Below are 72,089 nucleotides of genomic sequence, written 5' to 3'. Positions count from 1 at the left end.
ACTGAAACTATTATTTTTATACTTTTTGATTTAATTAGTCATATCTTATCCACAATACCTGACAAACATTTAATTTCTGAGCTTCCGTGGCTCAATGGTTAGCGCGTTCGGCTGTTAACCAATAGGTTGGTGGTTCGAGCCCATCCGGGAGCGGTGTTGAGTGGTCTCAGATGTGACGTAAAAAGTCAAGGTTTTTACACAATACCTGACGAGCATTTAATTTTTGGGCTTCCGTGGCGCAATGGTTAGCGCGTTCGGCTGTTAACCAATAGGTTGGTGGTTCGAGCCCATCCGGGAGCGGTGTTGTGAGGTGTCAGATGTGACGTAAAAAGTCAAGGTTTTTCCACAATACCTGACGAACATTTAATTTTTGGGCTTCCTTGGCGCAATGGTTAGCGCGTTCGGCTGTTAACCGAAAGGTTGGTGGTTCGAGCCCAACCGGGAGAGGTGTTGTGGGGTCTCAGATGTAGCGTAAAAGTCAAAACTTTTCCACAATACGTGACAACCATTTAATTTCTGAGCTTCCGTGGCTGAATGGTTAGCGCGTTCGGCTATTAACCAATAGGTTGGTGGTTCGAGCCCATCCGGGAGCGGTGTTGTGAGGTGTCAGATATAACGTAAAAAGTCAAGGTTTTTACACAATACCTGACGAGCATTAAATTTTTGGGCTTCCGTGGCGCAATGGTTTTCGCGTTCAGCTGTTAACCAATAGGTTAGTGGTTCGAGCCCACCCGGGAGCGGCGTTGTGGGATCTCAAACGTAACGTAGAAAGCCAAAGTTTTTCCACAATACCTGACGACCATTTAATTTTTGGGCTTCCGTGGCGCAATGGTTAGCGCGTTCGGCTGTTAACCAATAGGTTGGTGGTTCGAGCCCATCCGGGAGCGGTGTTGTGACGTCTCAGATGTAACGTAAAATGTCAGAGTTTTTCCAGAATACCTGACGAACATTTAATTTTTGGGCTTCCGAGGCGCAATTATTAGCGCGTTCAACTGTTAATCGAAAGGCTGGTGGTTCAAGCCCACCCGGAAAAGTGTTGTGGGGTCTCAGATGTAGCGTAAAAAGACAAAACTTATCCACAATACGTGACAACCAGTTTATTTCTGAGCTTCCGTGGCTCAATGGTTAGCGCGTTCGGCTGTTAACCAATAGGTTGGTGGTTCGAGCCCCCCCGGGAGCGGTGGTGTGGGATCTCAAATGTAACGTAGAAAGCCAAAGTTTTGCCACAATACCTGATGACCATTAAATTTTTGGGCTTCCTTGGCGCAATGGTTAGCGCGTTCGGCTGTTAACCGAAAGGTTGGTGGTTCGAGCCCAACCGGAAGAGGTGTTGTAGGGTCTCAGATGTAACGTAAAAAGTCATAACTTATCCACAATACCTGACAACCATTTAATTTCTGAGCTTCCGTGGCTCAAAGGTTAGCGCGTTCGGCTGTTAACCAATAGGTGTGTGGTTCGAGCCCATCCGGGAGCGGTGTTGTGACGTCTCAGATGTGACGTAAAAAGTCAAGGTTTTTTCCACAACACCTGACGACCATTTAATTTTTGGGCTTCCGTGGCGCAATGGTTAGCGCGTTCGGCTGTTAACCAATAGGTTGGTGGTTCGAGCCCATCCGGGAGCGGTGTTGTGAGGTCTCAGATGTAACGTAAAAAGTCAAAACTTATCCACAATACGTGACAACCATTTAATTTCTGAGCTTCCGTGGCTCAATGGTTAGCGCGTTCGGCTGTTAACCAATAGGTTGGTGGTTCAAGCCCACCCGGGAGCGGTGGTGTGGGATCTCAAATGTAACGTAGAAAGCCAAAGTTTTGCCACAATACCTGACAACCATTCAATTTCTGAGCTTCCGTGGCTCAAAGGTTAGCGCGTTCGGCTGTTAACCAATAGGTGTGTGGTTCGAGCCCATCCGGGAGCGGTGTTGTGACGTCTCAGATGTCAAGGTTTTTTCCACAACACCTGACGACCTTTTAATTTTTGGGCTTCCGTGGCGCAATGGTTAGCGCGTTCGGCTGTTAACCAATAGGTTGGTGGTTTGAGCCCATCCGGGAGCGGTGTTGTGAGGTCTCAGATGTAACGTAAAATGTCAGAGTTTTTCCACAATACCTGACGAACATTTAATTTTTTGGCTTCCGTGGCGCAATGATTAGAGCGTTCAGCTGTTAACCGATAGGTTGGTGGCTCGAGCCCATCCGGGAGCGGTGTTGTGACGTCTCAGATGTAACGAAAAATGTCAGAGTTTTTCCACAATACCTGGCGAACATTTAATTTTTGGGCTTCCGTGGCGCAATTATTAGCGCGTTCAACAGTTAATCGAAAGGCTGGTGGTTCAAGCCCACCCGGAAGAGGTGTTGTGGGGTCTCAGATGTAGCGTAAAAAGTCGAAACGTTTCCACAATATGTGACAACCATTTAAATTCTGAGCTTCCGTGGCTCAATGGTTAGCGAATTCGGCTGTTAACCAATAGGTTGGTGGTTCGAGCCCACCCGGGAGCGGTGTTTTGGGATCTCAAATGTAACGTTGAAAGCCAAAATGTTTCCACAATACCTGACGACCATTTAATTTTTGGGCTTCCGTGGCGCAATGGTCAGCGCGTTCAGCTGTTAACCGAAAGGTTGGTGGTTCGAGCCCATCCGGGAGCGGTTTTGTGACGTCTCAGATGTAACGTAAAATGTCAGAGTTTTTCCACAATACCCGACGAACATTTAATTTTTGGGCTTCCGTGGCGCAATTATTAGCGCGTTCAACTGTTAATCGAAAGGCTGGTGGTTCAAGCCCACCCGGATGAGGTGTTGTGGGGTCTCAGATGTAGCGTAAAAAGTCAAAACTTATCCACAATACGTGACAACCAGTTTATTTCTGAGCTTCCGTGGATCAATGGTTAGCGCGTTCGGCTGTTAACCGATAGGTTGGTGGTTCGAGCCCACCCGGGAGCGGTGGTGTGGGATCTCAAATGTAACGTAGAAAGCCAAAGTTTTGCCACAATACCTGACGACCATTAAATTTTTGGGCTTCCTTGGCGCAATGGTTAGCGCGTTCGGCTGTTAACCGAAAGGTTGGTGGTTCGAGCCCAACCGGGAGAGGTGTTGTAGGGTCTCAGATGTAACGTAATAAGTCATAACTTATCCACAATACCTGACAACCATTTAATTTCTGAGCTTCCGTGGCTCAAAGGTTAGCGCGTTCGGCTGTTAACCAATAGGTGTGTGGTTCGAGCCCTTCCGGGAGCGGTGTTGTGACGTCTCAGATGTGACGTAAAAGTCAAGGTTTTTTCCACAACACCTGACGACCATTTAATTTTTGGGCTTCCGTGGCGCAATGGTTAGCGCGTTCGGCTGTTAACCAATAGGTTGGTGGTTCGAGCCCATCCGGGAGCGGTGTTGTGAGGTCTCAGATGTAACGTAAAATGTCAGAGTTTTTCCACAATACCTGACGAACATTTAATTTTTGGGCTTCCGTGGCGCAATTATTAGCGCGTTCAACTGTTAATCGAAAGGCTGGTGGTTCAAGCCCACCCGGAAGAGGTGTTGTGGGGTCTCAGATGTAGCGTAAAAAGTCAAAACTTATCCACAATACGTGACAACCATTTAATTTCTGAGCTTCCGTGGCGCAATGTTTAGCGCGTTCGGCTGTTAACCAATAGGTTGGTGGTTCGAGCCCACCCGGGAGCGGTGGTGTGGGATCTCAAATGTAACGTAGAAAGCCAAAGTTTTGCCACAATACCTGACGACCCTTAAAATTTTTGGGCTTCCTTGGCGCAATGGTTAGCGCGTTCGGCTGTTAAGCGAAAGGTTCGTGGTTCGAGCACAACCGGAAGAGGTGTTATAGGGTCTCAGATGTAACGTAAAAAGTCCTAACTTATCCACAATACCTGACAACCATTTAATTTCTGAGCTTCCGTGGCTCAAAGGTTAGCGCGTTCGGCTCTTAACCAATAGGTGTGTGGTTCGAGCCCATCCGGGAGCGGTGTTGTGACGTCTCAGATGTCAAGGTTTTTTCCACAACACCTGACGACCATTTAATTTTTGGGCTTCCGTGGCGCAATGGTTGGCGCGTTCGGCTGTTAACCAATAGGTTGGTGGTTTGAGCCCATCCGGGAGCGGTGTTGTGAGGTCTCAGATGTAACGTAAAATGTCAGAGTTTTTCCACAATACCTGACGAACATTTAATTTTTGGGCTTCCGTGGCGCAATGATTAGAGCGTTCAGCTGTTAACCGAAAGGTTGGTGGCTCGAGCCCATCCGGGAGCGGTGTTGTGACGTCTCAGATGTAACGAAAAATGTCAGAGTTTTTCCACAATACCTGACGAACATTTAATTTTTGGGCTTCCGTGGCGCAAATATTAGCGCGTTCAACTGTTAATCGAAAGGCTGGTGGTTCAAGCCCACCCGGAAGAGGTCTCAGATGTAGCGTAAAAAGTCAAAACGTTTCCACAATATGTGACAACCATTTAAATTCTGAGCGTCCGTGGCTCAATGGTTAGCGAATTCGGCTGTTGACCAATAGGTTGGTAGTTCGAGCCCACCCGGGAGCGGTGTTTTGGGATCTCAAATGTAACGTTGAAAGCCAAAATGTTTCCACAATACCTGACGACCATTTAATTTTTGGGCTTCCGTGGCGCAATGGTCAGCGCGTTCAGCTGTTAACCGAAAGGTTGGTGGTTCGAGCCCATCCGGGAGCGGTGTTGTGACGTCTCAGATGTAACGTAAAATGTCAGAGTTTTTCCACAATACCTGACGAACATTTAATTTTTGGGCTTCCGTGGCGCAATTATTAGCGCGTTCAACTGTTAATCGAAAGGCTGGTGGTTCAAGCCCACCCGGAAGAGGTGTTGTGGGGTCTCAGATGTAGCGTAAAAAGTCAAAACTTATCCACAATACGTGACAACCAGTTTATTTCTGAGCTTCCGTGGCTCAATGGTTAGCGCGTTTGGCTGTTAACCAATAGGTTGGTGGTTCGTGCCCACCCGGGAGCGGTGGTGTGGGATCTCAAATGTAACGAAGAAAGCAAAAGTTTTGCCACAATACCTGACGACCATTAAATTTTTGGGCTTCCTTGGCGCATTGGTTAGCGCGTTCGGCTGTTAACCGAAAGGTTGGTGGTTCGAGCCCAACCGGGAGAGGTGTTGTAGGGTCTCAGATGTAACGTAATAAGTCATAACTTATCCACAATACCTGACAACCATTTAATTTCTGAGCTTCCGTGGCTCAATGGTTAGCGCGTTCGGCTGTTAACCTAAAGGTTGGTGGTTCGAGCCCATCCGGGAGCGGTGTTGTGATGTCTCAGATGTAATGTAAAATGTCAGAGTTTTTCCACAATACCTGACGAACATTTAATTTTTGGGCTTCCGTGGCGCAATTATTAGCGCGTTCAACTGTTAATCGAAAGGCTGGTGGTTCAAGCCCACCCGGAAGAGGTGTTGTGGGGTCTCAGATGTAGCGTAAAAAGTCAAAACTTATCCACAATACGTGACAACCAGTTTATTTCTGAGCTTCCGTGGCTCGATGGTTAGCGCGTTCGGCTGTTAACCAATGGGTTGGTGGTTCGAGCCCACCCGGGAGCGGTGGTGTGGGATCTCAAATGTAACGTAGAAAGCCAAAGTTTTGCCACAATACCTGACGACCATTAAATTTTTGGGCTTCCTTGGCGCAATGGTTAGCGCGTTCGGCTGTTAACCGAAAGGTTGGTGGTTTGAGCCCAACCGGAAGAGGTGTTGTAGGGTCTCAGATGTAACGTAAAAAGTCATAACTTATCCACAATACCTGACAACCATTTAACTTCTGAGCTTCCGTGGCTCAAAGGTTAGCGCGTTCGGCTGTTAACCAATAGGTGTGTGGTTCGAGCCCATCCGGGAGCGGAGTTGTGACGTCTCAGATGTGACGTAAAAAGTCAAGGTTTTTTCCACAACACCTGACGACCATTTAATTTTTGGGCTTCCGTGGCGCAATAGTTAGCGCGTTCGGCTGTTAACCAATAGGTTGGTGGTTCGAGCCCATCCGGGAGCGGTGTTGTGAGGTCTCAGATGTAACGTAAAATGTCAGAGTTTTTCCACAATACCTGACGAACATTTAATTTTTGGGCTTCCGTGGCGCAATTATTAGCGCGTTCAACTGTTAATTGAAAGGCTGGTGGTTCAAGCCCACCCGGAAGAGGTGTTGTGGGGTCTCAGATGTAGCGTAAAAAGTCAAAACTTATCCACAATACGTGACAACCATTTAACTTCTGAGCTTCCGTGGCTCAATGGTTAGCGCGTTCGGCTGTTAACCAATAGGTTTGTGGTTCGAGCCCACCCGGGAGCGGTGGTGTGGGATCTCAAATGTAACGTAGAAAGCCAAAGTTTTGCCACAATACCTGACGACCCTCAAAATTTTTGGGCTTCCTTGGTGCAATGGTTAGCGCGTTCGGCTGTTAAGCGAAAGGTTGGTGGTTCGAGCCCAACCGGAAGAGGTGTTGTAGGGTCTCAGATGTAACGTAAAAAGTCATAACTTATCCACAATACCTGACAACCATTTAATTTCTGAGCTTCCGTGGCTCAAAGGTTAGCGCGTTCGGCTGTTAACCAATAGGTGTGTGGTTCGAGCCCATCCGGGAGCGGTGTTGTGACGTCTCAGATGTCAAGGTTTTTTCCACAACACCTGACGACCATTTAATTTTTGGGCTTCCGTGGCGCAATGATTAGAGCGTTCAGCTGTTAACCGAAAGGTTGGTGGCTCGAGCCCATCCTGGAGCGGTGTTGTGACGTCTCAGATGTAACGAAAAATGTCAGAGTTTTTCCACAATACCTGACGAACATTTAATTTTTGGGCTTCCGTGGCGCCATTATTAGCGCGTTCAACTGTTAATCGAAAGGCTGGTGGTTCAAGCCCACCCGGAAGAGGTGTTTTGGGGTCTCAGATGTAGCGTAAAAAGTCAAAACGTTTCCACAATATGTGACAACCATTTAAATTCTGAGCTTCCGTGGCTCAATGGTTAGCGAATTCGGCTGTTAACCAATAGGTTGGTTGTTCGAGCCCACCCGGGAGCGGTGTTTTGGGATCTCAAATGTAACGTTGAAAGCCAAAATGTTTCCACAATACCTGACGACCATTTAATTTTTGGGCTTCCGTGGCGCAATGGTTAGCGCTTTCGGCTGTTAACCAATAGGTTGGTGGTTCGAGCCCATCCGGGAGCGGTGTTGTGAGGTCTCAGATGTAACGTAAAATGTCAGAGATTTCCACAATACCTGAAGAACATTTAATTTTTGAGCTTCCGTGGCGCAATGATTAGCGCGTTCAGCTGTTAATCGAAAGGTTGAAGGTTCGAGCCCACCCGGGAGAGGTGTTGTGGGGTCTCAGATGTAGCGTAAAAGTCAAAACTTTTCCACAATACGTGACAACCATTTAATTTCTGAGCTTCCGTGGCTGAATGGTTAGCGCGTTCGGCTATTAACCAATAGGTTGGTGGTTCGAGCCCATCCGGGAGCGGTGTTGTGAGGTCTCAGATATAACGTAAAAAGTCAAGGTTTTTACACAATACCTGACGAGCATTAAATTTTTGGGCTTCCGTGGCGCAATGGTTAGCGCGTTCAGCTGTTAACCAATAGGTTAGTGGTTCGAGCCCACCCGGGAGCGGCGTTGTGGGATCTCAAACGTAACGTAGAAAGCCAAAGTTTTTCCACAATACCTGACGACCATTTAATTTTTGGGCTTCCGTGGCGCAATGGTTAGCGCGTTCGGCTGTTAACCAATAGGTTGGTGGTTCGAGCCCATCCGGGAGCGGTGTTGTGAGGTCTCAGATGTGACGTAAAAAGTCAAGGTTTTTCCACAATACCTGACGAACATTTAATTTTTGGGCTTCCTTGGCGCAATGGTTAGCGCGTTCGGCTGTTAACCGAAAGGTTGGTGGTTCGAGCCCAACCGGGAGAGGTGTTGTAGGGTCTCAGATGTAACGTAATAAGTCATAACTTATCCACAATACCTGACAACCATTTAATTTCTGAGCTTCCGTGGCTCAATGGTTAGCGCGTTCGGCTGTTAACCTGAAGGTTGGTGGTTCGAGCCCATCCGGGAGCGGTGTTGTGACGTCTCAGATGTAACGTAAAATGTCAGAGTTTTTCCAGAATACCTGACGAACATTTAATTTTTGGGCTTCCGAGGCGCAATTATTAGCGCGTTCAACTGTTAATCGAAAGGCTGGTGGTTCACGCCCACCCGGAAGAGGTGTTGTGGGGTCTCAGATGTAGCGTAAAAAGTCAAAACTTATCCACAATACGTGACAACCAGTTTATTTGTGAGCTTCCGTGGCTCAATGGTTAGCGCGTTCGGCTGTTAACCATTAGGCTGGTGGTTCGAGCCCACCCGGGAGCGGTGGTGTGGGATCTCAAATGTAACGTAGAAAGCCAAAGTTTTGCCACAATACCTGACGACCATTAAATTTTTGGGCTTCCTTGGCGCAATGGTTAGCGCGTTCGGCTGTTAACCGAAAGGTTGGTGGTTCGAGCCCAACCGGAAGAGGTGTTGTAGGGTCTCAGATGTAACGTAAAAAGTCATAACTTATCCACAATACCTGACAACCATTTAATTTCTGAGCTTCCGTGGCTCAAAGGTTAGCGCGTTCGGCTGTTAACCAATAGGTGTGTGGTTCGAGCCCATCCGGGAGCGGTGTTGTGACGTCTCAGATGTGACGTAAAAAGTCAAGGTTTTTTCCACAACACCTGACGACCATTTAATTTTTGGGCTTCCGTGGCGCAATGGTTAGCGCGTTCGGCTGTTAACCAATAGGTTGGTGGTTCGAGCCCATCCGGGAGCGGTGTTGTGAGGTCTCAGATGTAACGTAAAAAGTCAAAACTTATCCACAATACGTGACAACCATTTAATTTCTGAGCTTCCGTGGCTCAATGGTTAGCGCGTTCGGCTGTTAACCAATAGGTTGGTGGTTCGAGCCCACCCGGGAGCGGTGGTGTGGGATCTCAAATGTAACGTAGAAAGCCAAAGTTTTGCCACAATACCTGACGACCCTTAAAATTTTTGGGCTTCCTTGGCGCAATGGTTAGCGCGTTCGGCTGTTAAGCGAAAGGTTGGTGGTTCGAGCCCAACCGGAAGAGGTGTTATAGGGTCTCAGATGTAACGTAAAAAGTCATAACTTATCCACAATACCTGACAACCATTCAATTTCTGAGCTTCCGTGGCTCAAAGGTTAGCGCGTTCGGCTGTTTACCAATAGGTGTGTGGTTCGAGCCCATCCGGGAGCGGTGTTGTGACGTCTCAGATGTCAAGGTTTTTTCCACAACACCTGACGACCTTTTAATTTTTGGGCTTCCGTGGCGCAATGGTTAGCGCGTTCGGCTGTTAACCAATAGGTTGGTGGTTTGAGCCCATCCGGGAGCGGTGTTGTGAGGTCTCAGATGTAACGTAAAATGTCAGAGTTTTTCCACAATACCTGACGAACATTTAATTTTTGGGCTTCCGTGGTGCAATGATTAGCCCGTTCAGCTGTTAACCGAAAGGTTGGTGGCTCGAGCCCATCCGGGAGCGGTGTTGTGACGTCTCAGATGTAACGTAAAATGTCAGAGTTTTTCCACAATACCTGACGAACATTTAATTTTTGGGCTTCCGTGGCGCAATTATTAGCGCGTTCAACTGTTAATCGAAAGGTTGGTGGTTCAAGCCCATCCGGGAGCGGTGTTGTGAGGTCTCAGATGTAACGTAAAATGTCAGAGTTTTTCCACAATACCTGACGAACATTTAATTTTTGGGCTTCCGTGGCGCAATGATTAGCGCGTTCAGCTGTTAATCGAAAGGTTGAAGGTTCGAGCCCACCCGGGAGAGTTGTTGTGGGGTCTCATATGTAGCGTAAAAAGTCAAAACTTTTCCACAATACGTGACAACCATTTAATTTCTGAGCTTTCGTGGCTCAATGGTTAGCGCGTTCGGCTGTTAACCAATAGGTTGGTGGTTCGAGCCCATCCGGGAGCGGTGTTGAGACGTCTCAGGTGTGACGTAAAAAGTCAAGGTTTTTCCACAATACCTGACGACCATTTAATTTTTAGGCTTCCGTGGCGCAATGGTTAGCGCGTTCAGCTGTTAATCGAAAGGTTGAAGGTTCGAGCCCACCCGGGAACGTTGTTGTGGGGTCTCAGATGTAGCGTAAAAAGTCAAAACTTTTCCACAATACGTGACAACCATTTAATTTCTGAGCTTCCGTGGCTCAATGGTTAGAGCGTTCGGCTGTTAAGCAATAGGTTGGTGGTTCGAGCCCTCCCGGGAGCGGTGTTGTGACGTCTCAGGTGTAACGTAAAATGTCAGAGTTTTTCCACAATACTTGACGAGCATTTAATTTTTGGGCTTCCGTGGCGCAATGGTTAGGGCGTTCAGCTGTTAATCGAAAGGTTGGTGGTTCGAGCCCACCCGGGAGAAGTATTGTGAGGTCTCAGATGTAGCGTAAAAAGTCAAAGTTTTACCTCAATACCTGACGAACATTTAATTTTTGGGCTTGCGTGGCTCAATGGTTAGCGCGTTCGGCTGTTAACCAATAGGTTGGTGGTTCGAGCACATCCGGGAGAAGTGTTGTGACGTCTCAGATGTAACGTAAAATGTCAGAGTTTTTCCACAATACCTGACGAACATTTAATTTTTGGGCTTCAGTGGCGCAATGGTCAGCGCGTTCAGCTGTTAACCGAAAGGTTGGTGGTTCGAGCCCACCCGGGAGCGGTGTTTTTGGATCTCAAATGTAACGTAAATAGCCAAAGTTTTTCCACAATACCTGACGACCATTTAATTTTTGGGCGTCCGTGGCGAATGGTTAGCGCGTTCGGCTGTTAACCGAAAGGCTGGTGGTTCGAGCCCATCCGGGAGCGGTGTTGTGACGTCTCAAATGTTACGTAAAATGTCAGAGTTTTTCCACAATACCTGACGAACAATTAATTTTTGGGCTTCCGTGGCGCAATAATTAGCGCGTCCAGCTATTAATCGAAAGGTTGGTGGTTCGAGCCCACCCGGGAGCCGTGTTGTGGGATCTCAAATGTAACGTAGAAAGCCAAAGTTTTTCCACAATACCTGACTACCGTTTCATTTTTGGGCTTCCTTGGAGCAATGGTTAGCGCGTTCGGCTGTTGACCGAAAGGTTGGTGGTTCGAGCCCACCTGGGAGAAGTGTTGTAGGGTCTCAGATGTAACGTAAAAAGTCATAACTTATCCACAATACCTAACAACCATTTATTTTCTGAGCTTCTGTGGCTCACTGGTTAGCGCGTTCGGCTGTTAACCAATAGGTTGGTGGTTCGAGCCCTCCCGTTAGCGGTGTTGTGACGTCTCAGATGTAGCGTGAAAAGTCAAACTTTTTCCATAATACGTGATAACCATTTATTTTCTGAGCTTCCGTGGCTCAATGGTTAGCGCGTTCGGCTGTTAACCAATTGGTTGGTGGTTCGAGCCCATCCGGGAGAAGTGTTGTGACGTCTCAGATGTAACGTAAAATGTCATAGTTTTTCTACAATACCTGACGAACATTTAATTTTTGGGCTTGCGTGGCTCAATGGTTAGCGCGTTCGGCTGTTAACCAATAGGTTGGTGGTTCGAGCACATCCGGGAGAAGTGTTGTGACGTCTCAGATGTAACGTAAAATGTCATAACTTATCCACAATACCTGACAACCATTCAATTTCTGAGCTTCCGTGGCTCAAAGGTTAGCGCGTTCGGCTGTTTACCAATAGGTGTGTGGTTCGAGCCCATCCGGGAGCGGTGTTGTGACGTCTCAGATGTCAAGGTTTTTTCCACAATACCTGACGAACATTTAATTTTTGGGCTTCCGTGGCTCAATGGTTAGAGCGTTCGGCTGTTAACCAATAGGTTGGTGGTTCGAGCCCTCCCGGGAGCGGTGTTGTGACGTCTCAGGTGTAACGTAAAATGTCAGAGTTTTTCCACAATACTTGACGAGCATTTAATTTTTGGGCTTCCGTGGCGCAATGGTTAGGGCGTTCAGCTGTTAATCGAAAGGTTGGTGGTTCGAGCCCATCCGGGAGCGGTGTTGTGAGGTCTCAGATGAGAAGTAAAAAGTCAAAGTTTTACCTCAATACCTGACGAAAATTTAATTTTTGGGCTTCAGTGGCGCAATGGTCAGCGCGTTCAGCTGTTAACCGAAAGGTTGGTGGTTCGAGCCCACCCGGGAGCGGTGTTTTTGGATCTCAAATGTAACGTAAATAGCCAAAGTTTTTCCACAATACCTGTCGACCATTTAATTTTTGGGCGTCCGTGGCGAATGGTTAGCGCGTTCGGCTGTTAACCGAAAGGTTGGTGGTTCGAGCCCATCCGGGAGCGGTGTTGTGAGGTCTCAGATGTGAGGTAAAAAGTCAAAGTTTTACCTCAATACCTGACGAAAATTTAATTTCTGGGCTTCCTTGGCTCAATGGTTAGCGCGTTCGGCTGTTAATCGAAAGGTTGGTGGTTCGAGCCCATCCGGGAGCGGTGTTGTGAGGTCTCAGATGTTGCGTGAAAAGTCAAACTTTTTCCATAATACGTGATAACCATTTATTTTCTGAGCTTCCGTGGCTCAATTGTTAGCGCGTTCGGCTGTTAACCAATAGGTTGGTGGTTCGAGCACATCCGGGAGCGGTGTTGTGGGATCTCTAATGTAACGTAAATAGCCAAAGTTTTTCCACAATACCTGACGAAAATTTAATTTCTGGGCTTCCTTGGCTCAATGGTTAGCGCGTTCGGCTGTTAATCGAAAGGTTGGTGGTTCGAGCCCATCCGGGAGCGGTGTTGTGAGGTCTCAGATGTTGCGTGAAAAGTCAAACTTTTTCCATAATACGTGATAACCATTTATTTCCTGAGCTTCCGTGGCTCAATGGTTAGCGCGTTCGGCTGTTAACCTATAGGTTGGTGGTTCGAGCCCATCCGGGAGAAGTGTTGTGACGTCTCAGATGTAACGTAAAATGTCAGAGTTTTTCCACAATACCTGACGAACATTTAATTTTCGGGCTTCCGTGGGTCAATGGTTAGCGCGTTCGGCTGTTAATCGAACGGTTGGTGGTTCGAGCCCATCCGGGAGCGGTGTTGTGAGGTCTCAGATGTAGCGTGAAAAGTCAAACTTTTTCCATAATACGTGATAACCATTTATTTTCTGAGCTTCCGTGGCTCAATTGTTAGCGCGTTCGGCTGTTAACCAATAGGTTGGTGGTTCGAGCCCACCCGGGAGCGGTGTTTTGGGATCTCAAATGTAACGTAAATAGCCAAAGTTTTTCCACAATACCTGACGAAAATTTAATTTTTGGGCGTCCGTGGCGCAATGGTTAGCGCGTTCGGGTGTTAACCGAAAGGTTGGTGGTTCGAGCCCATCCGGGAGCGGTGTTGTGAGGTCTCAGATGTGAAGTAAAAAGTCAAAGTTTTACCTCAATACCTGACGACCATTTAATATTTGGGCTTCCGTTGCGAATTGGTTAGCGCGTTCGGCTATGAACCGAAAGGTTGGTGGTTCGTGCCCATCCGAGAGAGGTGTTGTGAGGTCTCAGATGTGACGTAAAAAGTCAGAGCTTTTCCACAATACCTGACGAACATTTAATTTATGTGCTTCCGTGGCGCAATGGTTAGCGCGCTCAACTGTTATTCAAAAGGTTGGTGGTTCGAGCGTACCCGGGAGCGGTGTTGTGATGTCTCAGATGTGACGTAAAAAGTCGAGGTTTTTCCACAATACCTGACTACCATTTAATATTTGGGCTTCCGTGGCGCAATGGTTAGCGCGTTCGGCTGTTAACCGAAAGGTTAGTGGTTCGAGCCCACCCGAAAGCGGTGTTGTGAGGTCTCAGATGTAACGTAAAATGTCATAGTTTTTCCACAATAACTGACGAACATTTAATATTTGGGCTTCCGTGGCGCAATGGTTAGCGCGTTCGGCTGTTAACCGAAAGGTTGGTGGTTCGAGCACATCCGGGAGCGGTGTTGTGAGGTCTCAGATGTGAAGTAAAAAGTCAAAGTTTTACCTCAATACCTGACGACCATTTAATATTTGGGCTTCCGTTGCGCTATGGTTAGCGCGTTCGGCTGTTAACCGAAAGGTTGGTGGTTCGAGCCCACCCGGGAGCGGTGTTGTGGGATCTCTAATGTAACGTAAAAACCCAAAGTTTTTCCACAATACCTGACGACCATTTAATTTTTGGGCGTCCGTGGCGAATGGTTAGCGCGTTCGGCTGTTAACCGAAAGGTTGGTGGTTCGAGCCCATCCGGGAGCGGTGTTGTGAGGTCTCAGATGTAGCGTGAAAAGTCAAACTTTTTCCATAATACGTGATAACCATTTATTTTCTGAGCTTCCGTGGCTCAATTGTTAGCGCGTTCGGCTGTTAACCAATAGGTTGGTGGTTCGAGCCCACCCGGGAGCGGTGTTTTGGGATCTCAAATGTAACGTAAATAGCCGAAGTTTTTCCACAATACCTGACGACCATTTAATTTTTGGGCGTCCGTGGCGCAATGGTTAGCGCGTTCGGCTGTTAACCGAAAGGTTGGTGGTTCGAGCCCATCCGGGAGCGGTGTTGTGAGGTCTCAGATGTGAAGTAAAAAGCCAAAGTTTTACCTCAATACCTGACGACCATTTTATATTTGGGCTTCCGTTGCGCAATGGTTAGCGCGTCCAGCTGTTAATCGAAAGGTTGGTGGTTCGAGCCCACCCGGGAGCGGTGTTTTGGGATCTCAAATGTAACGTAAATAGCCAAAGTTTTTCCACAATTCCTGACGACCATTTAATTTTTGGGCGTCCGTGGCGAATGGTTAGCGCGTTCGGCTGTTAACCGAAAGGTTGGTGGTTCGAGCCCATCCGGGAGCGGTGTTGTGAGGTCTCAGATGTAGCGTGAAAAGTCAAACTTTTTCCATAATACGTGATAACCATTTATTTTCTCAGCTTCCGTGGCTCAATGGTTAGCGCGTTCGGCTCTTAACCAATAGCTTGGTGGTTCGAGCCCATCCGGGAGAAGTGTTGTGACGTCTCAGATGTAACGTAAAATGTCAGAGTTTTTCCACAATCCCTGACGAACATTTACTTTTCGGGCTTTCGTGGCTCAATGGTTAGCGCGTTCGGCTGTTAATCGAACGGTTGGTGGTTCGAGCCCATCCGGGAGCGGTGTTGTGAGGTCTCAGATGTAGCGTGAAAAGTCAAACTTTTTCCATAATACGTGATAACCATTTATTTTCTGAGCTTTCGTGGCTCAATTGTTAGCGCGTTCGGCTGTTAACCAATAGGTTGGTGGTTCGAGCCCACCCGGGAGCGGTGTTTTGGGATCTCAAATGTAACGTAAATAGCCGAAATTTTTCCACAATACCTGACGACCATTTAATATTTGGGCTTCCGTTGCGCAATGGTTAGCGCGTTCGGCTGTTAACCGAAAGGTTGGTGGTTAGAGCCCACCCGGGAGCGGTGTTGTGGGATCTCTAATGTAACGTAAAAACCTAAAGTTTTTCCACACTGAAACCATTATTTTTATACTTTTTGCTTTAATTCAAGCAAATGTAACGATATTCAATCAAAAAACTTAAAATTCATATACTTAATGGCAGTGTGTAGCCATCTTTGATCTACTTGTTTATTTATTTTTTTATTTATATATTTATTTATTCCTGATTTTGATTGTTTTATTTAAAGAAAAACAATAACTCGTTCATATTTTATATTAAACGAAGTAAAAAAGTCATGCTTTACAAAAGATATTAAACTATATCCATGTATTTGCAAAACTTTATTTAAATTTTAATTTATATTATTTTTTTTACGGTTATTCTCTTTTAATGTTCTTTATCTAATTTTGTTGTCCAATTGACGTTAATCTTAAGACATTTAAGGAGGGCAATAAGTCGCTTGAAGACTTGGTCCCTCCTTATGAGCTTTTGTACTAAACTATGCCAAATAAACTTTGAAACTTTGAAACTTTGAAAACTGTTAAAATTCAATTTTTCAATAAGAAATCGTTGTCACGGATTTTGTATCTTGAAGAAGAAAAACATGCGATTTTTTCGGTACATTTTTGAATGCATTTTTTTCTGGAGAAATTTTTGACCGAATTCAGCTTAATTCCCTATAAAACACTCATTAAAAGTGATTTTATCTCGATTGAACAATAAATAAAAATGTACCTCGATTTTTAATAACATTTTCAAAATCGACGTTTCACGGCCAAAGAAGCATATTTTGAGTATTTCTTCACTATTTTCAAATATAACCGCTGAAACCATTATTTTTATACTTTTTGCTTTAATTCAAGCAAATGTAACGATATTCATTCAAAAAACTGTTAAAATTCAATTTTAAATAAGAAATCGTTGTCACGGATTTTGTATCTTGAAGAAAAAAAACATGCGATTTTTTCGGTACACTTTTGAATGCATTTTTTTCTGGAGAAATGTTTGACCGAATTCAGCTTAATTCCCTATAAAACACTCATTGAAAGTGATTTCATCTCGATTGAACAATAATTAAAAATTTACCTCGATTTTTAATAACATTTTAAAAATCGACGTTTCACCGCCAACAAAGCATATTTTGAGTATTTCTTCACTATTTACAAATATATTCACTGAAACCATTATTTTTATACTTTTTGCTTTAATTCAAGCAAATGTAACGATATTCAATCAAAAAACTGTTAAAATTAAATTTTTCAATAAGAAATCATTGTCACGGATTCTGTATCTTGAAGAAGAAAAACATGCGATTTTTTCGGTACTTTTTTGAATGCATTTTTTTCTGGAGATATTTTTGACCGAATTCAGCTTAATTCCCTATAAAACACTCATTAAAAGTGATTTCATCTCGATTGAACAATAAATAAAAATGTACCTCGATTTTTAATAACATTTTCAAAATCGAAGTTTCACGGCCAAAGAAGCATATTTTGAGTATTTCTTCACTATTTTCAAATATAACCACTGAAACCATTATTTTTATACTTTTGGCTTTAATTCAAGCAAATGTAACGATATTCATTCAAAAAACTGTTAAAATTAAATTTTTCAATAAGAAATCGTTGTCACGGATTTTGTATCTTGAAGAAGAAAAACATGCGATTTTTTCGGTACTTTTTTGAATGCATTTTTTTCTGGAGAAATTTTTGACCGAATTCAGCTTAATTCCCTATAAAACACTCATTAAAAGTGATTTTATCTCGATTGAACAATAAATAAAAATGTACCTCGATTTTTAATAACATTTTCAAAATCGACGTTTCACGGCCAAAGAAGCATACTTTGAGTAATTCTTCACTATTTTCAAATATATTCATTGAAACCATTATTTTTATACTTTTTGCTTTAATTCAAGCAATGTAACGATATTCATTCAAAAAACTGTTAAAATTCAATTTTCAATAAGAAATCGTATTCACGGATTTTGTGTCTTGAAGAAGAAAAACCTGCGATTTTTTCGGTACTTTTTTGAATGCATTTTTTTCTGGAGAAATTTTTGACCGAATTCAGCTTAATTCCCTATAAAACACTCATTGAAAGTGGTGGTTCGAGCCCACCCGGGACCGGTGTTGTGGGATCTCAAATGTAACGTAAAAACCAAAGTTTTTCCACAATACCTGACAACCATTTAATTTTTGGGTTTCCGTGCCGCATTGGTTAGCGCGTTCGGCTATGAACCGAAAGGTTGGTGGTTCGTGCCCATCCGGGAGCGGTGTTGTGAGGTCTCAGATGTGACGTAAAAAGTCAGAGTTTTTCCACAATACCTGACGAACATTTAATTTCTGTGCTTCCGTGGCGCAATGGTTAGCGCGCTCAACTGTTATTCAAAAGGTTGGTGGTTCGAGCGTACCCATGAGCGGTGTTGTGATGTCTCAGATGTGAAGTAAAAAGTCGAGGTTTTTCCACAATACCTGACGACCATTTAATATTTGGGCTTCCGTGGCGCAATGGTTAGCGCGTTCGGCTGTTAACCGAAAGGTTGGTGGTTCGAGCCCACCCGAAAGCGGTGTTGTGAGGTCTCAGATGTAACGTAAAATGTCATAGTTTTTCCACAATAACTGACGAACATTTAATATTTGGGCTTCCATGGCGCAATGGTTAGCGCGTTCGGCTGTTAACCGAAAGGTTGGTGGTTCGAGCCCATCCGGGAGCGGTGTTGTGGGATCTCTAATGTAACGTTAAAACCCAAAGTTTTTCCACACTGAAACCATTATTTTTATACTTTTTGCTTTAATTCAAGCAAATGTAACGATATTCAATCAAAAAACTTAAAATTCATATACTTAATGGCAGTGTGTAGCCATCTTTGATCTACTTGTTTATTTATTTTTTTATTTATATATTTATTTATTCCTGATTTTGATTGTTTTATTCAAAGAAAAACAATAACTCGTTCATATTTTATATTAAACGAAGTAAAAAAGTCATGCTTTACAAAAGATATTAAACTATATCCATGTATTTGCAAAACTTTGCAACGGTCTACCCCGGGGAAAATTAAACTGGCCGGTCGTAAAAAAAGGGGGATTCCGTTACAGGACGTTAGGTAGCCCTAATTTAATTAAGGGGGACCTCGTGACAACGTTAAAGGAAAGATCCACGATAGAATTTTTTTTATTTCTAAACATTCCTTAAGGCTTAAAATGCTATAATTCCGCAATATATTCTACCAAAGTTAGTTAATTATTTAATTGATAGCTATAATTTAAATTTCCCGGAGGAAGCCGTCAACGCCTGGAAGTTCGCAAACCTGTAGAGCAATGGGTCTGGCTTTCTATTTGTTAGAATTTTAGGCCAATCCGCGATGCGCACTGTGTGGAGCGTCTGCTATTTATTGTAATAGTGTTTCTCACTTTCTCTGAGACTCTGACGAATATAAGAAGAAAAATGCCTAATTGTATAATTGAAGGATGTAATACTAGTGCCAAACAGCATGGTGCAAGTCTATTTAGAATTCCAAATATTAAAAATCATATTGAAACTGCCAAGAGATGGATTCTATACGCGAAACCAGCGGTGAAAGAGAGTTTTGAAGAGGTATTAAGAAAATGTGACAGTAAGCCTTTGCCAGACAGTGATAGGAATTTAATAATTAGAAGATTTAGTGATAGTGTGCGAGTGTGCCACTTTCATTTCGCCCCAGAATGTTTAAATGTTCATCGGTTTGGCCTAAACTTATCTAAACAAACTGTAACTCTTAAACCTGGTTCTATACCAACACGAAACATTCCGAAGGTAGACCTAGCAGAAACTCAGTTAGAAACAGTGTTTGAAGATAATGAAGAACCTTCTGAAAGTGAAACAACTTTGATTGCGGAATCTAAATCTGTGGAAATAGGAACTCAAACAGAGTTAGACCTGTGGGCTGAAACTGAAAGAAATACTAGCCTGTGTTTAAAGATTGATTGCGCCACTGAAACATGTACCGAAAGTAAAATTAAGCAGGAATTGTTGACTCTATTAGAACATAATATTAAAGCAATATCAAAAGACCATTCATACAGTAGTACGACATTGGATATTTCTACAATATCACCAGTCCCCGAGCTTCAGTACCCATCCACTCCAGCAAAAAGTACACCAAAAACAAATGATGAAATTGAGGAGTTTGTAATATCGCCAAATTTGAAGGATATTTTTTCATCTCCTGCAACCATTGCTACAAACTCGCCAAATGTTTCATTGTACGAACCTAGTCCTTCAAGCTCAGTGTCATCCTCAAACTATTCACCTCTTCCAAAATCTCTTCCTCGTAAGATCGTTGAAGAAAACAAATATATTGTTTTTGAGAGCCAACTGAAGCAGTTGTTATGTAGATTGAGGTGTAATGAGCCAAATTGTGATAGTGCTATTGACACAACTGAAGATTTCAAATCTGAAAGCAGAGGATCATTATTAACTATCACTATGACGTGTCTTAGTGGCCATGAATTCATTTGGCGCTCGCAACCATTGCTAGGAAAAATGCCGGCTGGCAATTTACTGTTGATTTCGAGTATATTGCTATCTGGAGCTACATTCCAGCGCATACACTCAGTTTTTGAATTTATGGGATTAAAGGGTATTCAAAAATCATCCTTCTTTTCCATTCAAAAGAAGTACGTAATACCCGAAATTCGTGTTGCTTGGAGAAAAGAGCAAAATGATGTTATAAGCAAGTTGAAAGACTGTCCCCAAGTAAAAATATCAGCAGATGGTAGATTTGATTCTCCTGGACATTCGGCTAAATATTGCGGTTACACTTTCCTTGATCAAGTCACAGATAAATGTATCCATTTCGAAGTTGTAAACAAAAAAGAGGTAGACTACAAATCCAGCAATATGGAATTAGAAGGTTTAAAAAGGTGCCTAAAAAAACTGGAAACATTTGGTGTTGAAATATTCATAATCACAACTGATCGACATATACAAATTAGAGCTTTCTTAAGGGATTACTATCCAAATATAAACCACCAATTCGATGTCTGGCACTTGTCTAAAAATGTCAATAAACAAATTTCCGCCATTGCAAAGAAAAAGGATAACAAGGATCTTCAACCTTGGGTTAAATCCCTCTCTCGCCACATGTGGTATGCGGCTGAAAATTGCCATGGCGATCGAGATGTCTTAATTGATATGTGGAAATCTGTTATGTTTCACGTCAGTAATGTTCATAGTTTTCCGGATCTCCCACATTATAAACAGTGCCTCCACGATACTCTGCCAGTTCAAGAGGCAAGAAAAAAAAAATGGCTAAAACCCAACACACCTGCTTATGAAGCGCTAGACAACGTTGTTAACAAAAATAAAACTCTAAAAGACCTTAAGCAAGTTTGGGCCTTTTCCCATACTTCTAAACTAGAATCTTACCACAGCCTCGTAATAAAATACTGCCCTAAACACCGAGAATTCGACCAAGATGTTATGGAAGCGCGTACAATGTTGGCAGCTTTAGATCACAACTTTAATGTGGACAGAAAATTTTATTTCGAGAGAGAAAAGGACACTAACCAGTCAACAGCCCCAGACACGAAAAAAGAAGAATTTGAATATTTTTACTCTAAAGCGACTGGTGAATGGCATGCCAGGCCTATCAAAGAGCCAAAGTCATACAGGTTTATTTATGATATCATCGAAAATATTATCAAACGTAAAATAACCGATGAAGATGAAATCCCACTGGCCAATTTGATGAAGACCTCTTCTAAAAGAGATAATATGGCGCCAACTCCACGACCCGATAAACAAATATTAATTGATGCGGCAAAAAGGAGAAGATTATTTTAAATAAAATGTTATATATTTTCAAAATATGCAGATTATCATGAACTATCTTACGAACCCTAAACATTTAAAACAAATATTTTTACGAAGTCTGTTCATTAAAAATCCAACTAGTTAGGTACAACATTCTTCTTATTACCACTAAGTTAGGAAATTTATATCACAAATTAGTATTTACGGTAGTTTAGCAATAAAACCAGAATAAAATTCTAGCGAGCAATTTATTGCCTTTTAAAACCCTGAATCTAATTATTTCTAAATTAAATACCTATAAGTTGCTAGTCTCACAATTTTTTTTAAGACTAATTAGGAATTTTGATTTATTATCAATCACAGAAATATGACTATTTTTTGCATAACAAACCAGTATGATTTTTTAAGTCTGTGTTTGTTATCATTATGGCTTTTGTTATCACAATAATAAATTTGAATATGAGAATTCAAACTTAAATTAGACCCTTAAATTAAAAGTAACAACACTAAACATTGTCTTGAAAGTACGATATTAATTAGGTCGAAATCTTTCGATTTCTACTCCAGGCTTGTAACTTGTATATGAATTAACCTCAACTTCTGGGAAATTCTTTCGTACATTCAGTAGGACGCAAAACGGGACAATTTTTCTAACACCCCTTCCAAGCTTATGAAAAACCATGTGTGTATATGTTCGATACGCCGTGTAACGATAACTCCTAAATCAAACATTGTTAGTTTAACTTATAGGCATATTAACTTAAATGCATTCTTGCCTGTTAGAAAATTCTGCAGGTAGAGGTCTTCTGCGGGAATGCAAATAACTTCTGTATATACCTTTCAAAGCTCTCTTTCGCTGACACATACTCTTAAAGTCAATATCACTCGTGACACACAGAGCTGGATCTTCCATTTCCACATCATTCAAAAATAATACAACTTCCTCTATTTGTCTACAACAAATAATTCCTTCCCTTACATCCTTCCAGTTTATGAATTTCTTTAAATTTTCAATTTTCTCTTCATGACTGCCAAGGCCTAGCCAATCGGGGACGCATTTCCCGCAAGAACAGTTGTTTTGAATTCCGTTCAAGTCGATATTAATTTCCGCATTATTAACCAAATCATTTTCTCTCTCAATTTCTATATTTCTGAGTTCTTCTTCACTATATTCAGGCTCTACCTCGAAAGGATTTGTTCGCGGCATCTTAATTTGTAGCGGATATTTATAAGCAGACGATAGATTTTTTATTGGTCTGGCTTTAATGAAAGCTGGCCAATGAAATTCGCGACCCCTTAGAAGTTAGGGCCAATAAAATCCCTTCGTTTTATGGCGAAAATTTTGAATTTGACATGATGGCGGCGCCCTTCAACCAGTATTGGGAAAACTAATGTGTTAAAAACTTGTTTTATTTAAGCAGCATAATTCTTTTTTTGCTTTTTTATAGCATTTTAAGCCTTAAGGAATGTTTAGAAATAAAAAAAATTCCATCGTGGATCTTTCCTTTAAGTCTTAAAAACGGGAATTGTAAAGATAGGCCTAATTAATTAACTTCCTCCCGTTGGAATTCAATAAAAAGAATTTCATTCATACCTTCTGCTCATGTTGAATTCGAAAAAAAAGAAGATTTTAATGACTTTGTTTAATTTTACATAAAGAAAAACTTCGCGAAAGTTTCCCTTAGGATGACGACGTCGCGAGAACAAAACTATCGCGGTGCGAGACAGGGCTTCCGGCGACGTGAAGTGAAGAAGAAACGAAGAGGAGAGAGAGAGAGCCGTGGGTCTTACACGCGCTTATATAGGAAAAATTAAAGGGGGGTAGAGAGAAGGAGGAAGGAGGTGACGTAGACGACAAAAGGAGCGGACATAATCCGAGGACTCTATCCGTCCCTCTTGTCGTCTGCAGCGGTTTCTGGACGAAAACCGCTGCAAACGCCCCCTCGAAAAAAAAGAGAATTAGAATAGAAAAAATGTAAGGGAGAAGATAAGGAAAGGGATTTACGTAACCCGTTATAACGAGAAATGTTTTTTTTTTTTTTTTTTTTTTTTTTTTTCATTAAACACAAAATTATTAATTTTTTTTTTTTTTTTTTTTTTTCATGTTAAAGTTAAGTTTTAATACGCGACGCGTGTGTTGTATATTCCAAGTTGGCGGTCTTTTTGGACGAATTTTCTTGGGCATAGTGATGATCGGTGCAATCCCTCTGCGTTGCAGGCGACGCATTTGTAGTGAGGTGGAGGTCGGGTTATCAATGGAAATCCCTGGGGAGTGACTGGATATAACCTGACAAGGTCTCCTTGTGAAATGTTATCCCACGTGACCGGGTATAGCTCCCTGTTCCTGGGCGGGGCGCGTTGGTATGGTTGTTCTTGCAGAAATATTTTAGCGTAATCGTCCAGTTCGTAGAGGTTTTCTTGGGGGATTGGTATGGGTCCATAGTCCAGAAAGTTGGTCTCTAACTGAGATACGGTGGGTCGACGGACAACAGGGGGAACCGGGATAGTGGCGGCGGCTTCGGTTTGTTCTCCTTCTTCAATGTTTTCCCCGGCAATGGTGGGATTCGCAGGGGGCTCCGGAGGGATTTCTTCTTGGTTGTCAACGGTGGCGGCAGGGGGCTCGAGGGGATTTCTTTCTTCATCGGTGTCGAGGGTGGGTGTACGTTCTACGTCGGTTCCAGCGACGATTGGTGGAGGTTCCCTAGGGAGGTTTCCCGTTTCGGCAACTTCGATTGAGTTAGCGATTCTTATTTCAATGGGGATTCCATCCCTTTCTTCTTCCTCTGGAATTTCCACTCTGGCGGCTCCTGCTTCCATGTCTGGTCCCTCTTCGGGGTCTGGGTGAAGGATTAATACATCCTGAAAGCGAGGTTGGGGATTTTCAGTGGCGTTGATTGAATCTTCTTGGTGAAAAACCCGGGCGGCTGGGAGTGACACTATTTCAAAGTCTCTCACTAGGGGGTCCAATAGGAAGTCTTCTGGTGCGACGGTGTCGATTCTTTGTCTGCTCATTCTGGGTCCCGTGGTCCAGTACAACGGTGCTTTCGGGCTATCTCTGAAATTTATAACATCATTAGCAAATAAGAACGTAAATACTAAATAAGAATAATTCCCAAGGGAAGAAGTTAATTATGTGTAAGGCTTTTGGATACTAGACGGCCGTTAGCACGGTACGTCGTGGGTGAGCCAAGCGGACTCTCTCCCAAGGAGGTTTTGCTATCGGTATTCGTTTGAAAGTAAAGTCCTCTGGTGCTAAATTGACGATTCCTTGTTCGTGTAAATATTGGGATATCTCGTTTCTCGATCGTAGCATGCGGCTTTTTGGTCCTGGGGGATAGTAGTATACGTCCATGTCTACTTTTCCAGGTTGGACAGTGTGGCGGTAACATAACTCGCGAACCCAACCCTTTTTGAATGGTTTCTCGTAATTTGTCGGAAGTTGATCAGAAGACAGTATAGGTTGATAAACTTCTCCGCTACTAGGGGATTCTGAAAGTTCATCTACAGGAATTAAACGTTCAGGGGTCGAGGAGATGAGTGGTTCAGGATTTGTTTCTCGATGATGTGGTTCTCCTTCTGGACTTGTCGATAGTGTATGAAGTTTTGGAGTCTTTCTCCTTGGTCTTGCCGAAGAACTCCCTGTTGTCGGAATTCTGGCTCGTTTTCTCCTTTTTTCTCTATCGGCTACTCGGTCTATTTCGTCTGAGGATGAACTTAGTTGATCGGGTTGTTGGGTTTGCGGCCGTCTTTCTCTTCTTTGAATAGGTGGATTTTGAATAATTAAGGGTTCTTTTGTAGTGGTACTGCTTGATGACTTTCTTAATTGTTTCTTCTTTCTTCCCATGGAAGAAGATGTTGTCGTTGGGTGACTTCTCTTTCGGAGATCGGGGATCTCGGGTTCGTCACTGGAAAGACTGCTACTTATTGATTTTCTTACTGGTCGTCTTTTAGGTCCAGGAGCGGCGGATGAGGTAGTCGGATGACCTCGTTTTTCCGGTTCCGGTTCGGACATTCTATCGTCATCAGTAGAAGTGCTCAATTTTCGCAGCGTTTTTCTTCTAGGTCTGATTCCTTCTGTTGTCGTTGTTGTGGGGTGATCTCTTTTTGGTCTTGCGACTATCGGAATTGAAGGGGGATTCACTTGAATTGTCGCTGGAGGAGTTAGAGGTCCTTGAGGCAATGGCTCGGTTTCTGGATGCGTCTCTCCTTGATTGACAATGTTGTCCTGTAATTTCAATTCCGGCTGGATTTCTTCTGGTTGACGTATTTCTGGTTCTTGAGTTTTCTTTTTCGGTATTCTGTCAACAAATCGGAATGGGCCGATCATTTCTTCTACTTCCTCAAAAGACTCTGAGGAAGGCTGAGGTCTCTCTTCTAGTACTTCTGGGGGTGGTGTTCCTTCTGGAGTCGGAGTTCTTGATCTCGGTGGAGGAATAATTTCTTTTGGCTGAGTAGCTTCATCTTCCGGGATATTCTCCTCAGGGATGTTTTCGACCTGTTCGATTATTTCTTCTCTGGGAGTTTCTGAGTCTTCATTCTCCTCTAGGGGAACTTCTGAAGTTTGGTAAAGTTTGAGTTGAGCTATGTTTATGGGACCTGTTTTCTGTCCAGAGATCATGTCTTCGAGGACGCACACAAGGGGACTTCTTTTTTCCACGATCTTGAAAGGTCCAGTCCATTTCGGGCACAGTTTTCCCATACGTCCAATATTGGCGTTAGATAGGGGATGAGTTAACTTCCACACTATCATTCCAACGTCGAATTCGAGATCTTCTCTCCTTAAATCGTAGTATTTTTTCTGTTTGGCTTGAGCCAATTTTGAAAAGTTCTTTGTTAGTTTCCATTGGTCTTTAAGGATTTTTAGTGTCTCGGATCGGTCTTCAAATTCTTCCAAGGGCATACCGATGTCAATGTCCCATGGGAGTCTTGGTTCTCTTCCCATATTGAGGTAGAATGGAGATCTTCTGGTTGTCTCGTGCGGAGCTGAATTTATCGCGAAGGCGAGAGCGTTCAACGTTTCGTCCCACGTTCGGTGATTGTTCTCCACGTAAATTGAAATTGTTTCTCCAAGAACGCGATTAACTCTCTCTGTGATGTTTGACTGTGGATGATAGGGAGAAGTGTGGATGGGTCCAATGTTGAATAACTTGCAGGTATCGTGCCACAGAGAAGAAACGAACTGAGTTCCTCTATCGCTTAGGATCTGTTTTGGTGCTCCCCATCGGCAAACAAAGTTCTTTAGGGCTAGGGCGCAAGCATCCGCTGTTATTCTTTTCAGAGGTACTAATTCGACGAACTTGGTCATGTAGTCTGTGAACACGAGTAGAAATTTGTATCCCCTTCGGCTGACGGGAAATGGTCCCATGATGTCTACTCCTATCTTGTCGAAGGGTCCAGTCGGGACTGTGGATATCATTAGCTCGGGAGTTCTCCTGTTGCTTATCTTGTATTGCTGGCAGAGGACGCACTCCTTGACATATTGTCGGACGTCTTTGTCCAGATCGGGCCACCAATATCTATGTCCTACTTTTTCTCTTGTCTTATAATTTCCTCGGTGGGCGGAAAGTGGATGATCATGTAGAAGTCTCATGGTTTCTCTTCTGAGCGATTTTGGTAGATAGATTCTTGCTGGACGTGTTCCAGATGCTTTTCTGTATATCAAGTTGTTGACCATCTCGAAATCTGGGTGTTCTGGCGGGTTTTCTTGTCGTAATAGTTCAATGATTTCGCGAATAACTGGGTCTTCTCCTTGTGCGGTAATGATGTCATCTCGGTCGAAGATGTGAAAGTTCGCGTGCGGAAATGGAGGAAGAATGTACGCATGATGAGAGTGATCCGAGGGGACATTCGAGTTTTCTGATGACGCTTCTTGATTTTCCTCTTCAACGTTGGAGGCGACTGACATAGCAAACAGTCCAAGTGGGGCTCTTGAAAGGGCGTCGGCGACAATATTTTCGACTCCTTTCTTGTGTTGGACCTTGAAATCGAAGGTTTGGAGATACATGGCCCATCTGACGAGTTTAGAGTTCGGCTCCTTGAGTCCGAATAGCCATTGTAGTGCTTTATGGTCGGTTACGACGGTGAAAGGTCTACTTTCCAGGTACGGGCGGAAATGTCCTATGGCCCAGTATATCGCGAGACATTCCTTCTCTGATGTGCTGTAATTTGCTTCGGCATTTCTTAGGTTTCTGCTGGCATAAGCGATTGGAACTTCAGTTCCGTCTTGGATCTGTGATAGCATTGCTCCTAGGCCCGCGTCTGAGGCGTCCGTAGTTAGGATACTTGGCGCATCTGGCTTGTAGGCTGCTAGAGGCGGGGAACTGCAGATGGCTTCCTTGATTTTCTGGAATGCTTCCTCTTGAGCGGGACCCCATTCGAATTTGACTCCTTTCTTTTTCAGGTGGTTAAGCGGGGTGGCTATCTTTGAGTAGTGTGGTATAAATCTGTGGTGCCATCCAGCCATTCCAAGGAATCGTTGAAGTTGTTTTAGCGTCTTCGGTTTCGGATAGTCCTTGATGGCTTCCACTTTGGACGGATCGATGTAGATTCCGGTTTCGTTGATGACGTGTCCCAGGACTACTGCTTCTGACTGGGCAAATCTGCATTTCTTCAGTTGAAGAGTAAGGCCTGCGTTTTTTAATTTGGTCATGACATATTCCAAAGCGTTCTTCTGCTCCTTCCAAGTTTCGGAGGCGATCAGGATGTCATCTAAGTATACGACGATAGAGAAATTTTCTCCATCTCGGAATACCTCATCCATTAGACGCTGGAAAGTGCTTGGGGCATTGCAAAGTCCAAAAGGAAGAACGTTGAATTCGTATTTTCCGGCGTGAGTGATGAAGGCGGTCTTTGGTGAACTTCCTGGCTCCATTTCGACTTGCCAGTAGCCTGATTTCAGATCCAACGCTGTGATGTATTTGGGTTTCCCCAACTTACTTAAGGTTTCGTCTATACGAGGAATAGGGTACGGATCCTTGGCGGTTATAGCGTTCAGTTCCCGAACGTCGATGCAGAAGCGGTACTTCTTTTTTCCTGTTCCGGATCCGTCGTCTTGTTCCAGGATTACGACTGGTGAGGCCCATGGTGACGTGGAGGGTTTTATGATGCCATCTTTTAGCATATCGTAGATGTTTTGTTCGATGATTTTCTTCTTTTCGTCGCTAACGCGGTATGCTCTTTTATGTATAGGCTTAGCGTTACCTGTGTGTATTTCATGGACTACCAGACTGGTCCTTCCTAACTTGTCGCTGAATAGTTCAGGAAATCTGAGAAGGAGTTCCTTCAACTCTCTCTTCTGCTTGTACGAGAGAGAGGTTGAATCAACTGCTTCGTTGACGTTATTTACCATTTGAGGTGACGGGGGCAATTTGTCCTCTGACACCTCTAATAGGTTAAGTGTTAGTCCATTTATAGAGCATGTTAAAGTTCCAAAATCGATAATAGTATTCCAATCTTCTAGGAAATCTTGGCCTAATATTGCGTCACATAGGAGTGAAGGGACAATATGAAACTCTTGACTAAAATTGCTAATGATGTCTTGTTCAAATTTTATTTCAAAGTCTAATACTGTTGATCCTTTAGTAAAAGAGTACTGTCCGTTCCCCATGACTATGCATTCTGATCTTTCTGACTTAGGTTCTAGTTTGTTTTCTCCCCTAAATCTTTGTATGGCCCTCCATTGGTCTAGGCTTATCATGGATACTTCAGCACCATTATCGATTCTTGTATGTAGGATTGTGTGTTCAAATTTTATTTTTATTAAATGAGGGTTCCTCTTTGGGAGTCCTCTTCTTTGAATTGTGGCCAAGTGAAGTGGCGTGGTCACAATTCGGTCTTCTTTTTGATGGACTATTGAGTCGCGGGAGGGAAACGTCCTCTGATATTCCCCCCCGAGTTGGAGTTTCCCGGAAACTGACCTCGATTTCTTTCCATTCTGGCTGACGGACACTCGGTTGCGTAGTGACCTAAGCCACCGCAGTTGAAACAGGTTATTTGTCGTGCTCCCTGGTTGTTTACCGGAGGGTTTTGTCCTTCCGGGTTCTGGTCCTGTTGACGTCTGGGAATTGGTGGAAGGGCTAGCTGTCGAGGTTCACGTTCCCTTGATTCACTAGTTTGATTTCTCGATTCAAAGACTCGTGTTCGGCGAGGATATTCGTCTCGTTGTTGGTTTTGTTGTCTTGGTTGATTTCTTGTTTCGGGGTTGGATTGCCTCGTTTGGGGATTGGGTCTCGGGAAAGGAACTCTATAATGTTGAGCTGGGTAGCTTTGAGGGACATATTGGACGTGGAAAGGATTTTGGGATCCTTCCGGAAGAGGGAGGGTGGTGTTCCCATGAGGGATGTACCGCTCGAAGTTTGCGTCCGTATTTGAATAATATGGTCCCATTTGCGGGATATACCCTTGGGGAGTTGTTACTGGCGTATAAACTGCTGTTGGGGGAGCTACCTGCTGTATAACTGGTTGTGAAGACATTGTCGGGGGTTGGGGTATCACTTGCGACTGTGAGACTACTTGGGGTTGTATCTGATATACTGGTTGTTCTCTAATTATTATGGGTTCCTGATATGTTTTAACTTGAGTCTCAGGGATTTGTTGAGCTTTTTCCTCATTAGGATTTGTCTTACTTGGGGGTTGACTAGCTTTGGGTTTATTTAAGCCTAAGGTTTGTTCGATTTTTAAACAGGCGTCATGTAAATCCGCGGTAGTGTACAGGGGGATAAACATTAGAAGCCCTTTTAATTCATTTCTTAAATTCCGTTTTATCATTATGAGTAATTCATTATCCGGTATTGGGGGATGTAGATTTTGGTTTACCCTTGCAAAATAACCGAAAAATTCGTCTACTGACTCATTGGGTTTCTGTAGCCTATTATTGAGATCTATTCTAACCTTAGTTTCCTCATCCTCAATTTTATAATGTCGTTTCAGTCTCCCTTTAAATTCGGGCCATCCCATTCCTTGAGGGAGGGAGCGAAACCAGTATAGGGCATTTTCTCGTAAGAGGAGGGGCATAACATGCATTCTCTCGTCCTCGCTAATTTTGTGGAAAGTCGCGTATTCCTCAAACTGTCTGAGAAACTCCGGTACACTTTCGTTTTGCCTGCCGTAAAAAGCTAGTCTATCCGGGGGATCTAAACCTTTTACGCCGCCTTGGCTAGCGATGGCCATATTTGCGAAAGATTGTAAAATAGAGGCTAGAAATGCAGCCTGTTGAGCACCTCCACTACTTGTATTATTCTGTTGGGGTTGAGGATTTGACATTCCTGGAGGCTGACTATAGCCTTGACCAGGAAGGGGTTGTGAAATCCCTTGTGGGATATTAGGTGACTGTCTAGGGGGTCTCTGTGTTTGTCCTACAGATACTGGAGTAGCTATATTCTGTCTAAGAGAGGCATTTGTGTATATCACCGAACTAGTACGTGGAATGGTTCCACAAGGAGGGGTATTAGGTGCTGTGATTGGTATAGTAGACATAATTGGGGGATTCATTTGACTAGTTGGGGCCCAATTACTCATAAATCTCTTGGCCCTAGTATATGCGTTATCTTGAGCTTCTTCTACTCTGGGTGTGGGTTGACTAGTTTGTGGAGGTTCAGGTACATTTACTAAGTCAGGGCTACTCCCTCCATACCTATTTTGAATGTTATTTGCCCTATGGGGGTTGTAAACTTGGCTTGTGCGACGGAATAAGGCTAAGTTTCTAGCGCGTTTATTCGATTCGTCCTCAACTGACTTGGGAATTGTTTCCTTTTGCGAGGGATTGTCTATCCTTTCTTCTTGGTTGTATAAAAATCTACTTAAATCATAATTACTATCCCATAAGGGTTCATTATTTGGGTTAGGCGCGTATGCCATATTCGTTTCGGTTAGCCGAGAGGGACGTAAGATATTACCGACCACGCGGTTTGGCTTAGCCTCCGGCCACGTGTATCCCGAATTTTCCGATTCACGGGAGGAAACCGAAGAAATATCCGAATCCTTGCGTTCGCGATATAATTTTAACTTTGGGCACGATTCGGGATGATTCATTAAAATTTTCAAAAATATTTAAATCCAAAAATCTATCTATTCGAAAAATAATTTGGGATATCACAAGATTCTATTCTAAAAATAAATAATACTAATCTAAATAAATACTATAATAATTAATTTCGATGATTGAAATCGATTTGAAAAATGTGGAAGCACGCCTTCGAATGTTCGAGAAGGAAATTTCCAAGATGGCGGCTATCTAACTCAAACTAGAACTAGCCTGTAACTAACACACGAATCGGGCCCGACCACCCCGCCGACGAAGAAAAGCGACGGGACGGGAAAAACAATAACCGAGGGTTCAAAAAGACGGGCACGGCACCATTTGCAACGGTCTACCCCGGGGAAAATTAAACTGGCCGGTCGTAAAAAAAAGGGGGATTCCGTTACAGGACGTTAGGTAGCCCTAATTTAATTAAGGGGGACCTCGTGACAACGTTAAGTCTTAAAAACGGGAATTGTAAAGATAGGCCTAATTAATTAACTTCCTCCCGTTGGAATTCAATAAAAAGAATTTCATTCATACCTTCTGCTCATGTTGAATTCGAAAAAAAAGAAGATTTTAATGACTTTGTTTAATTTTACATAAAGAAAAACTTCGCGAAAGTTTCCCTTAGGATGACGACGTCGCGAGAACAAAACTATCGCGGTGCGAGACAGGGCTTCCGGCGACGTGAAGTGAAGAAGAAACGAAGAGGAGAGAGAGAGCCGTGGGTCTTACACGCGCTTATATAGGAAAAATTAAAGGGGGGGTAGAGAGAAGGAGGAAGGAGGTGACGTAGACGACAAAAGGAGCGGACATAATCCGAGGACTCTATCCGTCCCTCTTGTCGTCTGCAGCGGTTTCTGGACGAAAACCGCTGCAACTTTATTTAAATTTTAATTTATATTATTTTTTTATGGTTATTCTCTTTTAATGTTCTTTATCTAATTTTGTTGTCCAATTGACGTTAATCTTAAGAAATTTAAGGAGGGAAATAAGTCGCTTGAAGACTTGGTCCCTCCTCATGAGCTTTTGTACTAAACTATGCCAAATAAACTTTGAAACTTTGAAACTTTGAAACTTTGAAAACTGTTAAAATTCAATTTTAAATAAGAAATCGTTGTCACGGATTTTGTATCTTGAAGAAGAAAAACATGCGATTTTTTCGGTACACTTTTGAATGCATTTTTTTCTGGAGAAATTTTTGACCGAATTCAGCTTAATTCCCTATAAAACACTCATTGAAAGTGATTTCATCTCGATTGAACAATAATTAAAAATTTACCTCGATTTTTAATAACATTTTCAAAATCGACGTTTCACGGCCAAAGAAGCATACTTTGAGTAATTCTTCACTATTTTCAAATATATTCATTGAAACCATTATTTTTATACTTTTTGCTTTAATTCAAGCAATGTAACGATATTCATTCAAAAAACTGTTAAAATTCAATTTTCAATAAGAAATCGTATTCACGGATTTTGTGTCTTGAAGAAGAAAAACCTGCGATTTTTTCGGTACTTTTTTGAATGCATTTTTTTCTGGAGAAATTTTTGACCGAATTCAGCTTAATTCCCTATAAAACACTCATTGAAAGTGGTGGTTCGAGCCCACCCGGGACCGGTGTTGTGGGATCTCAAATGTAACGTAAAAACCAAAGTTTTTCCACAATACCTGACAACCATTTAATTTTTGGGTTTCCGTGCCGCATTGGTTAGCGCGTTCGGCTATGAACCGAAAGGTTGGTGGTTCGTGCCCATCCGGGAGCGGTGTTGTGAGGTCTCAGATGTGACGTAAAAAGTCAGAGTTTTTCCACAATACCTGACGAACATTTAATTTCTGTGCTTCCGTGGCGCAATGGTTAGCGCGCTCAACTGTTATTCAAAAGGTTGGTGGTTCGAGCCCACCCGGGAGCGGTGTTGTGGGGTCTCAGATGTAGCATAAAAATTCAAAACTTTTCCACAATACGTGATAACCATTTAATTTCTGAGCTTCCGTGGCTTAATTGTTAGCGCGTTCGGCTGTTAACCAATAGGTTGGTGGTTCGAGCCCACCCGGGACCGGTGTTGTGGGATCTCAAATGTAACGTAAAAACCAAAGTTTTTCCACAATACCTGACGACCATTGAATTTTTGGGTTTCCGTGGCGCATTGGTTAGCGCGTTCGGCTATGAACCGAAAGGTTGGTGGTTCGTGCCCATCCGGGAGCGGTGTTGTGAGGTCTCAGATGTGACGTAAAAAGTCGCGGTTTTTCCACAGTACCTGACGACCATTTAATATTTGGGCTTCCGTGGCGCAATGGTTAGCGCGTTCGGCTGTTAACCGAAAGGTTGGTGGTTCGAGCCCACCCGAAAGCGGTGTTGTGAGGTCTCAGATGTAACGTAAAACGTCATAGTTTTTCCACAATAACTGACGAACATTTAATTTCTGAACTTCCGTGGCTCAATGGTTAGCGCGTTCGGCTGTTAACCAATAGGTTGGTGGTTCGAGCCCATCTGGGAGCGGTGTTGTGAGGTCTCAGATGTAACGTAAAAAGTCAAACGTTTTCCACAATAACTGACGAACCGAAAGTTTGGTGGTTCGAGCCCATCCGGGAGCGTTTTGTGGTGTCTCAGATGTAACGTGAAAAGTCAGTGTTTTTCCACAATACCTGACGAACATTTAATTTTTGGGCTTCCGTGGCGCAATGGTTAGTGCGCTCACCTGTTATTCAAAAGGTTGGTGGTTCGAGCCCCTCCGGGAGCGTTTTGTGGGGTCTCAGATGTAACGTAAAAAGTCAGAGTTTTTCCACAATACGAGACAACCATATAATTTCTGAACTTCCGTGGCTCAATGGTTAGCGCGTTCGGCTGTTAACCAGTAAGTTGGTGGTTCGAGCCCACCCGAAACCGGTGTTGTGAGGTCTCAGATATGGCGTAAAAAACAAGGTTTCTCCACAATACCTGACAACCATTTAATTACTGAGCTTCCGTGGCTCAATGGTTGGCGCGTTCGGCTGTTAACCGAAAGGTTGGTGTTTCGAGCCCATCCGGGAGCGGTGTTGTGAGGTCTCAGATGTGACGTAAATGTCAAGAGTTTTCCACAATACCTGACGACCATTTAATATTTGGGCTTCCGTGGCGCAATGGTTAGCGCGTTCAGCTGTTATTCAAAAGCTGGTGGTTTAAGCCCTCCCGGGAGCGGTGTTGTGAGGTCTCAGATGTGACGTAAAAAGTCAGAGTTTTTCCACAATACGAGACAACCATATAATTTCTGAACTTCCGTGGCTCAATGGTTAGCGCGTTCGGCTGTTAAACAGTAAGTTGGTGGTTCGAGCCCACCCGAAACCGGTGTTGTGAGGTCTCAGATGTGGCGTAAAAAGTCAAGGTTTTTCCACAATACCTGACGACCATTTAATTTTTGGGCTTCCGTGGCTCAATGGTTAGCGCGTTCGGCTGTTAATCGAAAGGTTGGTGGTTCGAGCCCATCCGGGAGCGGTGTTGTGAGGTCTCAGATGTAACGTAAAAAGTCAAACTTTTTCCATAATACGTGATAACCATTTATTTTCTGAGCTTCCGTGGCTCAATTGTTAGCGCGTTCGGCTGTTAACCAATAGGTTGGTGGTTCGAGCCCACCCGGGAGCGGTGTTTTGGGATCTCAAATGTAACGTAAATAGCCAAAGTTTTTCCACAATACCTGACGACCATTTAATTTTTGGGCGTCCGTGGCGCAATGGTTAGCGCGTTCGGCTGTTAACCGAAAGGTTGGTGGTTCGAGCCCATCCGGGAGCGGTGTTGTGACGTCTCAGATGTTACGTAAAATGTCAGAGTTTTTCCACAATACCTGACGACCATTTAATATTTGGGCTTCCGTTGCGCAATGGTTAGCGCGTTTGGCTGTTAACCGAAAGGTTGGTGGTTCGAGCCCACCCGGGAGCGGTGTTGTGGGATCTCTAATGTAACGTAAAAACCAAAAGTTTTTCCACACTGAAACCATTATTTTTATACTTTTTGCTTTAATTCAAGCAAATGTAACGATATTCAATCAAAAAACTGTTAAAATTAAATTTTTCAATAAGAAATCGTTGTCACGGATTTTGTATCTTGAAGAAGAAAAACATGCGATTTTTTCGGTACTTTTTTGAATGCATTTTTTTCTGGAGAAATTTTTGACCGAATTCAGCTTAATTCTCTATAAAACACTCATTAAAAGTGATTTCATCTCGATTGAACAATAAATAAAAATGTACCTCGATTTTTAATAACATTTTCAAAATCGACGTTTCACGGCCAAAGAAGCATATTTTGTGTATTTCTTCACTATTTTCAAATATAACCACTGAAACCATTATTTTTATACTTTTTGCTTTAATTCAAGCAAATGTAACGATAATCATTCAAAAAACTGTTAAAATTCAATTTTTCAATAAGAAATCGTTGTCACGGATTTTGTATCTTGAAGAAGAAAAATATGCGATTTTTTCGGTACTTTTTTGAATGCATTTTTTTCTGGAGAAATTTTTGACCGAATTCAGCTTAATTCCCTATAAAACACTCATTAAAAGTGAATTCATCTCGATTGAACAATAAATAAAAATGTACCTCGATTTTTAATAACATTTTCAAAATCGACGTAACTCGGCCTAAGAAAAACATTTTGAGTATTTGTTCACTATTTTCAAATATAACCACTGAAACCATTATTTTTGTAATTTTTGCGTTAATTCAAGCAAATGTAACGATATTCATTCAACAAACTGTTAAAATTCAATTTTAAATAAGAAATCGTTGTCACGGATTTTGTATCTTGAAGAAAAAAAACATGCGATTTTTTCGGTACACTTTTAAATGCATTTTTTTCTGGAGAAATATTTGACCGAATTCAGCTTAATTCCCTATAAAACACTCATTAAAAGTGAATTCATCTCGATTGAACAATAAATAAAAAATGTACCTCGATTTTTAATAACATTTTCAAAATCGACGTAACTCGGCCTAAGAAAAACATTTTGAGTATTTGTTCACTATTTTCAAATATAACCACTGAAACCATTATTTTTGTAATTTTTGCGTTAATTCAAGCAAATGTAACGATATTCATTCAACAAACTGTTAAAATTCAATTTTAAATAAGAAATCGTTGTCACGGATTTTGTATCTTGAAGAAAAAAACATGCGATTTTTTCGGTACACTTTTAAATGCATTTTTTTCTGGAGAAATGTTTGACCGAATTCAGCTTAATTCCCTATAAAACACTCATTAAAAGTGATTTCATCTCGATTGAACAATAATTAAAAATGTACCTCGATTTTTAATAACATTTTCAAAATCGACGTTTCACGGCCTAAGAAAAACATTTTGAGTATTTGTTCACTATTTTCAAATATAACCACTGAAACCATTATTTTTATACTTTTTGCTTTAATTCAAGCAAATGTAACGATATTCAATCAAAAAACTGTTAAAATTCAATTTTTCAATAAGAAATCGTTGTCACGGATTTTGTATCTTGAAGAAGAAAAACATGCGATTTTTTCGGTACTTTTTTGAATGCATTTTTTTCAGGAGAAATTTTTGACCAAATTCAGCTTAATTCCCTATAAAACACTCATTAAAATGATTTCATCTCGATTGAACAATAAATAAAAATGTACCTCGATTTTTAATAACATTTTCAAAATCGACGTTTCACGGCCAAAGAAGCATATTTTGTGTATTTCTTCACTATTTTCAAATATAACCACTGAAACCATTATTTTTATACTTTTTGCTTTAATTCAAGCAAATGTAACGATAATCATTCAAAAAACTGTTAAAATTCAATTTTTCAATAAGAAATCGTTGTCACGGATTTTGTATCTTGAAGAAGAAAAATATGCGATTTTTTCGGTACTTTTTTGAATGCATTTTTTTCTGGAGAAATTTTTGACCGAATTCAGCTTAATTCCCTATAAAACACTCATTAAAAGTGAATTCATCTCGATTGAACAATAAATAAAAATGTACCTCGATTTTTAATAACATTTTCAAAATCGACGTAACTCGGCCTAAGAAAAACATTTTGAGTATTTGTTCACTATTTTCAAATATAACCACTGAAACCATTATTTTTGTAATTTTTGCGTTAATTCAAGCAAATGTAACGATATTCATTCAACAAACTGTTAAAATTCAATTTTAAATAAGAAATCGTTGTCACGGATTTTGTATCTTGAAGAAAAAAACATGCGATTTTTTCGGTACACTTTTAAATGCATTTTTTTCTGGAGAAATATTTGACCGAATTCAGCTTAATTCCCTATAAAACACTCATTAAAAGTGATTTCATCTCGATTGAACAATAATTAAAAATGTACCTCGATTTTTAATAACATTTTAAAAATCGACGTTTCACCGCCAACGAAGCATATTTTGAGTATTTCTTCACTATTTACAAATATATTCACTGAAACCATTATTTTTATACTTTTTGCTTTAATTCAAGCAAATGTAACGATATTCATTCAAAAAACTGTTAAAATTCAATTTTTCAATAAGAAATCGTTGTCACGGATTTTGTATCTTGAAGAAGAAAAACATGCGATTTTTTCGGTACTTTTTTGAATGCATTTTTTTCTGGAGAAATTTTTGACCGAATTCAGCTTAATTCCCTATAAAACACTCATTAAAAGTGAATTCATCTCGATTGAACAATAAATAAAAAATGTACCTCGATTTTTAATAACATTTTCAAAATCGACGTAACTCGGCCTAAGAAAAACATTTTGAGTATTTGTTCACTATTTTCAAATATAACCACTGAAACCATTATTTTTGTAATTTTTGCGTTAATTCAAGCAAATGTAACGATATTCATTCAACAAACTGTTAAAATTCAATTTTAAATAAGAAATCGTTGTCACGGATTTTGTATCTTGAAGAAAAAAAACATGCGATTTTTTCGGTACACTTTTAAATGCATTTTTTTCTGGAGAAATGTTTGACCGAATTCAGCTTAATTCCCTATAAAACACTCATTAAAAGTGATTTCATCTCGATTGAACAATAATTAAAAATGTACCTCGATTTTTAATAACATTTTCAAAATCGACGTTTCACGGCCTAAGAAAAACATTTTGAGTATTTGTTCACTATTTTCAAATATAACCACTGAAACCATTATTTTTATACTTTTTGCTTTAATTCAAGCAAATGTAACGATATTCAATCAAAAAACTGTTAAAATTCAATTTTTCAATAAGAAATCGTTGTCACGGATTTTGTATCTTGAAGAAGAAAAACATGCGATTTTTTCGGTACTTTTTTGAATGCATTTTTTTCAGGAGAAATTTTTGACCGAATTCAGCTTAATTCCCTATAAAACACTCATTAAAATGATTTCATCTCGATTGAACAATAAATAAAAATGTACCTCGATTTTTAATAACATTTTCAAAATCGACGTTTCACGGCCAAAGAAGCATATTTTGTGTATTTCTTCACTATTTTCAAATATAACCACTGAAACCATTATTTTTATACTTTTTGCTTTAATTCAAGCAAATGTAACGATAATCATTCAAAAAACTGTTAAAATTCAATTTTTCAATAAGAAATCGTTGTCACGGATTTTGTATCTTGAAGAAGAAAAATATGCGATTTTTTCGGTACTTTTTTGAATGCATTTTTTTCTGGAGAAATTTTTGACCGAATTCAGCTTAATTCCCTATAAAACACTCATTAAAAGTGAATTCATCTCGATTGAACAATAAATAAAAATGTACCTCGATTTTTAATAACATTTTCAAAATCGACGTAACTCGGCCTAAGAAAAACATTTTGAGTATTTGTTCACTATTTTCAAATATAACCACTGAAACCATTATTTTTGTAATTTTTGCGTTAATTCAAGCAAATGTAACGATATTCATTCAACAAACTGTTAAAATTCAATTTTAAATAAGAAATCGTTGTCACGGATTTTGTATCTTGAAGAAAAAAAACATGCGATTTTTTCGGTACACTTTTAAATGCATTTTTTTCTGGAGAAATATTTGACCGAATTCAGCTTAATTCCCTATAAAACACTCATTAAAAGTGATTTCATCTCGATTGAACAATAATTAAAAATGTACCTCGATTTTTAATAACATTTTAAAAATCGACGTTTCACCGCCAACGAAGCATATTTTGAGTATTTCTTCACTTTTTACAAATATATTCACTGAAACCATTATTTTTATACTTTTTGCTTTAATTCAAGCAAATGTAACGATATTCATTCAAAAAACTGTTAAAATTCAATTTTTCAATAAGAAATCGTTGTCACGGATTTTGTATCTTGAAGAAGAAAAACATGCGATTTTTTCGGTACTTTTTTGAATGCATTTTTTTCTGGAGAAATTTTTGACCGAATTCAGCTTAATTCCCTATAAAACACTCATTAAAAGTGATTTCATCTCGATTGAACAATAATTAAAAATGTACCTCGATTTTTAATAACATTTTCAAAATCGACGTTTCACGGCCAAAGAAGCATACTTTGAGTATTTCTTCACTATTTTCAAATATATTCATTGAAACCATTATTTTTATACTTTTTGCTTTAATTCAAGCAAATGTAACGATATTCAATCAAAAAACTGTTAAAATTCAATTTTCAATAAGAAATCGTTTTCACGGATTTTGTGTCTTGAAGAAGAAAAACCTGCGATTTTTTCGGTACTTTTTTGAATGCATTTTTTCTGGAGAAATTTATGACCCAATTCAGCTTAATTCCCTATAAAACACTCATTGAAAGTGATTTCATCTCGATTGAACAATAATTAAAAATTTACCTCGATTTTTAATAACATTTTCAAAATCGACGTTTCACGGCCAAAGAAGCATACTTTGAGTATTTGTTCACTATTTTCAAATATAACCACTGAAACCATTATTTTTGTAATTTTTGCGTTAATTCAAGCAAATGTAACGATATTCATTCAACAAACTGTTAAAATTCAATTTTAAATAAGAAATCGTTGTCACGGATTTTGTATCTTGAAGAAAAAAAACATGCGATTTTTTCGGTACACTTTTAAATGCATTTTTTTCTGGAGAAATATTTGACCGAATTCAGCTTAATTCCCTATAAAACACTCATTAAAAGTGATTTCATCTCGATTGAACAATAAATAAAAATGTACCTCGATTTTTTATAACATTTTCAAAATCGACGTAACTCGGCCTAAGAAAAACATTTTGAGTATTTGTTCACTATTTTCAAATATAACCACTGAAACCATTATTTTTGTAATTTTTGCGTTAATTCAAGCAAATGTAACGATATTCATTCAACAAACTGTTAAAATTCAATTTTAAATAAGAAATCGTTGTCACGGATTTTGTATCTTGAAGAAAAAAATCATGCGATTTTTTCGGTACTTTTTTGAATGCATTTTTTTCTGGAGAAATTTTTGACTTAATTCAGCTTAATTCCCTATAAAACACTCATTGAAAGTGATTTCATCTCGATTGAACAATAATTAAAAATTTACCTCGATTTTTAATAACATTTTCAAAATCGACGTTTCACGGCCAAAGAAGCATGATTTGAGTATTTCTTCACTATTTTCAAATATATTCATTGAAACCATTATTTTTATACTTTTTGCTTTAATTCAAGCAAATGTAACGATATTCAATCAAAAAACTTAAAATTAAATTTTTCAATAAGAAATCGTTGTCACGGATTTTGTATCTTGAAGAAGAAAAACATGCGATTTTTTCGGTACTTTTTTGAATTCATTTTTTTCTGGAGAAATTTTTGACCGAATTCAGCTTAATTCCCTATAAAACACTCATTGAAAGTGATTTCATCTCGATTGAACAATAATTAAAAATTTACCTCGATTTTTAATAACATTTTAAAAATCGACGTTTCACCGCCAACGAAGCATATTTTGAGTATTTTTTCACTATTTACAAATATATTCACTGAAACCATTATTTTTATACTTTTTGCTTTAATTCAAGCAAATGTAACGATATTCAATCAAAAAACTGTTAAAATTAAATTTTTCAATAAGAAATCGTTGTCACGGATTTTGTATCTTAAAGAAGAAAAACATGCGATTTTTTCGGTACTTTTTTGAATGCATTTTTTTCTGGAGATATTTTTGACCGAATTCAGCTTAATTCCCTATAAAACACTCATTAAAAGTGATTTCATCTCGATTGAACAATAAATAAAAATGTACCTCGATTTTTAATAACATTTTCAAAATCGACGTTTCACGGCCAAAGAAGCATATTTTGAGTATTTCTTCACTATTTTCAAATATAACCACTGAAACCATTATTTTTATACTTTTTGCTTTAATTCAAGCAAATGTAACGATATTCATTCAAAAAACTGTTAAAATTCAATTTTTCAATAAGAAATCGTTGTCACGGATTTTGTATCTTGAAGAAGAAAAACATGCGATTTTTTCGGTACACTTTTGAATGCATTTTTTTCTGGAGAAATGTTTGACCGAATTCAGCTTAATTCCCTATAAAACACTCATTGAAAGTGATTTCATCTCGATTGAACAATAATTAAAAATTTACCTCGATTTTTAATAACATTTTCAAAATCGACGTTTCACGGCTAAAGAAGCATACTTTGAGTATTTCTTCACTATTTTCAAATACGTTCACTGAAACCATTATTTTTATACTTTTTGCTTTAATTCAAGCAAATGTAACGATATTCAATCAAAAAACTGTTAAAATTAAATTTTTCAATAAGAAATCGTTGTCACGGATTTTGTATCTTGAAGAAGAAAAACATGCGATTTTTTCGGTACTTTTTTGAATGCATTTTTTCTGGAGAAATTTTTGACCGAATTCAGCTTAATTCCCTATAAAACACTCAATAAAAGTGATTTCATCTCGATTGAACAATAAATAAAAATGTACCTCGATTTTTTATAACATTTTCAAAATCGACGTAACTCGGCCTAAGAAAAACATTTTGAGTATTTCTTCACTATTTTCAAATATAACCACTGAAACCATTATTTTTGTAATTTTTGCGTTAATTCAAGCAAATGTAACGATATTCATTCAACAAACTGTTAAAATTCAATTTTAAATAAGAAATCGTTGTCACGGATTTTGTATCTTGAAGAAAAAAAACATGAAATTTTTTCGGTACACTTTTGAATGCATTTTTTTCTGGAGAAATGTTTGACCGAATTCAGCTTAATTCCTTATAAAACACTCATTGAAAGTGATTTCATCTCGATTGAACAATAATTAAAAATTTACCTCGATTTTTAATAACATTTTCAAAATCGACGTTTCACGGCCAAAGAAGCATACTTTGAGTATTTCTTCACTATTTTCAAATATGTTCACTGAAAGCATTATTTTTATACTTTTTGCTTTAATTCAAGCAAATGTAACGATATTCAATCAAAAAACTGTTAAAATTTAATTTTTCAATAAGAAATCGTTGTCACGGATTTTGTATCTTGAAGAAGAAAAACATGCGATTTTTTCGGTACTTTTTTGAATGCCTTTTTTTCTGGAGAAATTTTTGACCGAATTCAGCTTAATTCCCTATAAAACACTCAATAAAAGTGATTTCATCTCGATTGAACAATAAATAAAAATGTACCTCGATTTTTAATAACATTTTCAAAATCGACGTAACTCGGCCTAAGAAAAACATTTTGCGTATTTGTTCACTATTTTCAAATATAACCACTGAAACCATTATTTTTATACTTTTTGCTTTAATTCAAGCAAATGTAACGATATTCAATCAAAAAACTGTTAAAATTAAATTTTTCAATATGAAATCGTTGTCACGGATTTTGTATCTTGAAGAAGAAAAACATGCGATTTTTTCGGTACTTTTTTGAATGCATTTTTTCTGGAGAAATTTTTGACCGAATTCAGCTTAATTCCCTATAAAACACTCAATAAAAGTGATTTCATCTCGATTGAACAATAAATAAAAATGTACCTCGATTTTTAATAACATTTTCAAAATCGACGTAACTCGGCCTAAGAAAAACATTTTGAGTATTTCTTCACTATTTTCAAATATAACCACTGAAACCATTATTTTTGTAATTTTTGCGTTAATTCAAGCAAATGTAACGATATTCATTCAACAAACTGTTAAAATTCAATTTTAAATAAGAAATCGTTGTCACGGATTTTGTATCTTGAAGAAAAAAAACATGAAATTTTTTCGGTACACTTTTGAATGCATTTTTTTCTGGAGAAATGTTTGACCGAATTCAGCTTAATTCCTTATAAAACACTCATTGAAAGTGATTTCATCTCGATTGAACAATAATTAAAAATTTACCTCGATTTTTAATAACATTTTCAAAATCGACGTTTCACGGCCAAAGAAGCATACTTTGAGTATTTCTTCACTATTTTCAAATATGTTCACTGAAAGCATTATTTTTATACTTTTTGCTTTAATTCAAGCAAATGTAACGATATTCAATCAAAAAACTGTTAAAATTTAATTTTTCAATAAGAAATCGTTGTCACGGATTTTGTATCTTGAAGAAGAAAAACATGCGATTTTTTCGGTACTTTTTTGAATGCATTTTTTCTGGAGAAATTTTTGACCGAATTCAGCTTAATTCCCTATAAAACACTCAATAAAAGTGATTTCATCTCGATTGAACAATAAATAAAAATGTACCTCGATTTTTAATAACATTTTCAAAATCGACGTAACTCGGCCTAAGAAAAACATTTTGCGTATTTGTTCACTATTTTCAAATATAACCACTGAAACCATTATTTTTATACTTTTTGCTTTAATTCAAGCAAATGTAACGATATTCAATCAAAAAACTGTTAAAATTCAATTTTTCAATAAGAAATCGTTGTCACGGATTTTGTATCTTGAAGAAGAAAAACATGCGATTTTTTCGGTACTTTTTTGAATGCATTTTTTTCTGGAGAAACTTTCGACTTAATTCAGCTTAATTCCCTATAAAACACTCATTGAAAGTGATTTCATCTCGATTGAACAATAAATAAAAATGTACCTCGATTTTTAATAACATTTTCAAAATCGACGTAACTCGGCCTAAGAAAAACATTTTGAGTATTTGTTCACTATTTTCAAATATAACCACTGAAACCATTATTTTTGTAATTTTTGCGTTAATTCAAGCAAATGTAACGATATTCATTCAACAAACTGTTAAAATTCAATTTTAAATAAGAAATCGTTGTCACGGATTTTGTATCTTGAAGAAAAAAAACATGCGATTTTTTCGGTACACTTTTGAATGCATTTTTTTCTGGAGAAATGTTTGACCGAATTCAGCTTAATTCCTTATAAAACACTCATTGAAAGTGATTTCATCTCGATTGAACAATAATTAAAAATTTACCTCGATTTTTAATAACATTTTCAAAATCGACGATTCACGGCCAAAGAAGCATACTTTGAGTATTTCTTCACTATTTTCAAATATGTTCACTGAAAGCATTATTTTTATACTTTTTGCTTTAATTCAAGCAAATGTAACGATATTCAATCAAAAAACTGTTAAAATTAAATTTTTCAATAAGAAATCGTTGTCACGTATTTTGTATCTTGAAGAAGAAAAACATGCGATTTTTTCGGTACTTTTTTGAATGCATTTTTTTCTGGAGAAATTTTTGACCGAATTCAGCTTAATTCCCTATAAAACACTCAATAAAAGTGATTTCATCTCGATTGAACAATAAATAAAAATGTACCTCGATTTTTAATAACATTTTCAAAATCGACGTAACTCGGCCTAAGAAAAACATTTTGAGTATTTGTTCACTATTTTCAAATATAACCACTGAAACCATTATTTTTATACTTTTTGCTTTAATTCAAGCAAATGTAACGATATTCAATCAAAAAACTGTTAAAATTCAATTTTTCAATAAGAAATCGTTGTCACGGATTTTGTAATTTGAAGAAGAAAAACATGCGATTTTTTCGGTACTTTTTTGAATGCATTTTTTTCTGGAGAAATTTTTGACTTAATTCAGCTTAATTCCCTATAAAACACTCATTGAAAGTGATTTCATCTCGATTGAACAATAAATAAAAATGTACCTCGATTTTTAATAACATTTTCAAAATCGACGTAACTCGGCCTAAGAAAAACATTTTGAGTATTTGTTCACTATTTTCAAATATAACCACTGAAACCATTATTTTTGTAATTTTTGCGTTAATTCAAGCAAATGTAACGATATTCATTCAACAAACTGTTAAAATTCAATTTTAAATAAGAAATCGTTGTCACGGATTTTGTATCTTGAAGAAAAAAAACATGCGATTTTTTCGGTACACTTTTGAATGCATTTTTTTCTGGAGAAATGTTTGACCGAATTCAGCTTAATTCCTTATAAAACACTCATTGAAAGTGATTTCATCTCGATTGAACAATAATTAAAAATTTACCTCGATTTTTAATAACATTTTCAAAATCGACGTTTCACGGCCAAAGAAGCATACTTTGAGTATTTCTTCACTATTTTCAAATATGTTCACTGAAAGCATTATTTTTATACTTTTTGCTTTAATTCAAGCAAATGTAACGATATTCAATCAAAAAACTGTTAAAATTAAATTTTTCAATAAGAAATCGTTGTCACGGATTTTGTATCTTGAAGAAGAAAAACATGCGATTTTTTCGGTACTTTTTTGAATGCATTTTTTTCTGGAGAAATTTTTGACCGAATTCAGCTTAATTCCCTATAAAACACTCAATAAAAGTGATTTCATCTCGATTGAACAATAAATAAAAATGTACCTCGATTTTTAATAACATTTTCAAAATCGACGTAACTCGGCCTAAGAAAAACATTTTGAGTATTTGTTCACTATTTTCAAATATAACCACTGAAACCATTATTTTTATACTTTTTGCTTTAATTCAAGCAAATGTAACGATATTCAATCAAAAAACTGTTAAAATTCAATTTTTCAATAAGAAATCGTTGTCACGGATTTTGTAATTTGAAGAAGAAAAACATGCGATTTTTTCGGTACTTTTTTGAATGCATTTTTTTCTGGAGAAATTTTTGACTTAATTCAGCTTAATTCCCTATAAAACACTCATTGAAAGTGATTTCATCTCGATTGAACAATAAATAAAAATGTACCTCGATTTTTAATAACATTTTCAAAATCGACGTAACTCGGCCTAAGAAAAACATTTTGAGTATTTGTTCACTATTTTCAAATATAACCACTGAAACCATTATTTTTGTAATTTTTGCGTTAATTCCCTATAAAACACTCATTGAAAGTGATTTCATCTCGATTGAACAATAAATAAAAATGTACCTCGATTTTTAATAACATTTTCAAAATCGACGTAACTCGGCCTAAGAAAAACATTTTGAGTATTTGTTCACTATTTTCAAATATAACCACTGAAACCATTATTTTTGTAATTTTTGCGTTAATTCAAGCAAATGTAACGATATTCATTCAACAAACTGTTAAAATTCAATTTTAAATAAGAAATCGTTGTCACGGATTTTGTATCTTGAAGAAAAAAAACATGCGATTTTTTCGGTACACTTTTGAATGCATTTTTTTCTGGAGAAATTTTTGACTTAATTCAGCTTAATTCCCTATAAAACACTCATTGAAAGTGATTTCATCTCGATTGAACAATAAATAAAAATGTACCTCGATTTTTAATAACATTTTCAAAATCGACGTAACTCGGCCTAAGAAAAACATTTTGAGTATTTGTTCACTATTTTCAAATATAACCACTGAAACCATTATTTTTGTAATTTTTGCGTTAATTCAAGCAAATGTAACGATATTCATTCAACAAACTGTTAAAATTCAATTTTAAATAAGAAATCGTTGTCACGGATTTTGTATCTTGAAGAAAAAAAACATGCGATTTTTTCGGTACACTTTTGAATGCATTTTTTTCTGGAGAAATGTTTGACCGAATTCAGCTTAATTCCTTATAAAACACTCATTGAAAGTGATTTCATCTCGATTGAACAATAATTAAAAATTTACCTCGATTTTTAATAACATTTTCAAAATCGACGTTTCACGGCCAAAGAAGCATACTTTGAGTATTTCTTCACTATTTTCAAATATGTTCACTGAAAGCATTATTTTTATACTTTTTGCTTTAATTCAAGCAAATGTAACGATATTCAATCAAAAAACTGTTAAAATTAAATTTTTCAATAAGAAATCGTTGTCACGGATTTTGTATCTTGAAGAAGAAAAACATGCGATTTTTTTCGGTACTTTTTTGAATGCATTTTTTTCTGGAGAAATTTTTGACCGAATTCAGCTTAATTCCCTATAAAACACTCAATAAAAGTGATTTCATCTCGATTGAACAATAAATAAAAATGTACCTCGATTTTTAATAACATTTTCAAAATCGACGTAACTCGGCCTAAGAAAAACATTTTGAGTATTTGTTCACTATTTTCAAATATAACCACTGAAACCATTATTTTTATACTTTTTGCTTTAATTCAAGCAAATGTAACGATATTCAATCAAAAAACTGTTAAAATTCAATTTTTCAATAAGAAATCGTTGTCACGGATTTTGTAATTTGAAGAAGAAAAACATGCGATTTTTTCGGTACTTTTTTGAATGCATTTTTTTCTGGAGAAATTTTTGACTTAATTCAGCTTAATTCCCTATAAAACACTCATTGAAAGTGATTTCATCTCGATTGAACAATAAATAAAAATGTACCTCGATTTTTAATAACATTTTCAAAATCGACGTAACTCGGCCTAAGAAAAACATTTTGAGTATTTGTTCACTATTTTCAAATATAACCACTGAAACCATTATTTTTGTAATTTTTGCGTTAATTCCCTATAAAACACTCATTGAAAGTGATTTCATCTCGATTGAACAATAAATAAAAATGTACCTCGATTTTTAATAACATTTTCAAAATCGACGTAACTCGGCCTAAGAAAAACATTTTGAGTATTTGTTCACTATTTTCAAATATAACCACTGAAACCATTATTTTTGTAATTTTTGCGTTAATTCAAGCAAATGTAACGATATTCATTCAACAAACTGTTAAAATTCAATTTTAAATAAGAAATCGTTGTCACGGATTTTGTATCTTGAAGAAAAAAAACATGCGATTTTTTCGGTACACTTTTGAATGCATTTTTTTCTGGAGAAATTTTTGACTTAATTCAGCTTAATTCCCTATAAAACACTCATTGAAAGTGATTTCATCTCGATTGAACAATAAATAAAAATGTACCTCGATTTTTAATAACATTTTCAAAATCGACGTAACTCGGCCTAAGAAAAACATTTTGAGTATTTGTTCACTATTTTCAAATATAACCACTGAAACCATTATTTTTGTAATTTTTGCGTTAATTCAAGCAAATGTAACGATATTCATTCAACAAACTGTTAAAATTCAATTTTAAATAAGAAATCGTTGTCACGGATTTTGTATCTTGAAGAAAAAAAACATGCGATTTTTCGGTACACTTTTGAATGCATTTTTTTCTGGAGAAATGTTTGACCGAATTCAGCTTAATTCTTTATAAAACACTCATTGAAAGTGATTTCATCTCGATTGAACAATAATTAAAAATTTACCTCGATTTTAATAACATTTTCAAAATCGACGTATCACGGCCAAAGAAGCATACTTTGAGTATTTCTTCACTATTTTCAAATATGTTCACTGAAAGCATTATTTTTATACTTTTTGCTTTAATTCAAGCAAATGTAACGATATTCAATCAAAAAACTGTTAAAATTAAATTTTTCAATAAGAAATCGTTGTCACGGATTTTGTATCTTGAAGAAGAAAAACATGCGATTTTTTCGGTACTTTTTTGAATGCATTTTTTTCTGGAGAAATTTTTGACCGAATTCAGCTTAATTCCCTATAAAACACTCAATAAAAGTGATTTCATCTCGATTGAACAATAAATAAAAATGTACCTCGATTTTTAATAACATTTTCAAAATCGACGTAACTCGGCCTAAGAAAAACATTTTGAGTATTTGTTCACTATTTTCAAATATAACCACTGAAACCATTATTTTTGTAATTTTTGCGTTAATTCAAGCAAATGTAACGATATTCATTCAACAAACTGTTAAAATTCAATTTTAAATAAGAAATCGTTGTCACGGATTTTGTATCTTGAAGAAAAAAAACATGCGATTTTTTCGGTACACTTTTGAATGCATTTTTTTCTGGAGAAATTTTTGACTTAATTCAGCTTAATTCCCTATAAAACACTCATTGAAAGTGATTTCATCTCGATTGAACAATAAATAAAAATGTACCTCGATTTTTAATAACATTTTCAAAATCGACGTAACTCGGCCTAAGAAAAACATTTTGAGTATTTGTTCACTATTTTCAAATATAACCACTGAAACCATTATTTTTGTAATTTTTGCGTTAATTCAAGCAAATGTAACGATATTCATTCAACAAACTGTTAAAATTCAATTTTAAATAAGAAATCGTTGTCACGGATTTTGTATCTTGAAGAAAAAAAACATGCGATTTTTCGGTACACTTTTGAATGCATTTTTTTCTGGAGAAATGTTTGACCGAATTCAGCTTAATTCTTTATAAAACACTCATTGAAAGTGATTTCATCTCGATTGAACAATAATTAAAAATTTACCTCGATTTTAATAACATTTTCAAAATCGACGTATCACGGCCAAAGAAGCATACTTTGAGTATTTCTTCACTATTTTCAAATATGTTCACTGAAAGCATTATTTTTATACTTTTTGCTTTAATTCAAGCAAATGTAACGATATTCAATCAAAAAACTGTTAAAATTAAATTTTTCAATAAGAAATCGTTGTCACGGATTTTGTATCTTGAAGAAGAAAAACATGCGATTTTTTCGGTACTTTTTTGAATGCATTTTTTTCTGGAGAAATTTTTGACCGAATTCAGCTTAATTCCCTATAAAACACTCAATAAAAGTGATTTCATCTCGATTGAACAATAAATAAAAATGTACCTCGATTTTTAATAACATTTTCAAAATCGACGTAACTCGGCCTAAGAAAAACATTTTGAGTATTTGTTCACTATTTTCAAATATAACCACTGAAACCATTATTTTTATACTTTTTGCTTTAATTCAAGCAAATGTAACGATATTCAATCAAAAAACTGTTAAAATTCAATTTTTCAATAAGAAATCGTTGTCACGGATTTTGTAATTTGAAGAAGAAAAACATGCGATTTTTTCGGTACTTTTTTGAATGCATTTTTTTCTGGAGAAATTTTTGACTTAATTCAGCTTAATTCCCTATAAAACACTCATTGAAAGTGATTTCATCTCGATTGAACAATAAATAAAAATGTACCTCGATTTTTAATAACATTTTCAAAATCGACGTAACTCGGCCTAAGAAAAACATTTTGAGTATTTGTTCACTATTTTCAAATATAACCACTGAAACCATTATTTTTGTAATTTTTGCGTTAATTCCCTATAAAACACTCATTGAAAGTGATTTCATCTCGATTGAACAATAAATAAAAATGTACCTCGATTTTTAATAACATTTTCAAAATCGACGTAACTCGGCCTAAGAAAAACATTTTGAGTATTTGTTCACTATTTTCAAATATAACCACTGAAACCATTATTTTTGTAATTTTTGCGTTAATTCAAGCAAATGTAACGATATTCATTCAACAAACTGTTAAAATTCAATTTTAAATAAGAAATCGTTGTCACGGATTTTGTATCTTGAAGAAAAAAAACATGCGATTTTTTCGGTACACTTTTGAATGCATTTTTTTCTGGAGAAATTTTTGACTTAATTCAGCTTAATTCCCTATAAAACACTCATTGAAAGTGATTTCATCTCGATTGAACAATAAATAAAAATGTACCTCGATTTTTAATAACATTTTCAAAATCGACGTAACTCGGCCTAAGAAAAACATTTTGAGTATTTGTTCACTATTTTCAAATATAACCACTGAAACCATTATTTTTGTAATTTTTGCGTTAATTCAAGCAAATGTAACGATATTCATTCAACAAACTGTTAAAATTCAATTTTAAATAAGAAATCGTTGTCACGGATTTTGTATCTTGAAGAAAAAAAACATGCGATTTTTTCGGTACACTTTTGAATGCATTTTTTTCTGGAGAAATTTTTGACTTAATTCAGCTTAATTCCCTATAAAACACTCATTGAAAGTGATTTCATCTCGATTGAACAATAAATAAAAATGTACCTCGATTTTTAATAACATTTTCAAAATCGACGTAACTCGGCCTAAGAAAAACATTTTGAGTATTTGTTCACTATTTTCAAATATAACCACTGAAACCATTATTTTTGTAATTTTTGCGTTAATTCAAGCAAATGTAACGATATTCATTCAACAAACTGTTAAAATTCAATTTTAAATAAGAAATCGTTGTCACGGATTTTGTATCTTGAAGAAAAAAAACATGCGATTTTTCGGTACACTTTTGAATGCATTTTTTTCTGGAGAAATGTTTGACCGAATTCAGCTTAATTCTTTATAAAACACTCATTGAAAGTGATTTCATCTCGATTGAACAATAATTAAAAATTTACCTCGATTTTAATAACATTTTCAAAATCGACGTATCACGGCCAAAGAAGCATACTTTGAGTATTTCTTCACTATTTTCAAATATGTTCACTGAAAGCATTATTTTTATACTTTTTGCTTTAATTCAAGCAAATGTAACGATATTCAATCAAAAAACTGTTAAAATTAAATTTTTCAATAAGAAATCGTTGTCACGGATTTTGTATCTTGAAGAAGAAAAACATGCGATTTTTTCGGTACTTTTTTGAATGCATTTTTTTCTGGAGAAATTTTTGACCGAATTCAGCTTAATTCCCTATAAAACACTCAATAAAAGTGATTTCATCTCGATTGAACAATAAATAAAAATGTACCTCGATTTTTAATAACATTTTCAAAATCGACGTAACTCGGCCTAAGAAAAACATTTTGAGTATTTGTTCACTATTTTCAAATATAACCACTGAAACCATTATTTTTATACTTTTTGCTTTAATTCAAGCAAATGTAACGATATTCAATCAAAAAACTGTTAAAATTCAATTTTTCAATAAGAAATCGTTGTCACGGATTTTGTAATTTGAAGAAGAAAAACATGCGATTTTTTCGGTACTTTTTTGAATGCATTTTTTTCTGGAGAAATTTTTGACTTAATTCAGCTTAATTCCCTATAAAACACTCATTGAAAGTGATTTCATCTCGATTGAACAATAAATAAAAATGTACCTCGATTTTTAATAACATTTTCAAAATCGACGTAACTCGGCCTAAGAAAAACATTTTGAGTATTTGTTCACTATTTTCAAATATAACCACTGAAACCATTATTTTTGTAATTTTTGCGTTAATTCCCTATAAAACACTCATTGAAAGTGATTTCATCTCGATTGAACAATAAATAAAAATGTACCTCGATTTTTAATAACATTTTCAAAATCGACGTAACTCGGCCTAAGAAAAACATTTTGAGTATTTGTTCACTATTTTCAAATATAACCACTGAAACCATTATTTTTGTAATTTTTGCGTTAATTCAAGCAAATGTAACGATATTCATTCAACAAACTGTTAAAATTCAATTTTAAATAAGAAATCGTTGTCACGGATTTTGTATCTTGAAGAAAAAAAACATGCGATTTTTTCGGTACACTTTTGAATGCATTTTTTTCTGGAGAAATTTTTGACTTAATTCAGCTTAATTCCCTATAAAACACTCATTGAAAGTGATTTCATCTCGATTGAACAATAAATAAAAATGTACCTCGATTTTTAATAACATTTTCAAAATCGACGTAACTCGGCCTAAGAAAAACATTTTGAGTATTTGTTCACTATTTTCAAATATAACCACTGAAACCATTATTTTTGTAATTTTTGCGTTAATTCAAGCAAATGTAACGATATTCATTCAACAAACTGTTAAAATTCAATTTTAAATAAGAAATCGTTGTCACGGATTTTGTATCTTGAAGAAAAAAAACATGCGATTTTTCGGTACACTTTTGAATGCATTTTTTTCTGGAGAAATGTTTGACCGAATTCAGCTTAATTCCTTATAAAACACTCATTGAAAGTGATTTCATCTCGATTGAACAATAATTAAAAATTTACCTCGATTTTTAATAACATTTTCAAAATCGACGTTTCACGGCCAAAGAAGCATACTTTGAGTATTTCTTCACTATTTTCAAATATGTTCACTGAAAGCATTATTTTTATACTTTTTGCTTTAATTCAAGCAAATGTAACGATATTCAATCAAAAAACTGTTAAAATTAAATTTTTCAATAAGAAATCGTTGTCACGGATTTTGTATCTTGAAGAAGAAAAACATGCGATTTTTTCGGTACTTTTTTGAATGCATTTTTTTCTGGAGAAATTTTTGACCGAATTCAGCTTAATTCCCTATAAAACACTCAATAAAAGTGATTTCATCTCGATTGAACAATAAATAAAAATGTACCTCGATTTTTAATAACTTTTTCAAAATCGACGTAACTCGGCCTAAGAAAAACATTTTGAGTATTTGTTCACTATTTTCAAATATAACCACTGAAACCATTATTTTTATACTTTTTGCTTTAATTCAAGCAAATGTAACGATATTCAATCAAAAAACTGTTAAAATTCAATTTTTCAATAAGAAATCGTTGTCACGGATTTTGTATCTTGAAAATGAAAAACATGCGATTTTTTCGGTACTTTTTTGAATGCATTTTTTTCTGGAGAAATTTTTGACTTAATTCAGCTTAATTCCCTATAAAACACTCATTGAAAGTGATTTCATCTCGATTGAACAATAAATAAAAATGTACCTCGATTTTTAATAACATTTTCAAAATCGACGTAACTCGGCCTAAGAAAAACATTTTGAGTATTTGTTCACTATTTTCAAATATAACCACTGAAACCATTATTTTTATACTTTTTGCTTTAATTCAAGCAAATGTAACGATATTCATTCAACAAACTGTTAAAATTCAATTTTAAATAAGAAATCGTTGTCACGGATTTTGTATCTTGAAGAAAAAAATCATGCGATTTTTTCGGTACACTTTTGAATGCATTTTTTTCTGGAGAAATGTTTGACCGAATTCAGCTTAATTCCTTATAAAACACTCATTGAAAGTGATTTCATCTCGATTGAACAATAATTAAAAATTTACCTCGATTTTTAATAACATTTTCAAAATCGACGTTTCACGGCCAAAAAAGCATACTTTGAGTATTTCTTCACTATTTTCAAATATGTTCACTGAAAGCATTATTTTTATACTTTTTGCTTTAATTCAAGCAAATGTAACGATATTCAATCAAAAAACTGTTAAAATTAAATTTTTCAATAAGAAATCGTTGTCACGGATTTTGTATCTTGAAGAAGAAAAACATGCGATTTTTTCGGTACTTTTTTGAATGCATTTTTTTCTGGAGAAATTTTTGACCGAATTCAGCTTAATTCCCTATAAAACACTCAATAAAAGTGATTTCATCTCGATTGAACAATAAATAAAAATGTACCTCGATTTTTAATAACATTTTCAAAATCGACGTTTCACGGCCAAAGAAGCATACTTTGAGTATTTCTTCACTATTTTCAAATTTGTTCACTGAAAGCATTATTTTTATACTTTTTGCTTTAATTCAAGCAAATGTAACGATATTCAATCAAAAAACTGTTAAAATTCAATTTTTCAATAAGAAATCGTTGTCACGGATTTTGTATCTTGAAGAAGAAAAACATGCGATTTTTTCGGTACTTTTTTGAATGCATTTTTTTCTGGAGATATTTTTGACCGAATTCAGCTTAATTCCCTATAAAACACTCATTAAAAGTGATTTCATCTCGATTGAACAAAAAATAAAAATGTACCTCGATTTTTAATAACATTTTCAAAATCGACGTTTCACGGCCAAAGAAGCATATTTTGAGTATTTCTTCACTATTTTCAAATATAAACAGTTGAACGCGCTAATAATTGCGCCACGGAAGCCCAAAATTTAAATGTTCGTCAGGTATTGTGGAAAAAATCTGACATTTTACGTTACATCTGAGACCTCACAACACCGCTCCCGGATGGGCTCTAACCACCAACCTATTGGTTAACAGCCGAACGCGCTAACCATTCAGCCACGGAAGCTCAGAAATTAAATGGTTGTCACGTATTGTGGAAAAGTTTTGACTTTTTACGCTACATCTGAGACCCCACAACACCTCTCCCGGTTGGGCTCGAACCACCAACCTTTCGATTAACAGCTGAACGCGCTAACCAATGCGCCACGGAAGCCCAAAAATTCAATGTTCGTCAGTTATTGTGGAAAAACCTTGACTTTTTACGTCACATCTGAGACCTCACAACACCGCTCCCGGATGGGCTCGAACCACCAACCTATTTGTTAACAGCCGAACGCGCTAACCATTGAGCCACGGAAGCTCTGAAATTAAATGGTTGTCACGTATTGTGGAAATGTTTTGACTTTTTCCGCTACATCTGAGACCGTACAACACCTCTCCCGGGTGGGCTCGAACCACCAACCTTTCGATTAACAGCTGAACGCGCTAACCATTGCGCCACGGAAGCCAAAAAATTAAATGTTCGTCAGGGATTGTGGAAAAACTCTGACATTTTACGTTACATCTGAGACGTCACAACACCGCTCCCGGGAGGGCTCAAACCACCAGTCTTTTAAATAGCAGCTGAACGCGCTAACCATTGCGCCACGGAAGCCCAAAAATTAAATGGTCGTCAGGTATTTTGGAAAAACCTTGACTTTTTACGTCACATCTGAGACGTCACAACACCGCTCCCGGATGGGCTCGAACCACCAACCTATTTGTTAACAGCCGAACGCGCTAACCATTGAGCCACGGAAGCTCAGAAATTAAATGGTTGTCACGTATTGTGGAAAAGTTTTGACTTTTTACGCTACATCTGAGACCACACAACACCTCTCCCGGGTGGGCTCGAACCACCAATCTTTCGATTAACAGCTGAACGCGCTAACCATTGCGCCACGGAAGCCCAAAAATTAAATGTTCGTCAGGTATTGTGGAAAAACTCTGATATTTTACGTTACATCTGAGACGTCACAACACCGCTCCCGGGTGGGCTTGAACCGCCAGCCTTTCGATTAACAGTTGAACGCGCTAATAATTGCGCCACGGAAGCCCAAAAATTAAATGTTCGTCAGGTATTGTGGAAAAACTCTGACACTTTACGTTACATCTGAGACGTCACAACACCGCTCCCGGAAGGGCTCGAACCACCAACCTTTCGGTTAACAGCTGAACGCGCTGACCATTGCGCCACGGAAGCCCAAAAATTAAATGGTCGTCAGGTATTGTGGAAAAATTTTGGCTTTCAACGTTACATTTGAGATCCCAAAACTCCGCTCCCGGGTGGGCTCGAACCACCAACCTATTGGTTAACAGCCGAATTCGCTAACCATTGAGCCACGGAAGCTCAGAATTTAAATGGTTGTCACATATTGTGGAAAAGTTTTGACATTTTACGTTACATCTGAGACGTCACAACACCGCTCCCGGATGGGCTCGAACCACCAACCTTTCGGTTAACAGCTGAACGCGCTAATCATTGCGCCACGGAAGCCCAAAAATTAAATGTTCGTCAGGTATTGTGGAAAAACTCGGACATTTTACGTTACATCTGAGACCTCACAACACCGCTCCCGGATGGGCTCGAACCACCAACCTATTGGTTAACAGCCGAACGCGCTAACCATTGCGCCACGGAAGACCAAAAATTGAATGGTCGTCAGGTGTTGTGGAAAAAACCTTGACTTTTTACGTCACATCTGAGACGTCACAACACCGCTCCCGGATGGGCTCGAACCACCAACCTATTTGTTAACAGCAGAACGCGCTAACCATTGAGCCACGGAAGCTCTGAAATTAAATGGTTGTCAAGTATTGTGGAAAAGTTTTGACTTTTTACGCTACATCTGAGACCACACAACACCTCTCCCGGGTGGGCTCGAACCACCAACCTTTCGATTAACAGCTGAACGCGCTAACCAATTGCGCCACGGACGCCCAAAAATTAAATGTTCGTCAGGTATTTTGGAAAAACTCTAACATTTTACGTTACATCTGAGACGTCACAACACCGCTCCCGGGTGAGCTCAAACCACCAGTCTTTTGAATAGCAGCTGAACGCGCTAACCATTGCGCCACGGAAGCCCAAAAATTAATTGGTCGTCAGGTATTGTGGAAAAACCTTGACTTTTGACGTCATCTTGAGACGTCACAACACCGCTCCCGGATGGGCTCGAACCACCAACCTATTTGTTAACAGCCGAACGCGCTAACCATTGAGCCACGGAAGCTCAGAAATTAAATGGTTGTCACGTATTGTGGAAATGTTTTGACTTTTTCCGCTACATCTGAGACCGTACAACACCTCTCCCGGGTGGGCTCGAACCACCAACCTTTCGATTAACAGCTGAACGCGCTAACCATTGCGCCACGGAAGCCAAAAAATTAAATGTTCGTCAGGGATTGTGGAAAAACTCTGACATTTTACGTTACATCTGAGACGTCACAACACCGCTCCCGGGAGGGCTCAAACCACCAGTCTTTTGAATAGCAGCTGAACGCGCTAACCATTGCGCCACGGAAGCCCAAAAATTAAATGGTCGTCAGGTATTTTGGAAAAACCTTGACTTTTTACGTCACATCTGAGACGTCACAACACCGCTCCCGGATGGGCTCGAACCACCAACCTATTTGTTAACAGCCGAACGCGCTAACCATTGAGCCACGGAAGCTCTGAAATTAAATGGTTGTTAAGTATTGTGGAAAAGTTTTGACTTTTTACGCTACATCTGAGACCACACAACACCTCTCCCGGGTGGGCTCGAACCACCAACCTTTCGATTAACAGCTGAACGCGCTAACCAATTGCGCCACGGACGCCCAAAAATTAAATGTTCGTCAGGTATTTTGGAAAAACTCTAACATTTTACGTTACATCTGAGACGTCACAACACCGCTCCCGGGTGGGCTCAAACCACCAGTCTTTTGAATAGCAGCTGAACGCGCTAACCAATGCGCCACGGAAGCCCAAAAATTCAATGTTCGTCAGTTATTGTGGAAAAACCTCGACTTTTTACGTCACATCTGAGACTTCACAACACCGCTCCCGGATGGGCTCGAACCACCAACCTATTGGTTAACAGCCGAACGCGCTAACCATTGAGCCACGAAAGCTCAGAAATTAAATGGTCGTCACGTATTGTGGAAAAACTTTGGCTTTCTACGTTACATTTGAGATCCCACAACACCGCTCCCGGATGGGCTCGAACCACCAACCTATTGGTTAACAGCCGAACGCGTTAACCATTGCGCCACGGAAGCCCAAAAATTAAATGGTCGTCAGGTATTGTGGAAAAACTTTGGCTTTCTACGTTACGTTTGAGATCCCACAACGCCGCTCCCGGGTGGGCTCGAACCACTAAATTATTTGTTAACTGCTGAACGCGCTAACCATTGCGCCACGGAAGCTCAGAAATTAAATGGTTGTCACGTATTGTGGAAAAGTTTTGACTTTTTACGCTACATCTGAGACCCCACAACACCTCTCCCGGGTGGGCTCGAACCTTCAACCTTTCGATTAACAGCTGAACGCGCTAATCATTGCGCTACGGAAGCCCAAAAATTAAATGGTCGTCAGGTATTGTGGAAAAACTTTGGCTTTCTACGTTACGTTTGAGATCCCACAACACCGCGCCCGGGTGGGCTCGAACCACCAACCTATTGGTTAACAGCCGAACGCCCTAACCATTGCGCCACGGAAGCCCAAAAATTAAATGATCGTCAGGTATTGTGGAAAAACTTTGGCTTTCTACGTTACATTTGAGATCCCACAACGCCGCTCCCGGGTGGGCTCGAACCACTAACCTATTAGTTAACAGCCGAACGCGCTAACCATTGAGCCACGGAAGCTCAGAAATTAAATGGTTGTCACGTATTGTGGAAAAGTTTTGACTTTTTACGCTACATCTGAGACTCCACAACACCTCTCCCGGGTGGGCTCGAACCACCAACCTTTCGATCAGCAGCTGAACGCGCTAACCATTGCGCCACGGAAGCCCAAAAATTAAATGGTCGTCCGGTATTGTGGAAAAACTTTGACTTTTTACGTAACATCTGAGACCTCATAGCACCGCTCCCGGGTGTGCTCGAACCACCAACCTTTCTGTTAACAGCCGAACGCGCTAACGATTGCGCCACGGAAGCCCAAAAATTAAATGGTCGTCCGGTATTGTGGAAAAATCTTGACTTTTTACGTCACATCTGAGACGTCACAACACCGCTCCCGGATGGGCTCGAACCGCCAACCTATTGGTTAACAGCCGAACGCGCTAACCATTGCGCCACGGAGGCCCAAAAATTAAATGGTCGTCAGGTGTTGTGGAAAAAACCTTGGCTTTTTACGTCACAACACCGCTCCCGGATGGGCTCGAACCACACACCTATTGGTTAACAGCCGAACGCGCTAACCTTCAATCAATTCAATTCAATTCAAAATGTTTATTTTATTTGCATTACAGATACAGTATACCACGGGGCTAAGTCACATTGTGACTTGTAAGCCCCGTGCCTATCTGTTTAATTTAATATAACAATTTTAATTTAATCAAATAAAAATAGATTTAACAATGGTGTCTTATAATAAATAATGTTAAAGATTCATGAAAAAACTTAATGTATATATGTTATATCCACTTGAAATTAAACAATGGCATGGTATAACATAAAAAATTTAACAATGGGTTATGCCAAAGGTGGCTTTATAAAAACAAATTAAATAAAAAAGTAAAGGTTTTGTTATTTTTTTCCATTATTAGTGATTTTATAGTCTTTTTAAATCTAAAACACAGCCGAACGCGCTAACCTTTGAGCCACGGAAGCTCAGAAATTAAATGGTTGTCAGGTATTGTGGCAAAACTTTGGCTTTCTACGTTACATTTGAGATCCCACACCACCGCTCCCGGGTGGGCTCGAACCACCAACCTATTGGTTAACAGCCGAACGCGCTAACCATTGAGCCACGGAAGCTCAGAAATTAATTGGTTGTCACGTATTGTGGATAAGTTATGACTTATTACGTTACATCTGAGACCCTACAACACCTATTCCGGTTGGGCTCGAACCACCAACCTTTCGGTTATCAGCCGAACGCGCTAACCATTGCGCCAAGGAAGCCCAAAAATTTAATGGTCGTCAGGTATTGTGGCAAAACTTTGGCTTTCTACGTTACATTTGAGATCCCACACCACCGCTCCCGGGTGGGCTCGAACCACCAACCTATTGGTTAACAGCCGAACGCGCTAACCATTGAGCCACGGAAGCTCAGAAATTAAATGGTTGTCACGTATTGTGGATAAGTTATGACTTATTACGTTACATCTGAGACCCTACAACACCTATTCCGGTTGGGCTCGAACCACCAACCTTTCGGTTATCAGCCGAACGCGCTAACCATTGCGCCAAGGAAGCCCAAAAATTTAATGGTCGTCAGGTATTGTGGCAAAACTTTGGCTTTCTACGTTACATTTGAGATCCCACACCACCGCTCCCGGGTGGGCTCGAACCACCAACCTATTGGTTAACAGCCGAACGCGCTAACCATTGAGCCACGGAAGCTCAGAAATTAAATGGTTGTCACGTATTGTGGATAAGTTATGACTTATTACGTTACATCTGAGACCCTACAACACCTCTCTCGGTTGGGCTCGAACCACCAACCTTTCGGTTAACAGCCGAACGCGCTAACCATTGCGCCAAGGAAGCCCAAAAAATAAATGGTCGTCAGGTATTGTGGAAAAACTTTGGCTTTCTACGTTACATTTGAGATCCCACAACACCACTCCCGGGTGGGCTCGAACCACCAACCTATTGGCTAACAGCCGAACGCGCTAAGCATTGACCCACGGAAGCTCAGAAATTAAATGGTTGTAACGTATTGTGGAAAAGTTTTGACATTTTACGCTACATCTGAGACCCCACAACACCTCTCCCGGGTGGGCTCGAACCACCAACCTTTCGGTTAACAGCCGAACGCGCTAACCATTGCGCCAAGGAAGCCCAAAAATTTAATAGTCGTCAGGTATTGTGGCAAAAATTTGGCTTTCTACGTTACATTTGAGATCCCACACCACCGCTCCCGGGTGGGCTCGAACCACCAACCTATTGGTTAACAGCCGAACGCGCTAACCATTGAGCCACGGAAGCTCAGAAATTAAATGGTTGTCACGTATTGTGGATAAGTTTTGACTTTTTACGCTACATCTGTGACCCCACAACACCTCTTCCGGGTGGGCCTGAACCACCAGCCTTTCGATTAACAGTTGAACGCGCTAATAATTGCGCCACGGAAGCCCAAAAATTAAATGTTCGTCAGGAATTGTGGAAAAACCTTGACTTTTTACGTCACATCTGAGACCTCACAACACCGCTCCCGGATGGGCTCGAACCACCAACCTATTGGTTAACAGCCGAACGCGCTAACCATTGAGCCACGAAAGCTCAGAAATTAAATGGTCGTCACGTATTGTGGAAAAACTTTGGCTTTCTACGTTACATTTGAGATCCCACAACACCGCTCCCGGGTGGGCTCGAACCACCAACCTATTGGTTAACAGCCGAACGCGTTAACCATTGCGCCACGGAAGCCCAAAAATTAAATGGTCGTCAGGTATTGTGGAAAAACTTTGGCTTTCTACGTTACGTTTGAGATCCCACAACGCCGCTCCCGGGTGGGCTCGAACCACTAAATTATTTGTTAACTGCTGAACGCGCTAACCATTGCGCCACGGAAGCTCAGAAATTAAAAGGTGGTCACGTATTGTGGAAAAGTTTTGACTTTTTACGCTACATCTGAGACCCCACAACACCTCTCCCGGGTGGGCTCGAACCTTCAACCTTTCGATCAACAGCTGAACGCGCTAATCATTGCGCCACGGAAGCCCAAAAATTAAATGGTCGTCAGGTATTGTGGAAAAACTTTGGCTTTCTACGTTACGTTTCAGATCCCACAACACCGCGCCCGGGTGGGCTCGAACCACCAACCTATTGGTTAACAGCCGAACGCCCTAACCATTGCGCCACGGAAGCCCAAAAATTAAATGATCGTCAGGTATTGTGGAAAAACTTTGACTTTCTACGTTACATTTTAGATCCCACAACGCCGCTCCCGGGTGGGCTCGAACCACTAACCTATTAGTTAACAGCCGAACACGCTAACCATTGAGCCACGGAAGCTCAGAAATTAAATGGTTGTCACGTATTGTGGAAAAGTTTTGACTTTTTACGCTACATCTGAGACCCCACAACACCTCTCCCGGGTGGGCTCGAACCACCAACCTTTCGATTAACAGCTGAACGCGCTAACCATTGCGCCACGGAAGCCCAACATTTCACTGTTCGTCAGGTATTGTGGAAAAATTCTGACATTTTATGTTACATCTGAGACGTCACAACACCGCTCCCGGGAGGGCTCAAACCACCAGTCTTTTGAACAGCAGCTGAACGCGCTAACCATTGCGCCACGGAAGCCCAAAAATTAAATGGTCGTCCGGTATTGTGGAAAAATTTTGACTTTTTACGTAACATCTGAGACCTCATAGCACCGCTCCCGGGTGTGCTCGAACCACCAACCTTTCTGTTAACAGCCGAACGCGCTAACGATTGCGCCACGGAAGCCCAAAAATTAAATGGTCGTCCGGTATTGTGGTAAAACCTTGACTTTTTACGCTACATCTGAGACCCCACAACACCTCTCCCGGTTGGGCTCGAACCACCAACCTTTCGATTAACAGCTGAACGCGCTAACCAATGCGCCACGGAAGCCCAAAAATTCAATGTTCGTCAGTTATTGTGGAAAAACCTTGACTTTTTACGTCACATCTGAGACGTCACAACACCGCTCCCGGATGGGCTCGAACCACCAACCTATTGGTTAACAGCCGAACGCGCTAACCATTGCGCCACGGAGGCCCAAAAATTAAATGGTCGTCAGGTGTTGTGGAAAAAACCTTGGCTTTTTACGTCACAACACCGCTCCCGGATGGGCTCGAACCACACACCTATTGGTTAACAGCCGAACGCGCTCACATTTGAGCCACGGAAGCTCAGAAATTAAATGGTTGTCAGGTATTGTGGATAAGTTATGACTTTTTACGTTACATATGAGACCCTACAACACCTATTCCGGTTGGGCTCGAACCACCAACCTTTCGGTTAACAGCCGAACGCGCTAACCATTGCGCCAAGGAAGGCCAAAAATTTAATGGTCGTCAGGTATTGTGGCAAAACTTTGGCTTTCTACGTTACATTTGAGATCCCACAACACCTCTCCCGGTTGGGCTCGAACCACCAACCTTTCGATTAACCGCTGAACGCGCTAACCAATGCGCCACGGAAGCCCAAAAATTAAATGGTCGTCCGGTATTGTGGAAAAACCTTGACTTTTTACGTCACATCTGAGACGCCACAACACCTCTCCCGGGTGGGCTCGAACCACCAACCTTTCGGTTAACAGCCGAACGCGCTAACCATTGCGCCAAGGAAGCCCAAAAATTAAATGGTCGTCAGGTATTGTGGCAAAACTTTGGCTTTCTACGTTACATTTGAGATCCCACACCACCGCTCCCGGGTGGGCTCGAACCACCAACCTATTGGTTAACAGCCGAACGCGCTAACCATTGAGCCACGGAAGCTCAGAAATTAAATGGTTGTCACGTATTGTGGAAATGTTTTGATTTTTTCCGCTACATCTGAGACCGTACAACACCTCTTCCGGGTGGGCCTGAACCACCAGCCTTTCGATTAACAGTTGAACGCGCTAATAATTGCGCCACGGAAGCCCAAAAATTAAATGTTCGTCAGGTATTGTGGAAAAACTCTGACATTTTACGTTACATCTGAGACCTCACAACACCGCTCCCGGATGGGCTCGAACCACCAACCTATTGGTTAACAGCCGAACGCGCTAACCATTGAGCCACGAAAGCTCAGAAATTAAATGATCGTCAGGTATTGTGGAAAAACTTTGGCTTTCTACGTTACATTTGAGATTCCCACAACGCCGCTCCCGGGTGGGCTCGAACCACTAACCTATTAGTTAACAGCCGAACGCGCTAACCATTGAGCCACGGAAGCTCAGAAATTAAATGGTTGTCACGTATTGTGGAAAAGTTTTGACTTTTTACGCTACATCTGAGACCCCACAACACCTCTCCCGGGTGGGCTCGAACCACCAACCTTTCGATTAACAGCTGAACGCGCTAACCATTGCGCCACGGAAGCCCAAAATTTCAATGTTCGTCAGGTATTGTGGAAAAACTCTGACATTTTATGTTACATCTGAGACGTCACAACACCGCTCCCGGGAGGGCTCAAACCACCAGTCTTTTGAACAGCAGCTGAACGCGCTAACCATTGCGCCACGGAAGCCCAAAAATTAAATGGTCGTCCGGTATTGTGGAAAAACTTTGACTTTTTACGTAACATCTGAGACCTCATAGCACCGCTCCCGGGTGTGCTCGAACCACCAACCTTTCTGTTAACAGCCGAACGCGCTAACGATTGCGCCACGGAAGCCCAAAAATTAAATGGTCGTCCGGTATTGTGGAAAAACCTTGACTTTTTACGTCACATCTGAGACGTCACAACACCGCTCCCGGATGGGCTCGAACCACCAACCTATTGGTTAACAGCCGAACGCGCTAACCATTGAGCCACGGAAGCTCAGAAATTAAATGGTTGTCACGTATTGTGGAAAAGTTTTGACTTTTTACGCTACATCTGAGACGCCACAACACCTCTCCCGGGTGGGCTCGAACCACCAACCTTTCGATTAACAGCCGAACGCGCTAACCATTGCGCCAAGGAAGCCCAAAAATTAAATGGTCGTCAGGTATTGTGGCAAAACTTTGGCTTTCTACGTTACATTTGAGATCCCACACCACCGCTCCCGGGTGGGCTCGAACCACCAACCTATTGGTTAACAGCCGAACGCGCTAACCATTGAGCCACGGAAGCTCAGAAATTAAATGGTTGTCACGTATTGTGGATAAGTTTTGACTTTTTACGCTACATCTGAGACCCCACAACACCTCTTCCCGGTGGGCCTGAACCACCAGCCTTTCGATTAACAGTTGAACGCGCTAATAATTGCGCCACGGAAGCCCAAAAATTAAATGTTCGTCAGGTATTGTGGAAAAACTCTGACATTTTACGTTACATCTGAGACCTCACAACACCGCTCCCGGATGGGCTCTAACCACCAACCTATTGGTTAACAGCCGAACGCGCTAACCATTCAGCCACGGAAGCTCAGAAATTAAATGGTTGTCACGTATTGTGGAAAAGTTTTGACTTTTTACGCTACATCTGAGACCCCACAACACCTCTCCCGGTTGGGCTCGAACCACCAACCTTTCGATTAACAGCTGAACGCGCTAACCAATGCGCCGCGGAAGCCCAAAAATACAATGTTCGTCAGTTATTGTGGAAAAACCTTGACTTTTTACGTCACATCTGAGACGTCACAACACCGCTCCCGGATGGGCTCGAACCACCAACCTATTGGTTAACAGCCGAACGCGCTAACCATTGCGCCACGGAGGCCCAAAAATTAAATGGTCGTCAGGCGTTGTGGAAAAAACCTTGGCTTTTTACGTCACAACACCGCTCCCGGATGGGCTCGAACCACACACCTATTGGTTAACAGCCGAACGCGCTAACCTTTGAGCCACGGAAGCTCAGAAATTAAATGGTTGTCAGGTATTGTGGATAAGTTATGACTTTTTACGTTACATCTGAGACCCTACAACACCTATTCCGGTTGGGCTCGAACCACCAACCTTTCGGTTAACAGCCGAACGCGAAAACCATTGCGCCAAGGAAGCCCAAAAATTTAATGGTCGTCAGGTATTGTGGCAAAACTTTGGCTTTCTACGTTACATTTGAGATCCCACACCACCGCTCCCGGGTGGGCTCGAACCACCAACCTATTGGTTAACAGCCGAACGCGCTAACCATTGAGCCACGGAAGCTCAGAAATTAAATGGTTGTCACGTATTGTGGATAAGTCATGACTTATTACGTTACATCTGAGACCCTACAACACCTCTCTCGGTTGGGCTCGAACCACCAACCTTTCGGTTAACAGCCGAACGCGCTAACCATTGCGCCAAGGAAGCCCAAAAAATAAATGGTCGTCAGGTATTGTGGCAAAACTTTGGCTTTCTACGTTACATTTGAGATCCCACAACGCCGCTCCCGGGTGGGCTCGAACCACCAACCTATTGGTTAACAGCCGAACGCGCTAACCATTGAGCCACGGAAGCTCAGAAATTAAATGGTTGTCACGTATTGTGGATAAGTTTTGACTTTTTACGCTACATCTGTGACCCCACAACACCTCTTCCGGGTGGGCCTGAACCACCAGCCTTTCGATTAACAGTTGAACGCGCTAATAATTGCGCCACGGAAGCCCAAAAATTAAATGTTCGTCAGGTATTGTGGAAAAACTCTGACATTTTACGTTACATCTGAGACCTCACAACACCGCTCCCGGATGGGCTCTAACCACCAACCTATTGGTTAACAGCCGAACGCGCTAACCATTCAGCCACGGAAGCTCAGAAATTAAATGGTTGTCACGTATTGTGGAAAAGTTTTGACTTTTTACGCTACATCTGAGACCCCACAACACCTCTCCCGGTTGGGCTCGAACCACCAACCTTTCGATTAACAGCTGAACGCGCTAACCAATGCGCCACGGAAGCCCAAAAATTCAATGTTCGTCAGTTATTGTGGAAAAACCTTGACTTTTTACGTCACATCTGAGACCTCACAACACCGCTCCCGGATGGGCTCGAACCACCAACCTATTGGTTAACAGCCGAACGCGCTAACCATTGAGCCACGAAAGCTCAGAAATTAAATGGTCGTCACGTATTGTGGAAAAAATTTGGCTTTCTACGTTACATTTGAGATCCCACAACACCGCTCCCGGGTGGGCTCGAACCACCAACCTATTGGTTAACAGCCGAACGCGTTAACCATTGCGCCACGGAAGCCCAAAAATTAAATGGTCGTCAGGTATTGTGGAAAAACTTTGGCTTTCTACGTTACGTTTGAGATCCCACAACGCCGCTCCCGGGTGGGCTCGAACCACTAAATTATTTGTTAACTGCTGAACGCGCTAACCATTGCGCCACGGAAGCTCAGAAATTAAATGGTTGTCACGTATTGTGGAAAAGTTTTGACTTTTTACGCTACATCTGAGACCCCACAACACCTCTCCCGGGTGGGCTCGAACCTTCAACCTTTCGATTAACAGCTGAACGCGCTAATCATTGCGCAACGGAAGCCCAAAAATTAAATGGTCGTCAGGTATTGTGGAAAAACTTTGGCTTTCTACGTTACGTTTGAGATCCCACAACACCGCGCCCGGGTGGGCTCGAACCACCAACCTATTGGTTAACAGCCGAACGCCCTAACCATTGCGCCACGGAAGCCCAAAAATTAAATGATCGTCAGGTATTGTGGAAAAACTTTGGCTTTCTACGTTACATTTCAGATCCCACAACGCCGCTCCCGGGTGGGCTCGAACCACTAACCTATTAGTTAACAGCCGAACGCGCTAACCATTGAGCCACGGAAGCTCAGAAATTAAATGGTTGTCACGTATTGTGGAAAAGTTTTGACTTTTTACCCTACATCTGAGACCCCACAACACCTCTCCCGGGTGCGCTCGAACCACCAACCTTTCGATTAACAGCTGAACGCGCTAACCATTGCGCCACGGAAGCCCAAAATTTCGATGTTCGTCAGGTATTGTGGAAAAACTCTGACATTTTATGTTACATCTGAGACGTCACAACACCGCTCCCGGGAGGGCTCAAACCACCAGTCTTTTGAACAGCAGCTGAACGCGCTAACCATTGCGCCACGGAAGCCCAAAAATTAAATGGTCGTCCGGTATTGTGGAAAAACTTTGACTTTTTACGTAACATCTGAGATCTCATAGCACCGCTCCCGGGTGTGCTCGAACCACCAACCTTTCTGTTAACAGCCGAACGCGCTAACGATTGCGCCACGGAAGCCCAAAAATTAAATGATCGTCAGGTATTGTGGAAAAGTTTTGACTTTTTACGCTACATCTGAGACCCCACAACACCTCTCCCGGGTGGGCTCGAACCTTCAACCTTTCGATTAACAGCTGAACGCGCTAATCATTGCGCAACGGAAGCCCAAAAATTAAATGGTCGTCAGGTATTGTGGAAAAACTTTGGCTTTCTACGTTACGTTTGAGATCCCACAACACCGCGCCCGGGTGGGCTCGAACCACCAACCTATTGGTTAACAGCCGAACGCCCTAACCATTGCGCCACGGAAGCCCAAAAATTAAATGATCGTCAGGTATTGTGGAAAAACTTTGGCTTTCTACGTTACATTTCAGATCCCACAACGCCGCTCCCGGGTGGGCTCGAACCACTAACCTATTAGTTAACAGCCGAACGCGCTAACCATTGAGCCACGGAAGCTCAGAAATTAAATGGTTGTCACGTATTGTGGAAAAGTTTTGACTTTTTACGCTACATCTGAGACCCCACAACACCTCTCCCGGGTGGGCTCGAACCTTCAACCTTTCGATTAACAGCTGAACGCGCTAATCATTGCGCAACGGAAGCCCAAAAATTAAATGGTCGTCAGGTATTGTGGAAAAACTTTGGCTTTCTACGTTACGTTTGAGATCCCACAACACCGCGCCCGGGTGGGCTCGAACCACCAACCTATTGGTTAACAGCCGAACGCCCTAACCATTGCGCCACGGAAGCCCAAAAATTAAATGATCGTCAGGTATTGTGGAAAAACTTTGGCTTTCTACGTTACATTTCAGATCCCACAACGCCGCTCCCGGGTGGGCTCGAACCACTAACCTATTAGTTAACAGCCGAACGCGCTAACCATTGAGCCACGGAAGCTCAGAAATTAAATGGTTGTCACGTATTGTGGAAAAGTTTTGACTTTTTACCCTACATCTGAGACCCCACAACACCTCTCCCGGGTGCGCTCGAACCACCAACCTTTCGATTAACAGCTGAACGCGCTAACCATTGCGCCACGGAAGCCCAAAATTTCGATGTTCGTCAGGTATTGTGGAAAAACTCTGACATTTTATGTTACATCTGAGACGTCACAACACCGCTCCCGGGAGGGCTCAAACCACCAGTCTTTTGAACAGCAGCTGAACGCGCTAACCATTGCGCCACGGAAGCCCAAAAATTAAATGGTCGTCCGGTATTGTGGAAAAACTTTGACTTTTTACGTAACATCTGAGATCTCATAGCACCGCTCCCGGGTGTGCTCGAACCACCAACCTTTCTGTTAACAGCCGAACGCGCTAACGATTGCGCCACGGAAGCCCAAAAATTAAATGATCGTCAGGTATTGTGGAAAAGTTTTGACTTTTTACGCTACATCTGAGACCCCACAACACCTCTCCCGGGTGGGCTCGAACCTTCAACCTTTCGATTAACAGCTGAACGCGCTAATCATTGCGCAACGGAAGCCCAAAAATTAAATGGTCGTCAGGTATTGTGGAAAAACTTTGGCTTTCTACGTTACGTTTGAGATCCCACAACACCGCGCCCGGGTGGGCTCGAACCACCAACCTATTGGTTAACAGCCGAACGCCCTAACCATTGCCCCACGGAAGCCCAAAAATTAAATGATCGTCAGGTATTGTGGAAAAACTTTGGCTTTCTACGTTACATTTGAGATCCCACAACGCCGCTCCCGGGTGGTCTCGAACCACTAACCTATTAGTTAACAGCCGAACGCGCTAACCATTGAGCCACGGAAGCTCAGAAATTAAATGGTCGTCAGGTATTGTGGCAAAACTTTGGCTTTCTACGTTACATTTGAGATCCCACACCACCGCTCCCGGGTGGGCTCGAACCACCAACCTATTGGTTAACAGCCGAACGCGCTAACCATTGAGCCACGGAAGCTCAGAAATTAAATGGTTGTCACGTATTGTGGATAAGTTTTGACTTTTTACGCTACATCTGAGACCCCACAACACCGCTCCCGGATGGGCTCGAACCACCAACCTATTTGTTAACAGCCGAACGCGCTAACCATTGAGCCACGGAAGCTCTGAAATTAAATGGTTGTCACGTATTGTGGAAATGTTTTGACTTTTTCCGCTACATCTGAGACCGTACAACACCTCTCCCGGGTGGGCTCGAACCACCAACCTTTCGATTAACAGTTAAAGCGCTAATAATTGCGCCACGGAAGCTCAAAAATTAAATGTTCGTCAGGTATTGTGGAAAAACTCTGACATTTTACGTTACATCTGAGACCTCACAACACCGCTCCCGGATGGGCTCGAACCACCAACCTATTGGTTAACAGCCGAACGCGCTAACCATTGAGCCACGAAAGCTCAAAAATTAAATGATCGTCAGGTATTGTGGAAAAACTTTGGCTTTCTACGTTACATTTGAGATCCCACAACGCCGCTCCCGGGTGGGCTCGAACCATTAACCTATTAGTTAACAGCCGAACGCGCTAACCATTGAGCCACGGAAGCTCAGAAATTAAATGGTTGTCACGTATTGTGGAAAAGTTTTGACTTTTTACGCTACATCTGAGACCCCACAACACCTCTCCCGGGTGTGCTCGAACCACCAACCTTTCTGTTAACAGCCGAACGCGCTAACGATTGCGCCACGGAAGCCCAAAAATTAAATGGTCGTCCGGTATTGTGGAAAAACCTTGACTTTTTACGTCACATCTGAGACGTCACAACACCGCTACCGGATGGGCTCGAACCACCAACCTATTGGTTAACAGCCGAACGCGCTAACCATTGAGCCACGGAAGCTCAGAAATTAAATGGTTGTCACGTATTGTGGAAAAGTTTTGACTTTTTACGCTACATCTGAGACCCCACAACACCTCTCCCGGGTGGGCTCGAACCACCAACCTTTCGGTTAACAGCCGAACGCGCTAACCATTGCGCCAAGGAAGCCCAAAAATTAAATGGTCGTCAGGTATTGTGGCAAAACTTTGGCTTTCTACGTTACATTTGAGATCCCACACCACCGCTCCCGGGTGGGCTCGAACCACCAACCTATTGGTTAACAGCCGAACGCGCTAACCATTGAGCCACGGAAGCTCAGAAATTAAATGGTTGTCACGTATTGTGGATAAGTTTTGACTTTTTACGCTACATCTGAGACCCCACAACACCTCTTCCCGGTGGGCCTGAACCACCAGCCTTTCGATTAACAGTTGAACGCGCTAATAATTGCGCCACGGAAGCCCAAAAATTAAATGTTCGTCAGGTATTGTGGAAAAACTCTGACATTTTACGTTACATCTGAGACCTCACAACACCGCCCCCGGATGGGCTCTAACCACCAACCTATTGGTTAACAGCCGAACGCGCTAACCATTCAGCCACGGAAGCTCAGAAATTAAATGGTTGTCACGTATTGTGGAAAAGTTTTGACTTTTTACGCTACATCTGAGACCCCACAAAACCTCTCCCGGTTGGGCTCGAACCACCAACCTTTCGATTAACAGCTGAACGCGCTAACCAATGCGCCACGGAAGCCCAAAAATTCAATGTTCGTCAGTTATTGTGGAAAAACCTTGACTTTTTACGTCACATCTGAGACCTCACAACACCGCTCCCGGATGGGCTCGAACCACCAACCTATTGGTTAACAGCCGAACGCGCTAACCATTGAGCCACGAAAGCTCAAAAATTAAATGATCGTCAGGTATTGTGGAAAAACTTTGGCTTTC

At 39.9% G+C, this 72,089-nt stretch overlaps 1 protein-coding gene and 2 non-coding genes across 3 annotated transcripts; 1 reads left to right on the top strand and 2 right to left on the bottom strand.

Moving 5' to 3' along the window:
* Nucleotides 1–21,172: 21,172 nt before the first annotated feature.
* On the bottom strand, nt 21,173–22,666 carry LOC149610945 (uncharacterized). The gene is made up of 2 exons (XM_089858705.1): nt 21,928–22,666; nt 21,173–21,870 (listed from the first exon to the last, which is right to left on the bottom strand). The coding sequence occupies exons 1-2, from the start codon at nt 22,356–22,358 to the stop codon at nt 21,684–21,686; spliced, it is 618 nt and encodes a 205-aa protein (XP_089714831.1). The 5' UTR covers nt 22,359–22,666; the 3' UTR covers nt 21,173–21,683.
* Nucleotides 22,667–33,303: 10,637 nt separating this feature from the next.
* On the top strand, nt 33,304–33,376 carry TRNAH-AUG (transfer RNA histidin (anticodon AUG)). Its single transcript has one exon. It is a non-coding gene; the product is annotated as a tRNA-His (tRNA).
* Nucleotides 33,377–59,266: 25,890 nt separating this feature from the next.
* On the bottom strand, nt 59,267–59,339 carry TRNAS-GCU (transfer RNA serine (anticodon GCU)). The gene has a single exon. It is a non-coding gene; the product is annotated as a tRNA-Ser (tRNA).
* Nucleotides 59,340–72,089: the final 12,750 nt, after the last annotated feature.

This window comes from Phalangium opilio, unplaced genomic scaffold, assembly GCF_054372755.1.
Source record: "Phalangium opilio isolate 3A_F unplaced genomic scaffold, DU_Popi_V2 ptg000329l_1, whole genome shotgun sequence".
Classification (NCBI taxonomy): Eukaryota; Metazoa; Arthropoda; class Arachnida; order Opiliones; family Phalangiidae; genus Phalangium; species Phalangium opilio.
The sequence above is the reverse complement of the archived record's forward strand: the minus strand, read 5'-3'. Positions and strand labels throughout refer to the sequence as shown.

Coding starts and splice junctions, on each gene's coding strand:
- LOC149610945 (XM_089858705.1), bottom strand. CDS start 22,358: ATGCCGCGAACAAATCCTTTCGAGGTAGAGCCTGAATATAGTGAAGAA. Junction 21,871..21,927: donor CCTGCAGAATTTTCTAACAG/GCAAGAATGCAT, acceptor TGTTTGATTTAG/GAGTTATCGTTACACGGCGT.